General features: G+C 34.4%; 6 protein-coding genes across 6 annotated transcripts; 3 read left to right on the forward strand and 3 right to left on the reverse strand.

Moving 5' to 3' along the window:
• Nucleotides 1-17,751: 17,751 nt before the first annotated feature.
• LOC111881205 (probable galacturonosyltransferase 6) lies at nucleotides 17,752-21,172 on the forward strand. The gene is made up of 9 exons (XM_023877610.2): nucleotides 17,752-18,096; nucleotides 18,196-18,230; nucleotides 18,612-18,653; nucleotides 18,759-18,906; nucleotides 18,995-19,068; nucleotides 19,304-19,521; nucleotides 19,638-20,004; nucleotides 20,084-20,611; nucleotides 20,689-21,172. Exons 1-9 carry the CDS (start codon nucleotides 18,012-18,014, stop codon nucleotides 20,959-20,961), a joined length of 1,770 nt encoding a protein of 589 aa, XP_023733378.1. The 5' UTR covers nucleotides 17,752-18,011; the 3' UTR covers nucleotides 20,962-21,172.
• A 1,074-nt stretch (nucleotides 21,173-22,246) lies between these two features.
• Nucleotides 22,247-23,278, forward strand: LOC111881262 (photosystem II reaction center W protein, chloroplastic). The gene is made up of 2 exons (XM_023877676.2): nucleotides 22,247-22,404; nucleotides 22,840-23,278. The coding sequence occupies exons 1-2, from the start codon at nucleotides 22,338-22,340 to the stop codon at nucleotides 23,160-23,162; spliced, it is 390 nt and encodes a 129-aa protein (XP_023733444.1). The 5' UTR covers nucleotides 22,247-22,337; the 3' UTR covers nucleotides 23,163-23,278.
• Nucleotides 23,279-25,216: 1,938 nt separating this feature from the next.
• On the forward strand, nucleotides 25,217-27,778 carry LOC111881225 (magnesium transporter MRS2-I). Its single transcript, XM_023877642.2, has 11 exons — nucleotides 25,217-25,681; nucleotides 25,760-25,789; nucleotides 26,007-26,160; nucleotides 26,245-26,366; nucleotides 26,447-26,521; nucleotides 26,610-26,834; nucleotides 26,918-26,962; nucleotides 27,052-27,096; nucleotides 27,197-27,226; nucleotides 27,338-27,457; nucleotides 27,555-27,778. Exons 1-11 carry the CDS (start codon nucleotides 25,430-25,432, stop codon nucleotides 27,639-27,641), a joined length of 1,185 nt encoding a protein of 394 aa, XP_023733410.1. The 5' UTR covers nucleotides 25,217-25,429; the 3' UTR covers nucleotides 27,642-27,778.
• Nucleotides 27,779-34,028: 6,250 nt separating this feature from the next.
• LOC122196043 (uncharacterized) lies at nucleotides 34,029-35,579 on the reverse strand. The gene is made up of 4 exons (XM_042898358.1): nucleotides 35,435-35,579; nucleotides 35,077-35,362; nucleotides 34,382-34,917; nucleotides 34,029-34,201 (listed from the first exon to the last, which is right to left on the reverse strand). Exons 1-4 carry the CDS (start codon nucleotides 35,577-35,579, stop codon nucleotides 34,029-34,031), a joined length of 1,140 nt encoding a protein of 379 aa, XP_042754292.1.
• A 4,612-nt stretch (nucleotides 35,580-40,191) lies between these two features.
• LOC111881268 (cold-regulated 413 plasma membrane protein 2-like) lies at nucleotides 40,192-41,220 on the reverse strand. The gene is made up of 4 exons (XM_052767612.1): nucleotides 41,054-41,220; nucleotides 40,830-40,937; nucleotides 40,686-40,741; nucleotides 40,192-40,640 (listed from the first exon to the last, which is right to left on the reverse strand). Exons 1-4 carry the CDS (start codon nucleotides 41,218-41,220, stop codon nucleotides 40,297-40,299), a joined length of 675 nt encoding a protein of 224 aa, XP_052623572.1. The 3' UTR covers nucleotides 40,192-40,296.
• Nucleotides 41,221-41,327: 107 nt separating this feature from the next.
• On the reverse strand, nucleotides 41,328-43,297 carry LOC111881284 (uncharacterized). Its single transcript, XM_023877702.2, has 3 exons — nucleotides 42,226-43,297; nucleotides 41,974-42,035; nucleotides 41,328-41,416 (listed from the first exon to the last, which is right to left on the reverse strand). The coding sequence occupies exons 1-3, from the start codon at nucleotides 43,182-43,184 to the stop codon at nucleotides 41,328-41,330; spliced, it is 1,110 nt and encodes a 369-aa protein (XP_023733470.2). The 5' UTR covers nucleotides 43,185-43,297.
• Nucleotides 43,298-72,089: the final 28,792 nt, after the last annotated feature.

A 72,089-nucleotide genomic window follows, 5' to 3' on the forward strand; every position in this document is an offset into this window, starting at 1 on the left:
ATGTGTAAGATGAAAGTAACTATGCACTCACTTGAGAAGGTGGTGACTCGGTACTCGGACAGCGCTTCGTTTACTTTAAAATAATTTCCTTCGACGAAACCTAATATTATTACCACTAGATTTTAGTCTAATATTTACCGTGACTAATTATTAGTCTTATTATTATTATTATATAAGTGTTTAAACAATATTTTCCAACCACTATGTACAGACAGGGGCCAGACACAAAACACCGGAGGGCAGGACCATTTTGGCATATAGCACTTCTGAAATCCAACAACCCTATGCGGCCCTTTAAACCAGATTCCCCGTACCGCGAGTAGTTAAAAAGATATTATAACGACACTTATATAAGTCATAATAATAGCTCAAATATTTATTATAAATTTATAATAACAATACTAATTTTAAATATAAACTATATTTAAAATAGGGTAAGCATAACTTACTTACAAGGGGATTTTAGCTAGGAGTCGGGCTCTGTAGGGGCAGAACTTCGTCGCTGAATCTTTCTAAGAAAGATTCATGCAGCGCTTCAGCGCTCACCTTACTATACTAAAACTACAGAAAGAGAAGTCGAATCACGAGGGACCGAAATGCTCGGGGGATAAGGAGAGAAAGACTCTTGAATCAAGAGAATGGTGCAAGAAATATGAGAGCCCAAGCCTCTTATTTATAGTAATTGATTTTACAAAAACTACCCCCCATAATTACTTAATGACCTTATAGTTATATAAACAACTAAACACCCATTTATAATACTATTTTAAATAGATTTAAAGATATTTGTACTAAACTAATGTCGAAATAACTCAACATTAGTCTTATAATGACCGCATCGTCGATACATTTCTAATGATATATACATATGTATATATATGTGTATGTATATATGATTTATACTTTATTTTAATACGTAAATATGCTATTATAATTTGTAACTCGTTCATACGAACTCCGTTTTTGACGTTCTTTATATCCATGCGTAGGTGGAGACGCACTCTACAACTTTCGTTTAGACTCCTTCGGCTAATTTTGAATTTATTTTTAAAGTTATATTTTTAACAGGCCGGGACAGGATTGGTCCGTTATAATCTCATAACTTCTTCATCCGATGTCCATTTTCGTCTGTCTTTTTATTGTTACGCTACTAATAATGAGATCTTCAATTCTCGTTTAGGTTGTGTCGGCTAAAAATCGCTCGATCTAATATTTGAATTTCGGACTGTACACTGCTAATCCGAAACTTCGAAAAATCGTAACTTCTTCATACGAAGTCAGATTTGGGCGTTCTTTTTATCGAAGTTCTTAGTTTAACATATTCTACGACTTTCGTTTAGAGCGCTAAATCTAAATCTCGCTCTATCATAAATTTACTATTTACGCTTCCCGGCGCCGTGCCGGTTCCGACGCGAAACTTCGACGGGTCATAACTTCTTCGTTATAACTCGGATTTCGGCGTTCTTTATATGTACGGAAACCCTGTGACATCTTCTAAATAATCTTTTTGTCGAAAAGTCGTTTTCGACCCCTATTGCCTCTAAATTGACTAGCCCGGATCTGCGGGCGTTACAATTATCTCCCCCTTTGGATGATTACGTCCCGGAATCATCAACAAAACAGGGTCATATAATGACTCCATACGTCATCTCTTCATCCTAGGTAATAATTATAACTTCTACATTCCTTCAATTCTATCTCTTAAACTCATTGACTGTAAGAGTACTCGATCGTGCACCTGCTCTCTACCTCAGGTTAGACTCCAAATTATGACCTTCAAGTCACAATCTCGATCCTTGCTGGATACGGACTTGAGATAAGTTCTTTTATTACTACTATAGATCGATGTGTCATATTCTAATGACCTATCATCGTATGTTGCAACACTTAGACTTAGGTCTCTTAGAGTTAAATTCTAAAACAGACTATGCCTTCCTTCATGTTCTAATGTGATATAATCACACTTTAACTTTAGGCATTTCTAGCCACCAACTTCTTTAACAACGAGTGCGATACTTCTATTGATCGCTTTGATTTCAACCGTTTGGTTTAAGTCGGACGCTACATCAAACTTGGTCCTCTGAGCCACACAACATACTCATCGTAGTCGGACTCGATTCGATATGACCACTAGGGTCGGAATATCAACAATCTTCTTAGTCATTACCGAAACGATGGTAACAACACACTTGAATAAAACGAAATCAATTACTAGCTTCTTGGTAACCTTGTGACTTTCCCTAATCCAAGTGTGAGTCCTGTGCTTCCGGTAGTATAGGCCTCTACTACCATTCACACCTACTCATACTCGTCCCAAGTATTGTCTCGCAGTTTCCCAAGTCACCATGCAGCAAATCATACAATCATTCAACACATCAGATAACAAAACAAAGGTTTTATATTAATTCTTGAAACGATTATATAGGTGTTCAAGTTCACCCTAGACTATGCCTCTACTACGCTACATCATACGAAACTATGGCTACTGCATAATCCGATCTTCGGGTAAGAAGTCCTCATTCTTGATTCCTCGCATGGTTCTCTGCTTCGTCGAGGATCATGTGAAATGCCCTTGGCCTTGGTGGCGTTTCTGTTCTTGCTGCTTTATTTTTCCTTGGGCAGTCTCTGGACATGTGCCCCTTGCCTCCACATCCGTATCATACTTTGTCATTATGTGTGCAGTCTTTGGAATAGTGACCCGTCCTCCCACACTTGTAACAAGTCACTTCTTCGTTGCACTTCCCACCATGCTTCTTCTTGCATTTATCACACCATCTTGTTTCACCTCCATCTGCTCCTCCGAGTTTTGAGAATTTTCTTTCCTTGTTCGACCTCGAAGATCCCTCAAACTTTCGCTTCTCTCCTGCCTTATCTTTTTCTAGACCCTTTTCTCTTATCTGGGCCTCTACGTTCTTAGCTGCCCTAATAGCTGCTTTTAAGGTAGTTGCCATTTTGACCATTGGACCAAAGTCAGTGGGCAGTCCGTTAGCAAACCTATCAATCTTGGAGAGTTCAGTAGGCACCAAGTAGGGAAATAGCTTCATCCTCTCGGTAAATGCGGTGGCATACTCATCAACACTCACCTTCCCTTTCTTCAGGTTTTGAAACTCGTTGTTTAAGTCTATCAGATCTACCTCCGAGCAGTACTGCATTTTCAACTGTTCCAAAAACTCTTCCCACGACATCCTTAAGGCTTCTCCTCGTGGCATCGTATCTGCCAATAGCTTCCACCAGCTCAAGACTCCAGTTTTCAGCTGTCTTACTGCAAAGACAGTCTTCTGTTTCTCATTACAGCTGCAGCTCTCAAACACCATCTCCATCTCAGAGATCCAATCCATAATCTCAACCGGCTTTGGGCTTCCTGAGAGGCTTGGTGGTTTCGCACCCAAGAAGTTCTTGTACATCCGCCCATCCTTGTTGTTTCTCCCTTCTGGGCCATCCCTTTGCTCACCTTGAGTCCCAACTTGACTCACTTGGCGGCTGTAGTTCCCTTCCTCAGATTGCTCGGGAATCAGTTCGGGTTGCTCAATGGGCATAGTAGGTTCGTCCCTATTCAACATCCGTCTCATTTCTTCCCTTTGTTCAGCCAACATAGCCCGAATCATGGCTTGAACTCCAGCCATGGTGACTGGCTCAGGCGCAACTTCTTCTACAACAGGTATTTGCTGAACCACTGGGGGTTGGTTCCTGTTCCCATTTGCGTTTACGTTTCCGCTACGGGTCCTTACCATCTCGATCTATACACCAAATAAGGTGAATTTAGACCTTTACTTGACGTTTAAATCATCCTTATCACTCTGAAACATTTACATGCTAGTTCTAATACCGTAGTCGTACGTTTAGGCATATTTGGATGGTGGATAATGTAGGTTATAAGTACCGGGTGTTTGGTTCGCGGTTTTGAAGCCCAAGGGTATAACGGCAAAGTGATACTCTGGTCCTTTTATGAATTTTAGATCTAAGCTCGAGAATTTGTAAGGCAAATGAGAGTTGATAGAATTGTAGAGCTTCTCACCAATTTTCTGTGGATATAAAGAACGTAAAAATCAAACTTAAAACAAAGAATTTATGGCCTCCGAAAGATTGGTGGTTCTAGACCCTAGCCAAGTACGCTGGGAGTACGCTATAAGTACGTCAGGTGTACTGAATCGACATTCGGATCGTGAAGGCTTCAACGTACGCAGGGCGTACGACCAGCAGGGGAATACCCTAAATTTTAGGGTTTGTGCCCTATTTAATCACCTTAAGTCACTCATGGATCTTCTTATGACCATCCTCTACCTCTCTAAACCCTAAGAACGAAACCCTAATTGCCATTTGTGATATTTGAGCTTGGAAGTGAGGTTTGGTGGTGGCTTTGGTGATTTGAAGGAAAAAGAACACTTGGAGGTTTCTTTCGTGTGGATTGAGCTTGTAGATCCAGAATCATCATCATCTTTGCAAGCTATTTTAGGTATAAAGCTCTCAACTTGATGGTTCCTTATGCTAGATCCAATTTAGGGCTTTATTTGTGCATTTTTGGGACCTTTAAGCCATACTTGAGAGTATGGTCAACTCCAAAAGCCACGTATGGTAGATCTTAGCACCTTTGAGGTCCCTTATTCATAAAAATGCAATCTTGTTGGGTTATATTGGACCATGCATGATTTAGGGTTCTTATCATAGGTTTCATTGAGTATTGGGTCCCATTAAGACATCCATAGGAATAAAGCTGCCAACTTTATGTGTTAAGACATCATTTAGGATCAAATCTGAGATTGGACAAAGTGGCTTAATCGATTAAGCACTTAATGGCAAGTTTTGGGCCACTGCGGAGTACGCGGGGCGTACCCAGCTTGTACGCAGCGCGTACTGGCCAAAAGCAGAGTATGCTAGGCGTACCCAACAGCTTTGCCTTTTGTTGACTTTTGCGATTTGGCGCCGACAGTGAGTATAAGAGGGAATAGGACTTCGACGAACAATAGACGATGGAAGAGGGTGTAGACGATGGTTGTTGTAGGCGAGGATGGAAGTGTGGAAGTGGTTGGCGATTGAAAATTTTGTAGAGATAGGCGGAGGCATAAAACGATGTGTATGTGATTAAGTTTTTTCCTAGGGCTTCATAACTGATAAAGAGACCATATATATATATATATATATATATATATATATATATATATATATATATATATATATATATATATATATATATATATATATATAAAGCTTAAAAGTTTGATTTTTTGTTTTTTTATTTGTATCGAATTGTTTCCATAAAAAAAGATATTATAATTAAGGATATTATTTAATGGATATACAAGATTACTATTGTACCCTTATCTTTTAATTAAATTTAAAATTAATTAAATTTGAAATGATTGGTCTATAATCATCCCTACATCCACACAATAATTACTTAGAACACATGAACCTAACTCTCTCTCTCTCTCTCTCTCTCTCTCTATATATATATATATATATATATATATATATATATATATATATATATATATATTATAGAATCATGATCATGTGAGGACTCTTTTTTCGGTGAAAACTCATTATGACACCTTAAAAAATTAAAAAATATATATAAATCATAAAATCGAGCATAATACTATATTGAGAGAAAAAAAAATTGGTATTTTTTTTTGGATCATTAAAATTGAAGCATGGATCATTTTTATGATCCATCATTCACTTTTATGATTCATGATTCAATTTTAATGATCTAAAATTTTGTTTTCCATTTTTTTTCTTCAATATAGTATTATGCTCGATTTTATTATGATTTGTATTTTTTTCAATTTTCTTAAGGTGTCCTCACAAGATCTCACTGAATTCGATTTTATGATTTGTATTTTTTTTTTCAATTTTTTTAAGGTGTCCTCACGAGACCTCACTGAATATATATATATATATATATATATATATATATATATATATATATATATATATATAGAGAGAGAGAGAGAGAGAGAGAGAGAGAGAGAGAGAGAGAGAGAAGAAAAATGATCAATAGAAAATGAATAAACCTAAAAAAACCATAAAAACCTTAAAAATGTATAAAAAAATAGTTTGAGATATCTATTTTTTTTACTTTACAAGGATAACAATCGCTACTTCTTATGTAGAATCGTTGAAAAAAAATGTAACGTCTGGTTCCTGGTACGCATTTATTTATAAATTATTCATTTTGATAGATTTACTCGACGAGTTGGAAGCCCCAAACTCGTCGAGTAGAAATGAGTATTGGACACGAGTTTTAAGCTATCTACTCGATGAGTCGAGAGCCCTCTACTTGGCGAGTAGGTATGCCAAGTGAAACCCTAATTTCGGGGTTTTGCACCCTATTTAAGCATCTTAATCCTCACCTTTTGGCCTCATTTCTAGCCTCCAAGTCCCAAACCCTAATCCATGAAACCCTAGAGAATTATGTGAGTGTGTGAACCATTTTTGAGTGTTCTTGTGTGTTTTGAAGCTTGTGAAAGAAGAAGAAGCTTGAGGACTCCAAGAGAAGATTGTAGATCCATAAACAACATCTCATTCCCTTCACTTTCTGGTAATCACGTCTCTAACTTGATCATTTATTCATTAGATCTACTTATTTTCACTTTTTGAGGGTTTTGGTTCAAGAAGCTTGACCCTTAGGGTTTGGATGTCCGAAGCAAGGATCCTTTCAGATCTAGGATCATTAAGGGTTGTTAAGGCATAAAGGTGCAAGCTGTATGCCATTGAAGCCCTCATGCAATCTCTAAGGTGTTGTTATGGCCTTTTGTGCCCCAAAAGGCCATGCATGGAAGGAAAGTCTGAGGCTTTACGTGTTCTTTTGGTATCTAGGACCTATATCTGGGTTTTCATGCATTGGTTTGGAGTAATAAGGCTGTTGGACAAAGATCTATGTCCCGAGGAACTAGGGTTTTAGCTAAACCAATTAAGATGGGTTATTAACGGGTAAAGTTGGAAACTTTACCCAAAAAGGGGCATTTCCATTGTATAGACGAAGTTTGGACTTTGGATCTGATGGTAGAGGCTTAATCTGTTAAGATGGCCAAATAGATAGAGGAACTCGTCGATTCCATAAGGGAACTCGACAAATTGGGTCGTGTTGTCCTGTTTCAGCTTAAGATAGAACTCGACGAGTCTGTGAAGGGACTCGATGAGTTGATTCCCTAAATCGCGACCATAAGCAGTCCGATAGAACTCGACGATTCAGGGGGTTGACTCGGCGAGTTGGGTCGCAATTTCAGGATTGTTGAGTTAAAGAACTCGGCGAGTTGGTCAACCCATAATGTTGACTTTGACCAGAACGTTGACTTTGAGCAGGGGTAAAATGATCATTTTACCCTTCGAAGAATTACCAATTTTTGACTTAGTGCTTATTGTGATGATGATAGTCGGGGAGTCGATTAGAGCAGCCATCAGAGATTCCTCACACGAGATTTCAGTAGTAAGCTTGAGAGGTGAGTTTTCCTCTAGTAGAAGCAGGTATAAGGTACCAATGCCGACCCGTTTATGTATGTTAGCTTATACCAGACTTGGGTCCGATTTCGGGGCTAGCCCGATGTAGATTATATGTTCCCGGACTTTGTTCTGATGCCGGGGCAAACCTGAGGAATGTTTGTATGCTTTATGTCTTCGTGATTCTTGCATGTGTTTGTTATGTGTTCCGAACTTTGGTCCGATGTCGGGGCAAGCCCGATGAATTTTTATATGTTTATGTTATGCTTGATGATATGTTATATGTATACCATAATTCGGTCCGATGCCGGGAGGGGCCTGATGCCGGGCAGGGCTCGATGTAGTGGGAAAGGCCCAATGTATGCTATTATGTGATTATATGTATGGTATGTGGCAGTTTGGGGAGACTCACTAAGCTTCGTGCTTACAATTTTCAGTTTTGCTTTCAGGTACTTCCGCTAGTAAGGGGAATAGCTCGGGATGACTGTATGGCACACACCACAACTTTTAGCCTGTGAGGATTCACTATGATATTTTGACATATGATTTTGATACATTGATAGATGATATGAGATTTTTGAGATACATGATTTCTAACATTTTTATACTTGTGGCTTTATCACTACGATGTTTGATGAAACATAGTTTTTATTAAATGACTTAAAGCGAAATTTTTGGACCGTATTTTTGGGATGCTACAAAATTATATATATATATAATTTCAACTTTTGTTTTTCAACAAATTTGTTAAAAAATCTATGATTTTTATCTCTATAAAATAAAATAAAAGAGAATAGATGTCTCAAAATATTTTTTTATGTATTTGTATTGATTGTTCGAGGCTTTAAGGTTTCCAAAGGTTTATGTATTTTCTATTGATCATTATATATATATATATATATATATATATATATATATATATATATATATATATATATATATATATATATATATATATATATATATATATATATATATATGGTTTGATGAATATGTGGCTGTTAAGTATGTATAAAATTATCAAAACTACATTACAATAAAACGCTTTTACAAATATAAAAATAAATCTATATCAATGGTGCGTTAAAATAATCACAATCACTTGAACAATTAATGTATACGAATCATACATATAGATATGAAATTGTGCTGGATCACAAACCTTGAAATCCCACTGCCAATCTGCCATTGTTTGTAAATTACAATAAATGAAAAGTAATTAATCTACCCTAATAAATAAGAATGATTTTGTCACATGTCCTATTCTTATTTATTTTGACACTTGTCATTTTCTAGATTTTTTGAATTATTTAATATCCACTTGTTAGAGCCGGCAATTCTTGACACGACACGCGACACGACCCGCGACACGACACGAAATAAACGGGTTTGGGTTGAGTTTTTCAACACGCCAACCCGCCAACCCGCAAACCTACCAACACGTTTATTAAACGGGTCATATATGGGTTTCTCAAAAAATAAATGGGTTGACCCGCCAACCCGTTTATATTTTTGATTAAAAAAATATATTTTTTATTTTTAAATGTATTTATATTTTGACTTGTGGTCCTAACTTATAAGGTCGTAAGTAAGTTTGTAACCAATTGATTTTCCTCATTTTTTTCCTAAATCAAATGACGTATCAGCGTATGGTTGTATGAGCGATTGAGGCATTGAACATGTTTCTATGAATGTTTTTAATTTTCATTTGGATGTTTAAGACTTTAAGACTTAAGTAGTTAAGTGTCTAAAATTTAGATATGTTTGTATCAACCATCAAGAATTTATTCATGTTTACTTGTTAATTTTATTTATGGAATCTGACCCACGAACCCAAATCTAACCCACAAACCCGCCAACTTGTGAACCCGTATAAATAAATGGGTTCGTGGGTCATATATGGGTTTATGTTCCAAACCCGCCAACCCGTGACACGCCAACCCGTGACCTGTATATTTAAATGGGTCGTGTTTGGGTTGGCATATTTTGACCCGCCAACCCGCCAACCCGTGACACGCCAACCCGAACACGACACGATTGCCAGACCTACCACTTGTCATTTTTATAGAATTTTTCATTTTTAGTCAACTTCCACCTATTAAATACCATCTCATATTAATTAATTTTATTAATATATTAATTAATGTACATACTAATTTTCTATTTGTGAATTTCTCTTTCTATTAATATATTAATTAATGTATAATTATATTAATGTAGATAATACCTTCTATTTGTGAATTCATATTAATTAATTTTATTAGTATAAATTAATTAAGATTAAATTACATAAAGGGTCCTTGTGGTTATCAAAACTTGCATGAATGGTATTTTTTTTGCTCACACATTTTACTTTTGGACCTTTTAATAAACCCGTGTAATACACGGGTCACACACCTAGTTCATATGAATACAATATGATTACAAATAAAACAATTAAATATAAAAAGTAATTAATGTTTCACGATTCCCTCAACAGATATAAATTGAAGGTTTCCGACTCCTTGAGTTTTAATTCCCAAGAGAAAATGAAGATATCTGCGGACATGAAAAATCATATAACCTAAAACCTAACGTTAAAGATATGTAATTTGTGTAATTTTATCTTAATCCCTCAACATATATAAATTGAAGGTTTCCGACTCCTTGAGTTTTAATTCCCAAGAGAAAATGAAGATATCTGCGGACATGAAAAATCATATAACCTAAAACCTAATGTTAAAGATATGTAATTTGTGTAATTTTATCTTAAAACTATGTCGTTTTGAATGGTTCTATATGCAAAGTTATATTCATGAGAGCCACATATTCACTTTTGCCATATATATATATATATATATATATATATATATATATATATATATATATATATATATATATATATAGGGTGAGGTTCAATAGAGAACAATAATTAACCAAGGAACCAATCTTCTTTTTTCAACTTTTAGAACTTATTTTTTATCAAAAAAAAAAAAAACTAAAAATACTGAAATTCATAACTTTTTATCCTTTTTCCAATGATATAAAATTCGAATTTTTTTTACGTCAAATTCACAATGTGAATCTTCGAAAATTCACAACATAAATCCGGATTCATACGGTGAATCCGAAAAATATTTTTCACATTCACAATGTTAATATATATGAATTTAGATATTTTTAGATTTTTTTTTTCCGATAAAGAATAAGCTCTAGAAATTGAAAAAAATATTTGGTTCCTTGAAGAACCTATAATTATGGTTCTTTATTAAACTTTTCCATATATATATATATATATATATATATATATATATATATATATATATATATATATATATATATATATATATATATATATATATATATATATATATATATATATATATTACAATCATCACAACCAATAATCTTTTATAGCTTATCCTCCTTAATAAATCAAAGTTTTTTTTTGCCACATGTCCTCTTCTCCTTCATATGGACACATGACATTTTTTAAAATTTTTGAATTTTCTATTTTCCACTTGTCATTTTATTGTATTTTTTATTTTATTAAATTAAAATCCCACATTTAATATGTAAGGTAGTATATATATGTAAGGTATTTATTAGAAATGATTTATATATGTAATGTATTTAATGTATTAAAGCCTTATTAATTTTAATAGTTAAATTTTCTTTTTCATTTTTCTTATAAATTCAAACTTCTCAAATTGTTAAAATTTCATATTTTTTTTGGGAGAAGTTCATATATGCCCTTCTTAAACATCAAAATATCATATTTATCCAACTTAATTTCTAAATATCATATTTACCCTTCATAAAATTTCTAAATATCATATTTACCATTTATAAAATTTCAAAATATTATATATGTTCTTTTTAAACATCATAATATCATATATGCCCTTCTTAAATATCAAAATATCGTATATACATTTTTTAAACATCAAAATATCAATGGTAATATCTAAAATATCCTTCATCTACAACATAATAATAAAAAAAAAAAAAACTAAACAATCAAAATATACATTTCATAGAGAGGGTTGAAGATGAATATTTTTGTTTGTCAAGAGGACGACATTCCAACAATTTAGAAGTTCACATTCCATTATCATAAAACTAAGGATAATATCGTTAAATTTTTTAATTATTATAGTAATTTTAAGTTATAAAAAATGATTATAAAATATTAAAAACATTATAAAAAATGATTTGGGCAAATATGATATTTTGAAGGTTTATGAAGGTTAAATATGATATTAAGAAATTAAGCTGGACAAATATGATATTTTGAGGTTTAAGAGGGGCATATATGAAATTCTCCCTTTTTTTTTTTTAAATAAACTCATGTAATACATGGGTCTCACACCTAGTTGATATGAAAATGAGTTTATCAAATTGAATTCACGAAGAAAATTTATCAACCCATTTTTTTATTGTTATCCACATAACTTTTATCCACATCAAGAAATATGTGAACACCCATTTTAATTTTTACTTTAATGCTTCGGGTGAGCTTTGACACTGATTTGAAATATTGCTTAGGATTTGAAACTTATTCACAACATTTGGTTGTATGTAAATAACTGTTACTTATTAAATAATAATAGAACATTATAATAGTAATGAAAAAACAATCATAAAAAACATTACTATGATTGTTAATTCAAGTTAGTTTTTCAAATCGGGATAAAAGTAATATTTCAGACAAAGTTTATATTATTAGGTAAGGTTGTTACTTTACGTACAGGTTGCCATGAGGCCTATCGAAGATTCTAATAAGTAATAACATGAATACGAAAAAAAAATCATAACATTCAAATACAAAATCTTATAGAGTTCTTATAAGCATTTTGTAATCGATCATCGCATTCCGGACAACAAATATAGTATTATCTTCTTAAAATCTTAGTAAATTTCACATGAAATCTAACCCGATATATTGAATATATGCTTATATTAGACACGATTTTCAAAGATAGAGTCCAAATGTTTTCAAAAATTTTAAGAATGACGTTCCTATAAGAGGTATGTCCCATATATATATACAGGGAAAACAATACAAATAAGTTTTGACCTGTTTTATTCCAGAAACCCCCCGTGTATTACAAATGCCATAAATATTGTCATTTTTGTTAATTACCTCCTTTGTAATTATGTCCTTTTTTCTAATTACAATGACCAATTAATAATGGTTGATGCTATACATTTGTCTAGTTGCAATGGTGTGTTATTTGTATTTTGGTTTTTGTAAATCTTCAATGAAAGAATAAGAAAGAATAGCTTGAATCTTTCACTGATTGAAAAAACTATAAACATTACATCATATATACTTCATATAGAAGTTAACCGTGTGCAAACTTCTAAAACAGAATAGTAACAAACTCTATGATTAATTACTAAAATATTCTCATGCTAAATTATAAGATTGCCCTTAACTCATGTACCATGGATCGTTTCCAAGCTATAAAGCCAACACCATTGAAGGGAGTGGATACGAGAACAAAACTTGGACTATCAGAAGATCCAAGATAAAATGGATTTGAAACAAAAATGTTTATAGGATCGATTGAATGAGGATCCGGTGTAGACATGATTGAATCAAGAACTGTTGAGAAGAAATTTTACAGAAGAAAACAGATCAATCTGATACCACATAAATCTTTAATGAAAGAATAAGAAACAATAACTTGAATCTTTCAATGATTGAAAAAACTATGAACATTACATCATAGAAGTTTACTTTGTGCAAACTTCTAAAACAGAATAGTAACAAACTCTATGATTAATTATTAAAAAATCCTCATGCTAAAATACAAGATTGCCCTTGACTCATGTAAGTTGAGATTAAAAAAAATTAGAGATCTTGAGATTGAACCTCAACCACGTATTTCTTACTTGCCGCTCTAACACTCAAGCGTACCGGCAGCAGCGGACTATGCCTAATCATAAATGATTATATGTCAGAGAGGTATAATCATATATGATTATACATGTTTATACATATATGTTTAATCATAAATGATTATACATATATGTCTGTTCACAGACTGAGTAATCAAATATGATTACGACAGTTGGTGACAGAAAAGGTAGTGGTGACAAAGATAGCGGTGGTATAAGTAACGGAGGTGACAATGGTTGAGTCGGATGGTGTCAGAGGTGGTGGTAGGGGTGGTGGCGGTGGCGGTTATGGTGGTGGGGATGGTGGCGGAGGATAAAGGAATGGGCGACGCTGTGTAATCATTTATGATTATTCCAGACCTGCCGCGTCGGTACGCGGGAAGATTATTGCGGCAGATGTGAAATACGTGGCTGAGGTTGAATCTCAAGATCTCTATTTTATTTTTAATCTCAACGGAACCTACCTCTCTCTCTCTCTCCCTCTCTCTCTCTCTCTCTCTCTATATATATATATATATATATATATATATATATATATATATATATATATTTCTGTTCGTATACATTTTTAACAACTTAAACCGAGTTACATAATTTTTGTCGAAATATTTTGTTGATTCACGACATTATTTTTATATGGTTCCCTAAGACCAATATTATTTTTGTGTGTCTTTTAATCTAGTCCACGAATATTTTGTGAAGTTATGAAAATCATAAAAACTCAACCACTTGGGTTGTGGTGACTTGGTAAGGCATGTGGAAGATATGGTGAATAACCTATTGACCCATGTTCAAATCTTGGCACTACTCAGCCCTTGTGGCCATGGAGGTTCGCCTGCAGTGACTCCAGGGCATGAGGCAAAGTCTCATGTTTGCAGCGGGAGATTAGTCGGTGCGCGTAAGCTGGCCCGGAAACCCTCGTTAGGGAAGTTCCCTTTCCAAAAAAAAAAAAATCATAAAAACCCATTAAAAACAAACTGTGTGCTATATTCAGTGATAGACTCGTTTTAAAGTCCGTGTAATAAAATATGTTTCGTAACTATATTAAATCTTAACTTTGGATTTAATATTAAAAGAATTGTAAAATAAATAATCAAAATTGTACGGTAAGCATGATTATAGTATTTTTCAATGATGACGGGGCACGAAATAAACGTGCATCAGCCCCAATATAGGATGCCATTTTGTTCTCCTTTTTTTTTCAACGGGCCTTTGGATCATAGGACCATATTACCATTTAACGGACCCCACCCATCAACCATTGGACACTTCTTTTGAAATGTTAAAATAAGTGTGTATTTCACGAGTCCAGTAATAACTTAAAACAAACACGAGTCCATTTCGATATATATATATATATATATATATATATATATATATATATATATATATATATATATATATAGAGGTTCAGGTTCATTTGAGACCATTTTAATTTTGTGAGACCGTGAGACCAAATCTAAAAATAATTTTAAAATCCAAAATAAATGGAAAAATCCAAAAATTCTTTTTTTAAATGTTATTTTCGGAACTTGAATTAACTAAAAAATATATAAAAAATATATAAAAAAAATAAAAAAAAATAAAAAAAAAATCCGTTTTTTTTTGAAAAATACGTGAAATATTCTAAATAGAATATTTCACTGACATATTCTAAAAAATAATTTTAAAATGCAAAATAAATGGAAAAATCTAAAAATTCTTTTTTTAAATATTATTTTCGGAACTTGAATTAACTAAAAAAAATAAAAAAAATTAAAAAAATAAAAAAAAAATTCTATTTTTTTTGAAAAATACGTGAAATATTCTAAATAGAATATTACACTGTACATATTCTAAAAATAATTTTAAAATGCAAAATAAATGGAAAAATCAAAAAATTCTTTTTTTAAATATTATTTTCGGAACATGAATTAACTAAAAAAAAATAAAAAATAAATAAAAAAAATAAACAAATGCGTCTCACGGTCTCACAAAATATAAGTGGTCTCAAATGAACCTAACCCTATATATATATATATATATATATATATATATATATATATATATATATATATATATATATATATATATATAGGCTTAGGGAATATATGACTGTTATGTACCTACTATTAGGTATAAAACCATTAAAATCTACATAGTTTTAACAAAATGCAATCAAATCTCTTTACTAGCTTTATTCTATTATCTATTAGACAAGATGATAGGCTTTGTACATATTTTTATGGAGTTTTAAATATTAAATTTTGCACCACAAGCTATGTATAAAAATACATTATAAACTGCCTGTAAATCTTCATATTTAATATAGAAAACTATAGTGAAAGATTGAAATTGTTCATTAAAAACCCAATAAACTTCTTCCCATACCACATCAAAAAGAACTATGCAAGTATATATATGGTAGGTGTCAAAGAAAGTTATGAAGCCTACTAGATGTCTAATATAAACAACACATTCGTAATACGTAAATGTTGGGGATAAATTATGAAATAAGAATTAATATGAGCTCAAAAGCAATAGGAAGAAGCTAACAATTAAAAAAATTGTGTTTTTAATCAAAATGAAGTCAATTTTGATGGTTCTATACCTAATATATATATACCCCTTTAGTACACATATCTAAGACGTAAGTGTTTATGAAAAACAGTAAAATCCCCCCTCCTCTCTGTTAAGCTCTACAAGTTTACTTTAAATTTGGAATGGTAAATAATTAAATATCAACTCAAAATTTTTGTAACACCTTTTGTTTGCTTGATTTTAATAGCTTATTTCATTTTTTATTATTTTGACACCGTAAATAAACATGTGACACGTATGACTCTCTATTAATTCAATTATTCTCTATTCTAATAAAAGAATAGTTTTATTCTCCTTTTGACATGTGTCATCCTATTAGGCCTACTAATTAATGCATATTTTATTTTTCTTTTGCCATGTGTCACCTTATTATGTCTCCTAATTAATGTATACACTTGTCAACTCCATTTCAAATTTCAAATTTTAAAATTTCCACTTTAATTACATTAAATTAATAATATTATAATAAAAATTAAAATAAAAATAATACAAATGATATAATTTCACATATTTATTTAAATCAATTATTAAATTTATATAATTAAAAAAAACTCTAAATTAATAATTTATTTAAAATAATTAATTAAGAATTTTGAGTTTTTACTATAAAAAATTAATTAATTTTGTAACTGTGGTTCTCATGGGTTATAAATTAGTTATTAGTATATGAATATTGCTTATTATTTACGCATTTACTAACCTATAAACGTTATAAATAACTTTATAAATATTGTTTATCTTTCAAAATATTATCTATTACGATAAAATGTGACTTTAAGATGTCACAAAATCAGAATTTAAAATATTACAACTATTAAAAAAACATAACTATATTCATTAGTGCAAACCAGTTTTAGCTATAATAACAAACAAAGGATTCTATGCATCGACAAAATAGGATATCCTAAACCGTTTGCAGTCCTTTGTAACAAACTAACATGTTATGGTCAATAATCTCATGTTAATTGTGGTTTCGTCTGTTTCTGTTTATAAAATAAACGGAATAAATTTCTTGAACAATTACAATAAAATAAAATAAAATATAAATTCCATACAAAATCCAAATTAAACAAATTAAAATTAAATACAAATCCAAAGCAAAGAAGGACCGACTTAAATATATTTATCATCAACTAGGTGTGAGACCCGTGTATTACGGGTTGATTTAAAAAATGATTAAACATTAAAGTGTAAAAAGAAAATATTTTTTAATATACAACATTACAACTTTAAAATAAGAAAGAAAAAAACGTATTTATTGTAATTTAATATCATATATATAATATTTAATAATTACATATATAAATGTATGACTTTAAATTTATAAATTGAAACAAATCAAAAATTGACAAGTGGATAATATTTATTTCAAAATTATCACAAAATGACAAATATCAAAACTCATGAGAGATTAACATGTGACAATTTTTTTTTCCATTTATTAGAGTAGATACCAATATTATTTGTATACATAGAATTCAAATGAAAATCAACGTAAATAATACTTGTGTTTCATTGATAGCATCCCATGTAATTATCCCATCGTTTTGTTAATCTTGGATTTTTTTTAAGTACATAATTGACATGATTATTAAAAAACGTACACACGCACACATGTATAAATCAAATATGTGTTTATGTACTTTTCTATACATATGTATTAATGCAAACTAATAAATAGTAAATACTTTTTTTTTCTTCTGAAAATTTCATTTAGGTAATATATAATTTATCGTAAAATAATTACAGATTTTAATCGTTAAAGTTACTGTTTAAAAATACTAACCAATTTTTTTATTTCAGTCGATCATTTTTTTATTTTATATTTTGTATTTTTAATTTATACCACGAACATGGCGTTCACACCTCCTTCTCCTTCTTCCCCGCGTCCCCTTTGTTTCTCTCTCTAAATCTCTTCTCTCTCCTATTTCCCCTCAAATCAGCAAAGCATCACACGCTGTTTTACTGACAGCAACGACCAATAAGGTAAAAACCATTCTCAAAAACCCTAGTCACCACTACCACCACCATCAAATCTCGATCTTCAAAAAATTTCAATCTGCACTCCAAATGATCAAATTTATTGGTGTTATTTTTCACGTTTGATGAAGCAGTTTCGCCGGCGTACGAGGATATGCATCCTCTCTTTGCTATTCCTCTCTGTCTTTGCCCCGATCCTTTTGCTCTACGGTACGTTCTTGTTTATTTTTGTTGTTTTGATTTATGTCTGATTGATTATCATTAGAAGTGCAGTTTGTTTGATGCATCTGTTGTGTCTTTTTGATGCAGAATCAAAGGGATTTATTGAAGACTTATCAAGTTTTGTATGATCTTATTGCCTTTTTCATGTTGCGAGGGTTTAAATTATTATTATTATCAATTATAGAAAACTTGAACCTGTTTTTAACATCTGATGCTATTCAGTTCCATGACAAGTTTCCATCAAAGTGAAATTCGAAACGATAAAGTTGTAGAATAGTTAAATCATAGCGAATTTTGGCGAAAAAAGGGGAATAAGGAAGTCGGAATTGCCGCATTCTATTTGATTTTGTTATTTGTTTTGCAACAAAGAATAAAAACAATTAAATCACAGTTGTTCTTCAAAATGCTTTTCGTTGATTACAGTATGTTATATGTTTCTCCCTTATTTTTTACGTAGATTCATAAATTGATGCTTGAGTCTTTTGTCTATTTTTTTTTTCCAGAAAGGCAGGAGGGATTTGCCGAAGCTGAATCTAGTAAAGCAGGTATATTGAAATGCTAGATTCTGTCTTTGATTCCGGATTTCATGGAATAGAGAAATATATAATGTTTATTGCTAATGGTTGTGAATGATCTATGATGTGCATTAGGAGGAAGATGAAGGGTTTAGGGAACCCATCTTAAATGTGTACAAAGATGTAAATGTTGATCCACTTGTTAGTTTCGGATCCCAAGATGTGGATAACAAGTCCGATGAACCCATAATCGGCAAAAACACTGATTTCATAGAACAAAATGGTTGGTCTTCTGAGTTTCCTCTTAGTATCTATATTGATTACTTATTTTGTTGTTGACAACTAATCATTTCTGTTGAATCAAATTTCAGAAGGAGATTCTGATGTGAAAGGAAACAATGGACAGAGCCAAGAAGAGAAAATGTTGTTATCTCCAGGGAGAAAGGTTTGATCTATGCTTCAATATAAATTGAAAGAGGAAATAATGGACATTGTAAATATGCCTCTAATACACACTTTTAATGCCATGTAGAACTATATATTTTTTTGCATATGAATAAACTCTTAAGTCGTGGTTTCTATAGTGTTTTGATAGCATGACATAACTTGAAAAGTTTTAGAACAGCTTTGCAATTTATGATCATTTATTCTTTTCATTTGTTTTGTTGATGATGTGGCAGGGAGAGATTGGTCGTGCAACACTTGAACATGATCAAGGAAGAAGGGCAATGGATAAGAAAATCAAAGAGATGAAAGATCAACTTATAAGGGCTAAAGCTTACTTAACTTTTGCAATACCTGCTAACAATGCTCACTTAATAAAGGAATTAAGGTTACGAATTAAAGAATTAGAACGTGCCATGGGAGATGTGACCAAGGACTCAGATCTATCTAAGAGGTAACTTGTCAATTTCATTGTGATATATTATATATATATATATATATCATGAGATTAGGTAAGAGAGGGGTAGATTTGTCTTTTTTTTTTGAATCGGAGACCATTGATTTGTTCAGGGCTGTTCAGAGAATGAGGGCCATGGAGGTTTCGTTGCAGAAAGCTGGGCGAATTTATCCTGATTGCTGTGGCATGGTGAAGAAGCTTCGTGCTATGACTAACAATGCTGAAGAAATGGTTAGAGTACAGAAGGAGCAAGAAACGTTTCTTATTCAGTTGGCTGGAAGAACTACACCAAAGGGGCTTCATTGTCTTTCCATGAGGCTTACAGCTGAATATTTTGCTTTAAAACCTGAAGAAAGGGAGCTTCCTAGCAACCCAGATGTACTTGTACGCAATTCAACAGATCTTTATCACTTTGCTGTGTTCTCTGATAATGTTCTGGCTTCTGCAGTGGTGGTGGCATCCACCATTTCCACCGCAAAGGTAAGCTGCTCAACTGCTTTATTCCATTACCAATTATTCATTCAATCCAACCAGACAGTTGTTGTATGATCAATTGCAGGAGCCAGGGAAAATTGTGTTTCATGTGGTGACAGATTCTCTCAACTTTGCAGCATTTTCCATGTGGTTCTTGTTTTTACATCCTCCCGGAAAAGCTACAGTCCAGATCCACAACATGGACAATTTTGATTGGTTATCAACTAAATACAACCCACCAAACACCCAGGGCCATGAGTCCCAGGACCCAAGATACACTTGTGCTCTGAATCACCTCAGATTCTATCTACCACACATCTTCCCTACACTCGATAAAATCCTCCTCCTTGACCATGATGTGGTTGTACAAAAGGATTTGACCTCGCTCTGGCGGGTCAACATGATGGGCAAAGTCAACGGGGCAGTCAACACCTGTCAGGGACATGATCCTGCATTTCGCCGAATGGACTTGTTAATCAATTTCTCTGATCCCATTGTTGCAACTGCTTTTACAAACCAACCATGCACATGGGGATTTGGTGTCAATTTGTTTGATATGCGAGAGTGGAGAAAAAGGAATCTCACCACACTTTATAACAAATACCTGCAACTGGTATGCATGTAATATATTTTTTATTTAAAATAATAGTAAATCATATAAATAAATGCTCATATCGTATTTGGTTTCAGGGGAAAAAGAGGCCGATATGGAAAGCGGGCAGCTTGCCATTAGGTTGGCTGACATTTTACAATCAGACAATGGATTTGGAGCGAAAATGGCATGTTCATGGATTAGGGTATCATTCTGGAATCAAGCAGGAAGATATAGAGAAGGCAGCAATTATACACTATGATGGGGTCATGAAACCATGGCTAGATATTGGCATTGAAAAATATAAAACCTATTGGAGGAATCATGTCAAATACGATCATCCATATCTGCAGCAGTGCAACATAGCATAGCATAGCTTCATATATTTCTCACCAAAACCCAAAATTCTTATTAAACACAATTTTCCTCTTTTTCATTCTTACACACTAACATCCGTCAATCCATAGTTTTTTATTTTTTCCCGACACAATGGATCTTCTTTGTGTATATTACTACTCTACTCATTTTAGATACAACTTTCAATTGAATGATGCTACGACAGGTGTACCTTACCTTACCTTACCTTACAAATGTCCACTGCACTCCTTGTAGTTTGTATATTAGATGCATGCTTATTTACGTACAAGTTGTTATGTGGTTTGTTATTTAAATCGGATCTTAAGGTATATAGATTCATCCTACTTTTACCTACTAAACTAGACATCTACAATGTATTCTTATGTATGTGTCTGGATGTGTGATGCAATACTGATTATTATCACTTAAAATAACATCATCGGGCTTGCAGTATTTTGCAAAAAAATGATATTTTTATTTCTTAGGTGCATAATTTTCAAAATTGGAAAACCAGGTAATATTTTTTTTGTTAAAAAGATGATAAATGTGATTTTTTTTTGTTAATTATTATGATTTTGAGCAATTATGGTTAAATCCTAAATATAAATATTTTTTTTGGGTTATTGGTTATAAAAATTCAATATCAAACTTGCAAGCAAGAAAATCGAAAATAAAGGCTTGTCATTCTATCATTCTATCCTGAAAAGCTATATCTGGCTACAAAAAAAATTTCAATATAATGTCTTACACTTTTAATAGATAACATGACATCTGTTTTGTTTCCTTACGCGACCTTCGAAAGATGATAAAATCCCACATGAAGAAATATCTGATTCATTGAATAAGATACAAGTATTATAATGTTTGGTCAAAATATAGGAAAAAAACAATTGAATTATTGTCACTTTATTATTTAATTATTGAATAATTGTTTAAATCAATTTAGCCACCACAGTAAAACATATAATGGTTTAACCAATGAAAACAATAAGTAGAAGATAATAAAAAAGGGATTCTATTCCAACAATATCAACTATTGTATTTCTTCCTTAAAATCGAGGGTTCAAGTTTGGTTATGGACATAGATGAATTTGAAGGTTAGTTTAGATTTGTCGTTCAAAAAAAAAAAAACTAAATCAATAAAGTGATAAATATTAAAAATGCATTTTTTTACTTAGATATTGTCTTTTAAACTTTAGATATTTGTTTGATTTGAATGATTGATCCGAGTTGGTAGTGCATGAGTGGTGGATAAAAGAAGATGTGGTGCAATCCAAGTTGCGGTGTTGCATTGGACAAACTTCAATTTAATAAACCAATAAAATAAAATAAAAATCATATTACACTATACAACAGATTCTTAATCACCAAACAAATCAGAAGAGAGAAAATGGCATCCATCTCCGCTTCCACTCTCACACTTCTTCCTAAGAAACGTTCCACTCTTCATGTTCATGGTATATATGCTTTCCCCTGTTTTCACACTCTCTCTCTCTCTCTCTCTCTCTCTCTCTCTCTCTCTCTCTCTCCCCATATATTTTAATATTTTAGTCAAACAAATGGTGAAGGTGGGTTTTGCCGTCAAACTTTTGACATAACTGTATATTAGTTTTACTTGTTAATGTGGGTATTTCCGTCTAACTTTTGACATAGTTACATATTATTCTCTTTAAATTTCACGAAACCTTATATTTCAATGTATCTAAACATTGAACTAGATAAGTAACTCTTAAAATTATGTAACATAAAATTTCACAATTCACATGCATTCTAAGAATTTCTGAACGAATTATACATTAAACTCATAAAACTAATGAGTTTTGTAGCACTAGCTCGCCTTTACATAGAACATAGTCATGACGTACTTTTGTTATGGGTTGGTTAATCTTCAGGGTTACAAACAACAGCAACATGCCAAATGGGAAAAGTGAGATGTTCAACTGAAAAAGTTATGAAAAGGGAGAGCATGCCACGATTAGTGACTACAGGTGTGTCATCATTGGTTGCTACAACAGTGGCTGCAACAATGTCGAGTCCGATAGCTGTGGCTCTAGTGGATGAGAGAATGAGCACGGAAGGGACTGGGCTGCCCTTTGGTCTAAGCAACAACCTTCTTGGTTGGATATTGTTCGGTGTGTTTGGATTGATATGGACTCTTTACTTTGTCTATACAGGAAGCCTTGACGAGGATGAGGACTCCGGTTTATCACTTTAGCCTGTATTATTTTGTAGGCAAATTAAATAAGTTTATATATATGTAACACTTCTTGAATAAAAAAGCACAATTATATCAATTTATATAATAAAATACTCCGTAAAACTTATATTCTATCCTCTAGAACATGTTTAAACAAATTATTTGTGCCAAAACTTAATGATCAAACTTTACATATGAACATCTCAAACAGTACTACGAGTATATTTTTAGGGTTTAGTGTCTTTGGACCCTGTTCCACCCAAGATCCTAGTAAACATCACAAAAAAAATTATGTTTTTTACTATATTTTTAGGGTTTAGTGTTGCAAAAAAAGGATGAATATGTGATCTTGTAACAATGTTGTGATATGTTTTTATTTTATTATTATAATTTATTTTCTTCTTCTTTCCGTTACAACTTTGAATACCATAACCTAATAGGCTAGCACAAGTCTATATAGACAATAAAGAAAACAGGTCGTTCAAAAATTAAAGAAAGAGCTAACACAAATAATTTTAATACAAACCAAAATATGTAAAACGTAGATATTTTTAAAAATTTAAAAGTTAATATTTTAATACATTTTGTACAATTATTAATGTATTTTTCATTGAATCATTTCTATTTTAGCTAAAGTTTGTGATTTTTATCCATTCACTTGGTAAAAATAAAATGGAATATATTTATTTTATAAAGAAAACGAAATTATCTACCTCCATACATAATTATTATTGTGTTTGAACTTTGAACAAATACATTTATTTTCCTATTATTTTATAGTAATTTAAAAAGAATTTACAAGGTACTGATGACTCCAAGGAATTTTGGGACCATTCGACATTCGTACCGCCTTTGTACGAAGATATTTCTGAACGTTTTTACCCGCCGGTTGTTCTTTTAATTTCATCTTACACTCTTGACTATCATAAAATATTCGAAATTAGGCACCGTAGTTATACAAATTGAAATTTCACCCTCATGTTCTAATAGTATGACATCCTTTGCAAAGATAGTCTACTTTGGATAATAGTTTCTTTTAGCTTTGGGTATGAGATTATTATTTAAAACATTTTGAGTTCTCTAGTTTAGGGAAACAATTACTTTTTATATTGTTAAATGATCAATATTATGAAAAAAACATAATATATATGGCTTTAAGTTATTGTTGTTTGATTATATTTTAGTTATAAAGAATTAAAAACAATGTTTTAAAAACCGGTTTTTTAGTTGAACCGGTATGGTGATCGGTTCCCGGTTCAACCGATTTCTATAATTTTCATGTCGTTTCCTATTTTTATACACATACATACATATTTGATGTTTACAAAATCAAACATTAAAAATACACATAAAAATAAGTTGTAGATGAATCCAAATATATTAAAATAACACATAACCATAAGTTTTAGTGTTTTACATCAATCCATATATGTCTAAAAGAAAATAAAATATAATACCATAATGAAATATAGTTTTAAATGAATACAACCACATCAAAAAACTTTATAACATTTACCATATGTTTTTATTTAGAGAAAACTAAATAGATATGAAAAAATAATCACCAAAGTTTATTATGTAAATTGTTCTTTTTCATGTCTTTTTATTCGGTTTAACTGGTTCAACCGGTTTATTTTGACCGGTTCAACCGGTTTTTTTAAAAACCGGCCGGTTCAATTCGGTTCAGAAATTAATGTAAAATCGGTGATAGCAGAACCGCTTTCTCCCCTGATTCCCGGTCCAACCGGTTCAACCGGCCGATTTAAACCGGTTTTTAAAACATTGATTAAAAGTCAAACAAATCTAAGTAATAATGATTAAGCATTATGATTTCTTTATTATGTTTTATCATACAAAATAAATCCCAATGTTAAGATTGAGCTTTGTCATTGCATCAAATTTCAAACTCTAGAATAGAACATCGTAATTGTTTAATCGACATAAACTGAAGGACTGAGACAGAAAATATATGTGGGCAGAAAGTGTAAATGTTTGAATTGCATTTCCCCCCTCCATATTTGTTGTATCGCCATTGTAATCATCAAAAAAACATCACACATTCCAGCCATTTTACCGGCCATTCCCCCACTCACCAGACAAAGTACTGCAATTACCATCTCTATCAATGGTATTGGTAGCCACAAATTCCCCTGATCAAAACCCCACTTTCACCCCTCGAATCCATCATTATTATTTCCTCTACGCTTTCATCCATAACTATAGCTACAGTACTGCTTGTTATCTCGAAGAGCTTAGTGATTTGATTTGGGGTTTTCAGTTAAAGGATGGACGGAGAAGGGGTTATTGTGCCGTTGGATTCTTTCTCTCAACCAGCTTCTTTGATTAAGAAAACTGCTGTTTCTCGGAGCTGGGTTTCGGTTGATACTAGCGGACAGAGCACAGTTTTGGATTTGGATAAATATGGTATCATGAAAAGAGTCTCGATTCACGCTAGAGATCTGAGGATTCTTGATCCGCTGTTATCGTATCCTTCTGCGATTTTTGGCAGAGAAAAAGCAATTGTTCTTAATTTGGAGGTTCATATCTGTAAGCTAATTCATTATTTTCCTTGTTTAGTTTGGTTGTTTAATCTGTTTCCAATTTTGTGTTTGCAGCATATCAAGGCCATCATTACAACCGAAGAGGTACGTCTGTTTCTCATGTTGTGTTGTGTATGTAACTTTTATTGAAAAACAAACACTCTGGATGTACTTTGTGTGTCTTTCAGAGAAGCGTTTTTACCGATTACGACTTGAGTGTTTGGTATAAATTGATTCCCGATTTTTTTACATCCAATCGTTTCTCTTTGTGAACCATCGAGGAGGGATTGTTTATGATGATATGATGTTGATTGGTACTTAGGTATTGCTACGTGATCCGCTTGATGATAATGTCATCCCCATTGTTGAAGAGCTTCAAAGAAGGTTGCCTCCGCCTAATCTAAATTTTATGGGCCAAGGTGATGATGAAGAGGGAACTGGTGTTCAATCCGAGGCTCAAACCAGTGAATCTAATGGTATATATAATCGATAACATGCACACTAAGTATCCTATTGATGTTCTAGTTAAAGGTTATGACTTATGATGTAAATACACTTAGAATTCCCATTTGAATTCCGAGCTCTTGAAGTGGCACTAGAAGGTATTTGTAGTTTTCTTGATGCACGCACGAGAGAACTGGAAACCGCTGCCTACCCTGCTTTGGATGAACTGACCTCCATGGTGGGTTGTTTTGAAACCGAATTATTGGGATTATAATCAGTTTTCTTCCGATCTAATTGTTTGAGATCTAATTGTTGCAGATAAGCAGTCGTAACCTGGATAGGGTGCGTAAGCTCAAGAGCGCAATGACAAGATTAACCAATCGGGTTCAAAAAGTATGCATTTGTTTTTTTACAGATTCTCACATTTGGGGACAAATTATCAAGGGTATTGGTTGTGTCATGTGATTTTGGATGTTTTTAGGTAAGAGATGAACTCGAACAGCTATTGGATGACGATGATGACATGGCAGACCTGTACTTGTCGAGAAAATTATCTTTTGCTTCTTCCGCAAGTAGTGATGTTGGCGACTTTACCTGGTCACCTGCGTCTCCTACCATAGAGTCAAAGATATCCAGGGCAAGCCGGGCAACACCATTTTCTACCCATGGAGAAAACGATGTTGAAGAACTTGAAATGTTGCTAGAGGTTCATTTCATTACAAAACCTATAATTTTTAATTGGCTTCATGAAAACTGGTTTCTTGTATTGATTTTGTTTTACATTCGTAGGCTTATTTCATGCAAATTGAAGCAACATCAAATAAACTGACCACAGTAAGTGCCAAATCAATCGACTTCTTTGAAAAATAGTAATTAATTTTCTATAACAAAAATTGATTTTTTGTTTTTTGGTGTGTTTGCAGCTGCGCGAGTACATCGATGATACAGAGGATTACATTAATATTCAGGTAGCCGAATATGAACAATTCTAAGTTGAAAATTACTGGTATGTATGCCCCTCACAACCCTAATAATTTAATGATATTTTTTATTTTATTTTGCATACAGTTGGATAATCATAGAAATCAGCTGATTCAGGTAAACATCATTCTTGTGTCGCATTTGTTTTTTTTTTTTTTTTTTTTTTTTTTTTTTTTTTTTTGTTTAGATGTTTTATGAATTTATTTTTGTTGATAATTATTGATATAGTTGGAACTCTTCCTACTATCTGGGACAGTCTCATTGTCTGTTTACTCACTGGTAGCTGCTATATTTGGTATGAACATTCCATACCCATGGAATAAAAACCATGGGTATGCATTCAAATGGGTATGTATGTAACCTCTACTTGTACCATCTGCTTATATACCTATACCTTGCGCATAAATATTTGTACCATGTTTGGTTTGGTGATTGTTTCTTGCAGGTGGTGATGTTTGCTGGAGTAATAAGTGGATCAATTTTCATGTCAATATTGACTTATTCAAGACACAAAGGTCTCGTAGGACTTTGACAAGGGTTTCATCCAAGTGCATTATGCCCTTGTACCATGTAGTGATGGGTTGTACCTTGATGATATGAGAAACTCTTTTGTGCTTGTATGGGTTGTACCTTGCTAGAATAAGAAGTGACGTACCCATTCATTTTCCATCTTCATGTTTCACAGTTTCAAAACTCCTTTTATCAAGTCATATGAGGGGTGGGTTAAGTTTATTTTTGGTAGGTTTGCTAAAATTTTAAAGTTGGAAATAAACTTTCAAAGAACCAAAAATAATGCATAAAATAACAATGATTGATGAATATTGTTGATTTCACGAGATTTACCGAATAAACAAAAATAAAATAAAACCTAAACTTTGAAAACAGAACGGAACCAACGAGTAATTGTGGACTAACCAATATAATCGAATACATTGCTCCTAAATTCCTAATATATAAACAAAACATAGTGTATATATAACCCAACAAGGCAACAGCCAACAAGGAACAAAATAGGATTTACATAAATAACGATAATAACGTCCAATAAAATAAGAGCAATAACAATAGTCAATACACGAGCATATGTCGTCATGGTTCCACTACCAGGTAATGGAATGTGGCAAAAACTCAAAATCACATGAAAAGCTACACACGATGGAAAAATAAAGTCGGATCAATAGAAACATAATTTAAGTCGGTCCAAAGGTATTTTAAGCCCAATACAAAACCAAAAACAAAGATATAGCTTACATGGATTTTATATATTTGGGACAAATATAAGAAAAATACAACCTCTTATTGAAACAAATCACTCCAAAAAAAATAATTGAATACTCTAGAAGTATCTTATGGAAAAGGTGAGGAAACTAGCAAAAGAGAATAACCATCAAAGGGTTTTTTCATCAACAAAACTGGAAAATCGACTCACATAAAGAATCCTTTCTAATACCTTTAGAACCAAACATATTACTATTACAGGATCTCTAAATGACCCATATAAGAGTCAAGATAACTGCTTCAAAATCCAATCCTTTGGAGTCGAAGTATGCACCGAGTCTATCCAAAGAAAGATATCATCAACTTCAACAAAAATATGAAATATATAAATAACACCATCTTTAGACTACCGACCATAAAGCCACCGCAATATCACATCTAAGGAAGGCATGACGAGCAAATTCGGTATCGGTCTTACAAACCATGCATAAGACCGACCGACCGACTGAAGATCCACTCCTCTGCTCACCAAGTTTGTGCAATTGGGTAGTCAATCCAAACGAATTCTCCAAATGACTACAGCGTATTTGAGCCAACTTATTTTCCTCTCTTAAGCATTCTCTTCTAAACTTTTTGCTCAAATATTTTATAACATTTTATTAACGGACATCAACATTTTGAATATAGACAAAACAAACTGACAACGTAATGGTTAGAATTCAGGTGATTACCTTTCTCTCCCTTAAAATGAGTTTTCTTTGTAAATGGGTCCCTACGTACCTTGGGCGTACGTAGGTGTACGCTTAGCGTACCGGGGGAAAGCTGATCGTGGGCATGCACCATGTATGCGGGGCGTACCTGGCTCGAGTCTAAAACCTTAATTTTAGGACAAGGCCCCTATTTAAACGTTCTTAAGCCATTTGGACCTTACCCTAACCAGCCTCCATTACTTTCAAACGTCCCTAAAACCCTAATCCTTTGTGAGCAACTCTTGAGCTTGAAAGTGCTTCAAATACCTCATTTTTGGTGTGTTGGCAAAGAAAAGGAAGTGGAAACAAGCTTTGAATGCGGGGAAAGCTTTTGGATATTGCATTTGGAGAAGCTTGGGAAGCTTGTGGAGGTAAAAAGCTTTCACATTGCTTATCCTTTTTGCTTGTTGAGTTAGGGTTTCTAGAAGTCCACTTTTGAGTCCATAAATCCTCTCTTGGGAGTTTGGGAAATTCCAGAGGTTATGGGAGGTTAGATTTGAGGTTCTTTGGCTTGATTATAGCATAAAAATGTAAACTTGATGACTTCTATGGCTCCATGCATGAGTTAAGACCCTTGGAAAGGTCTTAATGTGATAGAATGGGTTGTTGGGAGCATTTATGGCATGCAAAGGCATAAAGTTGCCAACTTTATGCCTTAGGACCCTTAAAACGTCTAAGATCTAAAATTTGAGCGAAAAGTCTGCATGCACTAAGAACTTACTGGAGTTGGTTGCAAGTAAGTGTGTACGCTGGGCGTACTATGTTGTACGCTGCGCGTACAACCCTTAAACCCAGTACGCTAAGCGTACTGAAGAGGTACGCTGGATGTACACTCTCAGAGAGCTTTAGGCCTCTGGCGAACTTCGAACCTTTGGGCCCTAATTGTTTTGGGCCTGGACTTGCTGGTGTTATGGGCCTAAATTTATCATTTGGGCCAATGTTGGTATGATTAGGCCTATTGGGACTTGTGGCTCAATATAGAATTGGACTTTGATGATAGGCCCATTAGTGAAGGAAAGACTTTTGGGCCATCATAAAGGGACTTGGACTTAGGATTCTGGGCTCTTTGACTAGGTTGAGTTATAATCCTAATTAAGGTTATTTGTATACTTGTTCAGTGTGAGATTTTGGATTGGTAGTCGAGCAGCTATTGTTTTCAGCAGACGGAGGTGAGTCTTCTCACTATACCAATGGGTCGAAGGCACCAACGTCGGCCCATTACTTGATATGAGATTTCAATAGTCGAATATGCAATGGTTTTGTTATTTGGTATGTATTGACTTATGTGAAGACCATGGGGGGGGGGGGGGAGCCCATGACACTTGGTAAGACCATGGAGGGAGCCCATGGCCCTTGGATGTAAGACCATCGGGGTACCCGTGGCATTCTAGATGAAGACCATGAAGGGAGTCCATGGCAAATCTATGTATATATGTGTATGACATTATGTGGTTATATGTTTTGTGTATTTTGGGAAACTCACTAAGCGTGTGCTTACAGTTTTGTTAGGTGTTTCAGGTACTTCTGGTTCTAAGGGCAAGGGTCCGGCTTGATGGCGCAGCATGCACTCTCCAATATTTCCGCACTTATTGTTTTGGATACTCTTATCTTTTGGAGAATGAGTTTATGTAATGGAATTTTGGAAAAACAAATATTTTTGAAATTTCTAATTATTAAATGAAAATTTTTATCTGAATTTTTGGGTTGTTACAGACAAAAAATGTATTATATATCAATTAGTCGCGAATACTAAAATCCAATTATTATTAATTAATTTTTTAAGTTTCATCCAGAGATCAGCTTCATTATGAATTTTATTATAAAGAGGGTAGAGGAATACTATCTCATTGTCAAAGGAATTATAAAATACGAGACATAAATTAAAGGAAAGCTAGAAGTTGCATATTCTTAGCAATAGCTACCTGAAATTACTCATGTCGTTAAAAGGTTTTTATGCGCTATAATGGTTGTAAGCTACAACATAGAAGCCTATCATTTAATGCAAATATCGTTTGTTCCAACAACAATGGAAGAACCGAAAAATACAAAATGAATACTCGGAAAACAAGAAGCTACTCAACAACACACACATACACACAAACATAGAGAACAAAATTGTTAGGGTTTTAAGCACTTCAAAAAATTATAGACGGATTCACATAGGTTAATAATGCAAAGCGAAAACTAAGACAAGATTAATTTGCATGGTTCACATGATCAGTATGACCGGCTACATCCACGGAGGGAGGGAGAGAGAGAAAGAGATTTACTTTATGTAGAATTGTTTTTTGATACTACATTAGGTTTCACAAATTCAAGAATAAAAATACTAGTTGTTTGACCTATATCGACCGATAAAGCCAAGCCCATAAGCTCTGATAAAATTAACCAACAACGAAAATTAAATGCGAAACTGATATAAGAACTAGTGGCTTTATGGTTAAGGGTAAATCCATCTCCACAACTTAACAAGAAGATCGATCTATGAAGTGTGAACAAATAGGACCTAGAAGGTACTATTTATAGTGGACCGGTGCTTCAGTTCGAATTCAAAAAATAAAACTAGAAATTATCCAAATTCAAATTTAAACCAGGAGTTAATCCCAATCAAAACAAGAAGGTTATCAAAATTCAAACTAGGAGTTAATCCAGTCTTTGGAAACTTCATGGAGGTTATCCACAAAGTCAAACCATCAAGTTGATTCAAACCTGATCCGACCGGAAACCAGTCAACAGTTAAAGCTCCTGAGTGACATGAGAAATGCACCTAACTCGCGAACCCTCGTGACGTTAACCCGTTCGATTTTGGTGCACATGTTGTCAACCCGTTCGATCTTGGGATTATGGATCATGCACCATAGGACTTCTAATTCCTTCTTGTTTGCTTTGTTAATCTCTTCTTGAGGGAACAAGAGAGAAGAGACGATCCGGTGGGTGACCTTAAGGACACCATGCATGATACTAGAAGCCTTTGTCGTGCCTGATTGAAACTCGCCTTAACAAGAGATGCATGTCTAAAATCTTTCGCAACTTTGCTCAAATATGACATTTTTTTCTACCATTTGCCGTATACACATCCCTTATTGCTTTTGGAGCACCAATAATATCACAAAGGATGTCAGCATGAATCCAGTGTGATTGGTTGAGTAGACAAAAGGTGATGATGTGTGTTTGGTAATCAAAGGTGATGGAGGACAAGAGTTCCAACATGGGCGTTTGGTAGCTTACCGCGTGGAGATTCAAGAGACCTTCCCAACCTATGTTCTTCAAGAGTTTGTGGACTCCCGTGTAAATGTGAAGGTCCTTAAGGGCTTGGATATCCACAAATTTTTGGGCCCCTTACACCCTTCGAATAAGGCTTGAGTACAAATTTCTTGTGGATTAGTCTAAAAAACAAGGCCAAATTCATAGGGGTTTTCAATAGGACCTTGGTCTTGTTCATCATGAGTCTCTTGACCACCCATATTTGAGGTCCCAATTCTAGCCCTTTTTCCATGGGAAACCATTGTCCAATGAATTCAACAAAGTTTTCACACAATGTAGGACAATTTTGAACTCTCGAGTATGCTAAAAAACTAGCAATACCACCAAAAATCACCCCCAAAAAAACATGGTTCTAAATATATGCACAAAGAAAAGAGTTTGGAATAATTATACCAAATTATGTTTGTGAATGGTGTTAGGGTGATGTCCAATACTTCCAAAAGCTTTCCCCAAGCTTATCCTACAAGAGATTACAAAGAATAGCTCGAAATTTGGAGACTCAAAAGTTCTAGGGTTAGCTCGATCAGAACCCCCAAAATCGGCCATTAGAGGGTGAAATTGAGATGTAAGACAAAGAAGATGAAGAAAAAAGAATAATTTCATACCTTGGAGCTTGATTTTTGGAGAAAATTTGAGGAAGATGAAATGTTTTTGAGGTGTTTTCGAAGGGGGCAGTAAGGAGAGAAGAGGAATCGCATGTTTTATGAAAAGAATGAGCCAAAAAAATCAAATTTTATGCCTAAAAACGTCCAACTCTGTTTTTAAGTTTACACGGACCGTGTAAACAAAAGGGTGAAATTTCCATGGTCGTGTAAATGTTGCGTCTGAATTGTGCTAGTGTAAACATTTACACTGGCCGTGTAAACTATAGGCATAAGTTTACACAGCCGTGTAAATCTCTAAGAAGGCCAAAAAATTTGATTTTTCATTTTTTCAAATTGCAACCCGCTAATCCGCTACTGCCTGGAAAATGATTTTTTAACCTCTTTTAACATGAAAAACACCTTGAAAACTTTAAAACGAAGAAAATATGATGAGAAAATGAGAAATAAAGGAAATGACAAAAATACCCTTGGGTTGCCTCCCGGTTAGCCGCCCGTTTTTTCATGTCGTTGGCTCGACTTGGCCCCGGAACATGCTTCATTCTAAGTATGTGGGCCTTTCCAACACATCAACCTTCTCTCCACCTCCTTCAATGGAACCTTCAACCTTCCTTTGGCTTTCTTTTTGCGTACAAACCAAGAGGGACTTAAACCCTTAATGTCAGAGATTGTGCACTCGGTCCTTTTTTGGTAATTATTTAACAGAGTTATCAACTCCTTCGCTTCCTTCTTGGATAATTTATTTGAGTTGATGACCGGTTGGGTGCTCTCCTTCTTGACATATATATTCTTTAAAGGGTCCGGTGGAATTTTTGATCCCGAATCTTGTGCTTGTTCCACCGGTGGAAGGGGTTTGACTTTGGTTGTAGATGGCATGGACTTCATTTCATCAATCCTCATATGCTTATTGTCATCAATAAACTCCAAAAACTCCAAAAGCTCGTCATTTATGCCAAACTCCATTGCAAGTTCTTTGGCTTTGTTCCTGTCTAGTTTTTGTGACAAAACGAACTCTAGAAATTCATTGTTAGACAAGTTAAAACCCTTTCTAGTTGAGGGTTGTATCAAATTCACAAGATTGACATATTAAACATCGGAAGGAACCTTTTTTGCTTCATAGACATTGAAGTTGATAACTTCACCATCAAATTCCATAATTAAAGATCCGTTGTAGACATCAATTTTTGTTTTAGAAGTTTTAAGAAAAGATCTACCCAAAAGTATGGAACTTGAACTTGGAGATTCATCATATCCCATATCTAGAACATAAAAATCAACCGGGAAAAACAAATTCATCGACTTGCACCAACACGTCCTCTAGTATACATTTTGGGTATACTATTGATCAGTCGACAAGTTGGATGATCACACTGGTTTGCTTAATGTTCCTACACCAATTGATTTAAAAATAGAATATGGTAGAACATTTATGGATGCACCTAGATCGAGCATGTCTCGAGGTACATCAAGATTCCCCAATTTGCAAGGCACGGTAAAGACACCGGGATCCTTGCACTTCAGGGGCATCCTCTTTTGCAAAACCGTGGATACATTCTCTCCAACTGTTACGATTTGGTTTCCTTTTGATTTCTTATTAGATACAAAAAGATCCTTAAGGAACCTTGCATATCTAGGTACATGCTTGATGGCCTCGAGGAGCGGGATGTTAATGTGAACTTTCTGGAACATTTGCATAATATCACTCTCCTCCCTTTCTTTCTTCGTGCTCTTTAATCTTTCGGGAAATGGAGTAGGTGTGGCTTTAGATTCAGTCACGAAGGACTTCTTTTGGATTGTTTTATCCTCCTTCTTCTCTTCTTTGGTTTCCTCTTCGATCGCTATTTCTTCTTCCTGTTGATCAACCGACACTTTTGGATCATTGTAGCTCTTTCCGCCTCTCAATGTAATGGCACACACGTTGTGCCTTGGGTTCGTTTCAGTTTGGGCGGGTAACTTTCCTTGAGATTCTAGTTTTCTTGCGGAAGTTGCAAGCTATGAAACTTGTTGCTCTAAGTTCTTTATGCTTGCTTTTGTTTCTTGTTGGAAAGCTTGTGTACTAGTTGTCAAACTCTTCACTATGTCCTCTAAGGACATACTTGATGAACCCGCTTGTTGAGGAGGGTGTTATGGTTGCCTTGGCTGAAAGTTCTGTGGTGGAAAAGGTGGTCTTTGTTGGTATTGATGTGGTTGATTTGGTTGATAGCTTCCCTGGTGATTTCCTCCCCAACCTTGATTGTTGTTCCATGTTTGGTCACCTCGTGGCTGATCGTATCCTCTTTGATTTGATCCGGAATGGCCTCCCGTGGCTTTTTCTTCTTCATAATCTTCTTCTTGAAGTTGTGGGCACATATCAGTTGGGTGTCCCACTTGAGTGAAAATACCACAAGGGCGGGGTGTGGGTTGCACACCTTTATCTGTAGCTAGCATCATTACCACTTTTGTAAGCTCGGACAATTGAGCTTCAATTTGTGGAGTTTATACTTCCTTTATACCTCGAGGTGCATCTGTGTACCATTCTTCATCATGGCTTGAATGCTTAGAATCTTCAACCATGTTCTTGATTAGATTGTGGATTTCGGTTGGAGTCTTGTCGGGTAAAGATCTGCCACTGGAGGCATTAAGAAGCCTTTTCTCCATTGGAGTCATGCCTTCAATGAATTATTGGAGAAGCTGATACTCGGTAATTCCATGTTTAGGACAACGGGCACAAATTTTCTTGAATCTTTCTCAATATGTATGGAAAGCTTCTCTCTTATGCTGTTTGATTCCAATTATTTCCCTCCGTAAGGCTGAAGCTTTCATCTCTGGGAAGTATTTATCCAAAAATAGGCGTGCAAGATCTACCCAAATAGTAACCGTCCCTGGTAGGAGGTCATAGAGCCAGTCTTTTACTGTACCTTGCACCGCGAAGGGGAATTCCCTAAGCTTGATTTGATCCTCCGTGACATTGTGTGGCTTCATGCCCACACACACAACATGAAATTATGTCAGAAACTTGTGGGGATCTTCTGTTGGATTAGTGTCTAAGTCCATAACTATTTTGGTATGTACTTGACCCGATTATGAGCATGGTCCTTTTAGGTTGCCTTCACCATAGCAATATGTAGGATGAATTAAGGAGAGAAAGGTTTAAATATGATTTATTAATATATTATGAGAATAATATATTAAAGGTGAAATCATATTGTTTAATTAATATTAGTCAAGAATTAATTGATAATTAATTTTGTAGCTAAAATAGATTAATTAAATATAGGGGACTAGACTGCAATTATTGGATAATTGAGTTATTGGGCTAAGGAATGCTAAAGGAACAAGTGGTGAACGAAATTATGATGGTAGCCCATCATATTTTCGTCCATGGCCTCATCCAGAAGGTTCCATGGGCTGCTTAGAGTTTAAGTTGTTCATTAGGGTTTTGAATGAAACCCTAACAGCCCACACAAGTATATAAAGGACCCCTTAGGCCCCAAAAACGTGTGTAACTGAATCCTTAGGGTTTCTAGACAGTTTTGGGTGCCTCCTCTCTTCTCCTTCTTCGTCTAGTTGCTTAGTGGTGTTTGTGACTCCATTAGAGGTGCAACACTTGAGGCACTAAACTTTCTAAAGCCAATCAAAGTAAGGAATTGATTGTTATTGTAATATAACAATCAAAGTTAATTACTAAACCCTTATTTCAGTTCTTATTTGATAGATTTAGGGTTTATAGCTTTGGATATTCAATTGCATGTTCATTAGACAAACTAGATCCAAAAGCTATTAGGGTTTGCATGTACACCATAGGATTGATGTTTTGCTTAAAACCCATCATCTTCATTCTCCAAGCCTCTAAAGGTAGGGAGTAGGTGCATGAGTCCGAATTTAAGTTCAAGATTTGTGGTTGTCGGATATGTGATACAAAGAGGTTGTTGTGTAACTTCTTGTCTCGACCGTTGACGAAGAGTTTGCTCGGGTGGTGGATTTGGAGGTGGATTACGTCCATGATTGTCTCCCATGGTATGAGAAGTGGTTGAAGTTTCTGTAGGTGTAGTATTTGGAATGTTATAAGTAGGTAAAGATGGTGGAGTGGTATTTTTGGGTGAGGATGGTTGTGGTGATAGTGAGAGGCTTTTTGTTTCGGATGTTGATACACTTGAGAGGGGTATGTCCTCCTAAATGTTGATGACAGGAGGGTTAAATGATGAAGAAGTCCCGGAGCCCGGTTGCTTCTTACGAAGCTTGACTTGCTTCCTTAACTTCTTTGCAGTTTTTTCTATCTCCAAATCAATTGGCGGTGGTGTACATGTACGGAAAGATCTAGGCATAAACAATTAGTAACACCGTGTCCCCAGCAACGACGCCAATTTGTTAGCCGTGTCAAACCCAACAAATAAAGGGGTACAAATGACTCCAAAAACACTGCTACTTTGCACTGAAAATGTAATACAATGTAAGCAGGGTCGATCCACAGAGACACGGAACAAATGTTTATACCTTTTTGCGTAAGGTACAAATGTGGTCACAAAAGTGTGTGTGTGTGGGGGGGGGGGTATATGCACCGATTTAAGCAAATAACTAAAGTAGTAAGTAAACGATTGATTAATTAAAATAAATTCAAGATTTGTAAGTACTCCAACTCCATGCAAGACAAATTAGCAATGTGAATCCAATGATGAAATGATATTTTTTCAATTCTATCTAAGTTGGTACTTGGAAATGCTAACAGGCTCTAGCACCTCCCATTCATTACACTGATTAACCAAAATAAGCTCTTTGATTAATCATAACCTTACCAATCTAATCTAAACAAGCTGTTAGAATTAGGTTGAAAGATTGCATTAAACTTTATGTGAATGTTCCCAACAACATTCAATACTCCTCATAAGCTCAGGAGTGTAAGAATGTGAGAATTTGATTTACACTAGAATCTCTACAAATAGTTCGATTTAGTGCTTTTTACTTGTTCCATTTTACAAAACAATAACGGATTATGCATAATAGATAACTTGAATGATTCAACCCTAACTCAATTGGCCAAAAAGAACTAGAATTTAAGTCAAACTTTCAATTAAAACAAAATCAAATTCCCTCAATAGCATTTAAAAAAACATCAAGTCACATGCTTGAAGTCACATGCTTGAAGTCACATGAATAGTCAATACATGAAGTTGGAGTGTCTAGGGTTCTAGCCACACATGACTAGAACAAAACACAAATCTAGAAATTAAAATTAAAGTCTTACAAATTGAAATCCAAATGAAACTCAAGTGTTTCCAAGTGTTAATTGTCCTCCAAATCCTCCAGAAAATCGCCTTCAGAACTCCTAAAATCGACTTAACTTCTAATGAAACCGATTACACCTTTTTAGAAAGAAAAAAACTACTTTAAACCTGTGACTACGTTTACACGGCCCGTGTAAATTAACACTACCATTTACACGGTCCGTGTAAATAAAAAAGTACAATGCGCAATTTAGTCAGGCCTTCAAAGTACAATGCTCAGAGATCTACGTTTACACAACCCGTGTAAACACAAGGCTTCCATTTACACGGCCGTGTAAATCTCTGAAAAGCCAAAATCTTCATTTCTTTGATATATTTCTCATCGGTGCTCTGCAAGTCCCGAAACTTCATCTGCATCCCTTATTCATCTCCTCAAGTAAGACCCTACCTCCAAAAGTCCCTGAAATATCACAAAAATGTGTGAATGAAATTGCTTCATGAAAAATCCCGAAAAACATGCAAAATGAATGAGTTAAAACCTATATACAACGCACTTTTATGAAATAAAACTACAAAATGGATGCATAAAATGTACCCAACAATCATGTTCACATTTAGTACAATTTATAATCCATATTACATTTTAGTCATTCCAAATTGATACAACTTATTTACTTCCATTTTCCATAATATATCATAAATTGTAACTAAAATACAACCCCCTTAATGTTTAAGTACATGCCATCAACCTTAACGCATCACACATGTATATCAAAATACTTGTATCAAATTAATTAATTAGTCATCAACTTATCAATTCATGTCACTACCTATATATATATATATATATATATATATATATATATATATATATATATATATATATATATATATATATATAGACTTAGGCTATTCTATTCAAACTAATTATTGTGTTATTATATGCATAAATATGAACCAATCAATTTTACTTATTTTAAGAAAGTGATTAATATATATTATTGAATTAAATATAATTGAAAAATATCATCTTAATTAATTAGAAGGGTAATTTAGTCAAATAATATAGATTTAATAAAGAAAAATTGCATTTTTTAAGGGATCATAGATTCTATTAATTTTAAAAATCCGATTTTAAGAATTATAATTCTTTTAATTCGAACACTCTGACAGAATATGTTTATGAGTATATTCAATAATAAAAATATTCTTGAACCATAAATAATAAAAATATTTTTGAACCTATTTCTTGATCATGAATTTAAAAACTTCTTGTAGAATAACAAATTCTTGAACAATCAACTGAAGAATAAAAACAAAAAATACATTATTTCTTAGAGAATACGGGTAACAATTGTTAAGAATTACATTTATTATTAAAGAATAAAACTTAAAAAACTTTCAAAATGGGAAAGAAAACATCAAAATCTAACAACGACTAAACATTATAAAAGAATAATGTTGCTTAGAATCACTTTCACTTTTATGGTCTGTTCTTAATGCATCAACTTTTGTGATTCCAACAGAATTGGAATTCGTAATTCAATTCCAACAGAATTGGAATTCGTAATTCAATTCCAACATAATTAGAATTCGTGATTCCATTCCAATAAAATTGGAATCTCACCAATATCATCCATTGAATCAATAAGAGAAGCAGGAACTGAATCTTTTGTTGCTGTTCTTTGGGAATCATTGAAATAAGCAGGAACTGTTACAACAACTTTTGTGACCTTATCATTCATAAATTTTGAAGCATCGTCCACAAGCTTTCTCAATACCTGATAATATAGAAGCAACAAGAAAAGCCAAATTAGGGCAAACACATCTTACTGTTACAAATTAAGAGGCAGAGGGAGCACTGGTTACCTGTGCTGAAATTTCTTCTGCAACAAACTGTTTTCCAATAGCAGGACAATCAAGCTTAACGTTTCTGTTCTCATCACGCACCACCGTATACGAAATCTGCTTAGACTCCTCGTCCACCTTCGACATCTTCCTCCCGATAAATCTCTTCACTGAGAAGAAGGTGTTTTAGCGAATTCGAATCAAAGAAAAAAAAAGACTCACATCACATAAATACAAACGAACCTTCAATGCACACATCAATCGAAGGATTCATGTTATTGAATACACAAAAAGCACAAAACATCTCAGAATATTAACCTGATTGTAGCCCAGACAGGGAAGACGAACAAGAGAACGATACCGATGGGGTTGGAAATGCCATTGCTCTTGTTGAAAGTGTTCTTGAATCCTCCAGAAGCTCTGATGTGTTCTTGAAGCAAATAGCATCCGATAACCAAGCAAACAATCACTCTGATCCACCCTACTCTGACATAGCCGGCGACGAAGTTTGGAGCTACCACAACCAAAAGGAGCAAAGATCCCGACAACTCTAGATATTCTGTATTTTTCAGAACAATCGTAATGAGATTTGATTTCAAATTAACGAAATTCATTTCAATCAATTTCAATTGAAAACCTAAATTAATTAGGGATTGTATTATGGTTTAGGTAACTAGACCTGGGTAATGTTCACGGAAGAAGAGACGCAATACGACTCCGACTAATGTGATCCATTTCCCGATGTCTCCGCTGAAAAAAAAAACGAAATAGTTTCTGATTAAAACACGAAGAAGGATGAATCGAGAGACAAATTTCGATTATTGGATCAATACTTTACTGCAAAATTCCGAAGAGCCACTCAGGAAGAGTCAAGAAGATGTAGAGAACCAAAAGTGAAGTAAGGATCTTCGTCCTCCAGTTTGTTTGATCGAGTATCAGCAAATAACTGTAACACAACACATCAAGCAAAATTTGTCAATTTAGATCCATTTAAAATCAAATAATTAAACACGATGAACTGAAGAAGACGATTTGATCATTTGAAGCTAGAGTTGTACTTACATGCCGGCGAAGCAAGCGATCCATTGGAGGCAGGTAGTGATGAAACCACCACTGACTCCGAGCTTGATGACATGATCAGCCAATTTCCTCGTAGCTTCTCCGATATCTTTCAAATCGGAGTTGATTAACTTGGATGTTGCTTCTGATAGAGTTGGATCGGTCGACATCTTTAACTAATTCTTAGCTGCCTTCATCGTGATCTCTAGGATTAACTTGGGTGCGTCGTCCTCTGCCCCTCGGCGTTGGTAACGATGACAAGCTTCACTTCGTTGCTTCAGTCTAGTCGACCCCGGAGACGCTTCCTTAGCCTGAATCGATCGACATCCATTGGACCTTGCAGCCGCTTCGTGCTTTCCTTCTCACCTTCATCGATGAATTTGGGGGAAGTTGTTTATAAAAGGGGATAAATTAGGTTAAAATCAACTAGCATAATTATAGGAAAGTATTTAGGAAACTTGTTTATAAAATTACCTAATTACCCTTATTTATTTATTTAATTATTTATTTATATTTTAATTTTTGATTGACTCATATTTATACATACAATAACACAATAAATATTTTAAACAATTGAACCTCTCTCTCTCTCTCTCTCTCTCTCTCTCTCTCTCTCTCTATATATATATATATATATATATATATATATATATATATATATATATATATATATATATATATATATATATATATATATATATATATATATATATATATATATATATATAGGAACACCCATTTTCGAGGATGCTGCATTATAATCAAATGGCGAACTTGATTAACTGATATGGAAATGAACTATTGATGATAAAAAAGTCCCTCGTTGGACTTCATAGTTCATATATATACTCGGTATGTTTCGAAAATATTTTCCTTGAAATAAAAGTTAACTACAAACATGCTATTAATTAGTATTTTCTTACAAGTTTTGACACACTTACTAAACCAAACCAAAGATCCTGAAAGCAAATAGTAACAATAATCGCTAAAAAAAAAAAAAAAAAAAAAAAAAAAAAAAAAAAAAACTAAAGATCCTGAAATCAAATAAATGAACTAAAAAAGCTCTTGTTCAACTCGACTACTATCCAATAAATAAAGATAATGAATTTAATGTGACTAACAATTTATTAATGCAGATGCCTTTGTTTAGCTTAATGATCAGTGAATCGATCTACCATCGCAGCTGGTTGGGATGAGCTTCAAAGAACCTCGGTTGAATCCACACCGCTCTACGCACACGCTTTTTCGAAGGAGAATCATCTACAACTTCGTTTAGATACACATGTCGATGACAATCCTCAGCTGATTCGTATGATAATCCACAAACAGCAACATATTCATCGTCTTCAAGATTAAATCGGTCTCTGGTATCCTCAATCCTGTTACGAAAGACATGCTTCTTATAACAATAAGGCATACTTTCCATATCCTTGTTCACTTCAGCACCTTTCACGATGGTGTAGGGTTTCCATTTTTTATCTTTCACTGAAAATGATAACATAGTTTTCCCATCATCCATGTAGTAAAAATTTCGACTCTTCTCATCGAATGTTGCTGCACTAATGGAAGAGCTGAAATTATTACGGGTCGGTATCATGTGTGGAGTCCACGCAGTTTGGCCTTTGGAAATCACGTTTACTTCAACAGACGCTTCATCGATACCGTTGATAACGGAGACGATGCAGTGATCAGAGGTAGGTACGTCGGAAAACGCCGCGACATGGCCGTCGATTTGCTTGTGTGGGAAATCGGGAAGAACGATTTTCGCAAGTGAAAAGGGGCAAAAGAAGAAAATCGATTCGTCTTTATATAGTAGCAGCCATCCGTGATATGATGCAAGACAGACTGCGCCTTTGAGATCTGGAATGTTCCGATTGTAGGTTTTTGATTCTTCGTCGTTGTAGATGAGACATTCTGAACTGTCGGTTTTGTGGAACAGTAACCATGGAGATCGAAGAGATTCGATTGCAGCTGACGCAGTGGATGAAGCAGATCGGAAATCATTACAGGTTCCACGGAAACCTAAAAGCTCAATCATCGGTAATCTATCGGCTATGGAGGATAGAATCTCCGGGGGAAGATTGGAAAATGATCTCTTTTCAGCCGGAACTTCCTTCTTCGTTCCGGTATCCATTCCTTGCGTTTTCTACGTAACAAATTAATTACTATTAATTATTTAATTTCACAATTTGTTCCCATTATTAATTAATATTTTAAGAAAAATATACCAAATAACATTCCTATTCATATTCCTTAACAAACAAAAAACATTAAGATCCGGTCTCCAAACTTTACTTCATGATAGCACACAGTATTTACATATGAATATTTAACAAAATTCATGTTTAAAGTACAATTAATATATACAATATAGAAATCAGTAACTGTTAATTATGGTTTAATTTGCTTTGCATTACGAGTTCATAAAAAATCTTGTAATCTCGTTAAACTAGATTTTTATGTAACAATGATTCATAATCTATGCATGTAATTAGATTGTAAGTTATGTCATCATAAAAAAAATCCTGTTATAGAATTTTTAACGTTTCTACACTTTAATTTCTCCATGAATATGGATATAAATAAACAGATTGACGAGAAATAGTTTATCACTGACTAGGGTTCATCAACGTCTTCATACACTAAACATTTCTGTATTCAAACTTTACCGCACTAATCTAATCGTATTTAGACGTTCCGTGTTAATTATACATACATACATTCACATATACACACACAAATGAAGATGAAGATGAAGAGAAGATGAGTATGTTACCTTATGGTGAATTTGGTTGTAGAAAACTGCGTGAGATGAAATCGTTAAGGCGAGGAAACTGGGAACAAGTATATATAGCGCGAGAGATTGCGGGTGAGGTTTGTTACTTCCCCTTTCAAAACTCCAATACAATCCAATTTCTTTTATTGATCTCCTATTTATAATTTATAGTTACTTTTGAAATTTTAATTTTTAGGAGTAAATTACATGAATGGTCTGTTTTTTTTTACTATCACCTATATATTCATCAAAATTGGCTTTTTTTTCAGTTTAACTATTTATAAGAAATAATATTTTACTATGACTTCAATTGTTGAAATTGGCTGTTTTTTTTACTATCACCTATATATTTATCAAAATTGGCTGTTTTTTTTTTCAGTTTAACTATTTATAAGAAATAATATTTTACTATGACTTCAATTGTTGAAATTGTATTAATCTACTAATCACATTTTTTGACGTGCAGATTTTAATTGTTGAAGAAATTAACAGATAAGATTATTAAAAAAAATATTTTTGGAGATATGATAGGTGGTATATGTTATAAAGTAGAGAAAGTCTTTAAAATTAGTTTAGATATATGTAACTTGTGATAATCTGTTTTGTTATGGTTCGTGGACTGGTTAGTTTTCCTATAAATGATCGGGTAACCAAAAGCATAAACCCTTTCGGTATGTATGACTTTAAATCACAATAAATAGATAATCGCTTTTAAACCTTACACCAAGGTACCTTTTTAGAATTATATATTCTCTTCTTCTCTATATCTACCCTAATAAATAAGAATGATTTTACCACATGTCTTTCTCTCATTCAATTTGCTACATGTCATTTTGTCATAATTTAGAGATATATTTATTTTCCACTTGTCATTTCTTTCATTTTCCATTTCTAATATGTTATTAATTAGTTTCCATAAATTAAACCTACTATAATGATATTAATTTCAAATTTTAAATTTTAAATTTTAAATTTCAATTTCAATTTCAAATAAATTTATAGTTTAAACCTTTGTGTTTAACATTTTGTTATAATTAACCTGTTTAGTATACGGGTCTGATAACTAAACAATAATTTTAATTTATTTATTTTTTGCATGTTTTTTTCTCATAATTTTTATTTATTTTAAATTTCAAATTTAAATAAACTTCTCATTTAATCGTTTCTATTTAATATTTTGTTTTAATCAACCCGTATAATATACGGGTTTCACAACTAGTTTAATAATATAGAAGAGTATCTCTTTTGCCATGTGTCACCATATTAGACATTTTAATTAATGTGTTGCCACTTGTCAATCTATTAGTTTTCCATTTTATATTTATTAGACCTCCTCATTAATGTGATTCTATTTTAAATTTTAAATTTTAAATTATTGTTTTCATTAATTCACAAATAAAAATATCTAATATATATTAAAAATTAATTTAATATATTTATTTGAATCAATAACTATAATTTCACGTAACTAATAAAAAAGATCTCTTAAATTAATAATCTATTTAAAATAACTTATTAATAACTTAGAGTTTTTACTATAAAAGTTTGATTAATTTTATAACCGTAGTTCCCACGGATTATAAACTAGTTTTAGTAATAATAGTACCAAACTCAACGATGAAGTGCAAGCGGTTAATATTAGTTGCCAAATAATTGGTTACAAGCCAAAGAGCATTTCGTCTAATGGTATGGATTGACTTTTTCATTTGACATGTCATTGTCAAGTCTTGTTTGAGACTTATATGGTGATAATTCGAAGTATATTAGTTTACCATTCAAACAAATAAAAAATAAATAAATGGTTACAAAAGATGACGACTCTTTTTGTAACTACTAAACTTGTGTTTGAAGGGATTTGTCATTTGATCTTAGTAGAAAATATTCACAAAAAGAAATTGGTGAGTGTTGAAGTTCTTTTTTTAATGTGTAGAGGGCACAGATAAAAATCTAAAAGGAGATGGGTAATGGTAAATGCGACTCGGCTCTTTTTGTAACTGCTAAACTTGTGTTCGAAGGGATTTGCCATTTGATCTTAGTAGAAAATATTCACAAAAAGAAGTTGGTGAGTGTTTAAGTTCTTTGTTTAATGTATAGAGGGCACGGATAAAAATCTAAAAAGAGATGAGTAATGGTAAAGAATGATCGAATTCAATAAAGATGAGTAAGTAAAAGAACATGAATGCATTACATGTTCGAATCACCAACAAAAGGGCATTTCGAAAGTCGTGCCCATTTGTTGCATAGAGTTTCTAAATAAATCATTGATTATGCATGTTGGTTCCTATTCGTGTGCAAAAGCATGATACAAAATCTCAGGCAAGATAATGACAAAGTATGACTAGCATATGATAAGAGTCTCGATATTATAGGGGTTGAGATGTTGTCCTTAAAACATCTTTAGGTACAATCTACATATCGAAGAATATCAAATATATTCCAGCTCTAAAGAGAATATTAATATTATTGGGAAAGTTAGATGATGAAGGATATCATGTTGTACTAGATGCAAGACCGACTCAATACGTGGGTGACTTAGGCTTAGGCCTCGGGAATCAAGTTTTTAGGGGCATCAAAATAGTCCAACTATGTCTATAGTGTGTGTGTGTGTGTGTGTGTGTGTGTGTGTATATATATATATATATATATATATATATCAGTGTTGTAAATATCGGCCTAGGCGGCGCCTAGGCGCTAGGCGGTCTGCAACTGATTACGATTAGGGGTGCTAGGTGGAAATTGGTCAGTATCGGTCAAACTCGGGCTAGGCGGTCCTCGGCGGTCCTTGGCGGGAAGATTTTAAAAAATTCAAATTTTCAAATTTTCAAATATTATACCAAAATTTTCAAAACTTCAAAATTTTAAATTTTTAAATAATCAAAATTTCAAATATTATACCAAATATTTCAAAAATTCAAAATTCAAAAATTTTAAATTTTCAAATACTATATTTTCTTAGGATATATTAAGTTTTAAAATAGTTTTATTAGTAATTTATGGTCCCCGATTAATCCCTGCCAAACCGATTAATCGCTTGACCCCAGTCGACCGCCGAGCGATTTTTACAACCTTGATATATATATATATATATATATATATATATATATATATATATATATATATATATATATATATATATATAAACTAATATTATAAAAGTCCTAAATTTTTATTGTATTGTTTGAAAAAACCTTAATATTTTTTTTATTATTGTTATGTCCCTCGGAATAAAGTTCAGGGTTAACTTAAGCTTAGGCCCTGGGAATCAAGTTTTTAGCCATAACTTTCTCGTAAAATTATCACTTTAGCTCACTTAACGAGTTTCATGGTTAACTTTATTAATTTTTTCGCAAAATCAGTCCTAAAAAGTTTAAATTTGGTCCCTTGGGTTTGTAAAAAATTACACCACGTGGTTTTTTAACTTTATTTTTCGTTTTTTTGTATATTTTGTTTATTTTCATTTCTTTTAAATATATATACATTTTTTTCTTTTTCTATATATACTTTATTTATTTTTATTTTTTAACTTTATTTTTCAACAATTTTGATTTTTTTTAACCTTTTTACCTTTTGTTTTATATATTTTAGTTCTTAACTTTTTTACCTATTTTAGTTATTTATGATTTTTCTAATGTTTTTATTTATTTTTATTCAAATAAACGAACTTGAATTCAATATAAATTACTATAAAAAGTTTTTTTTATAGAGACCGACTATTATTATTATTATTATTATTTTCTGTTAATTTATTATCAAATTAAAAAATATTATCTTAAATTGTGACTATTGATATCACATATAGAAATATGATTTAATTTGCAAATTATATCACACATTGAAACACTAATTCTCAAAAAACAAGCTAATTTTTTTTCATTTTTTCGTAATGTAAATATGATAGCACTAAAGAACAAAAAAAAAGTTGGACCGAAATTACAAATATAAACCTAACTATTTTATTTACTTGAATAAAAATAAAAAATTACAAAACCTATAAATTGTAAAACTTATAATATATTCTAATATATTAATACATTTTATATTTTTTTTAAATGTCAATTAAAAGCTAAAAATACACAAAAAAAAAAAAAAAAAACATATAATTGAAAAAAATAAGAAAAAATAAAATAAATAAAAAGACGAAAAAATTAAAATATAATACGAAAAGAAACATGAAAAAAAAAACTAAAAAATACTAATATACTCTATATATACACTAAAAAACTAGAAAACAAAAGGTAAAAAGGTAAAAAAAAAAAAAAAAAAAATCAAATTGTTGAAAAATAAAGTTAAAAAATGAAAATAAATAAAGTATATATAAAAAATGAAAATAAAAATGTATATATGTTTATATAAAAAACGAAAACAAATAAAGTATAAAAAACAAAAAATAAAGTTAAAAAACCATGTGGTGTAATTTTTTGCAAATCGCAGAGACATAATTTGAACTTTTTAGGACTGATTTTGCAAAAAAAAGTTAACACAGTTAACCATGAATCTCGTTAAGTGGGCTAGAATGATAATTCTATGAGAAAGTTGTAGCCATAGCAATAATAAAAAAATTATTTAGGCTTTTTTCCAATTACGCTTTAAAATTTTAATGCTTTTATAATACTAGTCGTATATAGTAACAAACAAAAAAAACTTAGTCCGTATCTTTCCATTTGTTTATGGACATGAGAAAGAATGTTGGGGAAAGACAGGCACCAAACAATCATCGATTATCAAATGCACATAGAGAAACCAAACGTTTGATGACTCCCAGAGACCTGTTGGCGTTGATCTCGGTGGGAGAAATCAATGCCTACATAGAATACGTCTTTGATAAATAAAAAATAGTGTTGTATAAATCCTGACTATGTTCCGATTAATCTCCGATTAGTCCCTAGGCGTTACCCGACCGACTTGAAGACATCTAGCGATTAATCATGCCTACACAATGAGCGAACCAGTAAAAACGATAAAATGTTAACACTTTGAAGACGTTATATCTTAATAGAAACTATTGAATGAATGATTATTAATTTTTTTAATCATATTAACATGTTTTGTTATGATATTAGTGGTATTTACGAACTTTGTTATAATATTGTTTGTATTTAATGTAACATTCAAATTCTTGGAAGTATTATAATTTATTATATTTTTGAATTTTAGGCAGTGCCATGTCGTGGTGAAGGAATCCTGCGAAGTGGAAATGGTCATTGTATCGTGGGTTTTAAATGGCCGTCACGACATGGCAGCTTATGGCCACGGCATGGCAGCTGTTTTGTAACACTCTAAATTTTCAAAACAAAATTTTTATTTTTAAAAGTTCACACAAAACATACTTGAACAATTCCCATGTCAAATTGTATTTTTCTCAAACACAAAACATTATAAATTGTTTTTCAAATATCCCAGAATCCACATAAGTTACCTTGCCCACCCGGGAAATCACCCTGAAATGACCAATGAATCGAGGGCCCAGCTTGCCTCGCTTCACCCCTTTCCATGGGGATGCCTTAAGGAGAACAAAGTCACCAACCTGGAACTCTAGCTCGGAACACCTTCGATCTGCGTAACTCTTTTGACGACTCTGGACCGTCGACAACCTCTATCTAACCTGTTGGATTTGCTATGTCGTCTTGAGTACTATATCGGTGCTCACCATCACTCTCTATCCGACCTCCCCCCAACAGATAGGAGTTCGACCAAGGGTATATAGGTATCCTAACTCCCACCAAAGTCCATAACAGAAGCGCATAACATATCTTCAAGCGTCTGAATCGTTTGCTCACTATGGTCGGCTGTCTGTGGGTGATATGCGGTGCTAAAATATAGTCGGGTACCCAACTCCTCATGAAATTTTTTCCAGAACCTGGAAGTAAAACGCACATCACGGTCAAACACCATCGAAATCGGCACTCCGTGCCAAGCCACCACCTCTCGAACGTAGACCTTAGCCAGCTTCTCTGCTGAAGAGTTCTCACTTATAGCCAAGAAGTGAGCACTCTTTTTCAATCGGTCCACAATCAACCAGATCGAATCGGTCCACCTCCCCCCAACAGATAGGATCTCGACATCTCCTCCCATATAAAAGCTCAAAGGGAGGCATTCCAACACTAAAGTGATGGTTGTTGTTGTATGAAAACTCAACCAAGGGTATATAGGTATCCCAACTCCCACCAAAGTCCATAACACAAGCGCGTAACATATCTTCAAGCGTCTGAATCATTCGCTCACTCTGGTCGTCCGTCTGTGGGTGATATGCGGTGCTAAAATATAGTCGGATACCCAACTCCTCATGAAATTTCTTCCAGAGCCTGGAAGTAAAATGCACATAACGGTCAAACACCATCGAAGTCGGCACTCCGTGCCGAGCCACCACCTCTCGAACGTTGACCTCAGCCAGCTTCTTTGCTGAAGAGTTCTCACTTATAGCCAAGAAGTGAGCACTCTTTTTCAATCGGTCTACAATCACCCAGATCGTATCCACACATCTCGCAGTCCTCGGCAATTGGTTAATAAAATCCATGGAGATCTATTCCCACTTTCATATAGGAGCCTCCAGAGGCTGCAACTTACCATGAGGGTGTTGGTGCTCTGCCTTGACCTTGAGGCAAGTCAAACACCTCTCAACTATCCATGCCATATCTCTCTTTATACAGGGCCACCAATAGTCTATTTTCAAATCAAAGTACATCTTCTTGGCCCCAAGGTGAATGGAAAACCTCGACTTATGGACCTCCTCCATCAAAGTCTGTTGAGCTCCACCCGTATATGGCACCCATATCCACCCATGGTAGGTCAAAAGCCCCCGACCGTCCGTTTCAAACTAAAAAATCTACCCGATCACCCATTCTCTCTTGCGGTTCTCTTGTCTCATGGCCACTGCTTGTGCCTCTCGGATGACATCTAGGACTGGAGTCCTCACCTTCATCCTCATACACTCGTCTCGAATCGGAGCACTCGCTAATCTACGACTCAGGTCATCAGAAAAATTCAAAAAAAAAATCAGAAAAATTAAAAATCCAAAAACAGTGTTATTTCTGTTTTATTTCTTGATAAAAAAAAAATCAAAAAATCCAAAAATATTTGTGTTTTTGTTTTCTGAAAAAAAATCCAAAAATATTTTGTGCTAATTTTTCTTTTAGTTTTGTTTTGTCTTGAAAAATGAATTCAGATGTAGATGAGATTCATGGAGACTGTATCGAGATTTTCTGAGCCAAGGCTTCATACGTGAGCATCGAAGAATTCTCATTCAAAGGAGCAACAATGGAGATTATTCTTCCAACATTCAATCCTTCAACCCCAGAAGCAAGGTCAAGTTGTACTTGAAGATTATGTGACAGGTTGCGTTGAATCCTCCTCAATCAATTTGCTGCTATCTATGAACCTGCTGAAGTGATCCAGAAGATTGTTTCTCTCTATTGTTCTCTATGAAGATTCTCAAGCTGAAAGTGAAATCTTTCAAGAATCTCTACAAGAAGCCTGCTCACCCAATGTGCGTTCAATGTCAAATTCTGCAGAAAATCCCAACTGCTCATGATGAAGTCATTTATTGAAGATTCATATGTTCATCTTGAAGTTGTGAAGAAATTGAAGATTAATGTTGAAGCCAAGCTCCCAATGAAGATTAACAAGAAAAGACAACTACTTTTTGAAGGGAGCTTGTTTGGTCAATTAGAAAAGAAAGCTATAAACCAAGGGGGAGATTGTTGGGTCAAAAATATGGTTTATACTTTACTTTTCTTGGAAAATGTATTTTTATGTGTAGGACCGTAAACAGCTCAGTGTTTACGGTTATAAATGTGTTTACGGTTGTGTTTACGGCTGTGAACAGGTTTACAGCCGTAAACCTGTTCACAACCCATGTCTCATATATATAGGGTGAGGAGTGCATATGAGTGTACGAAAAAGGAGCTTAAGTGTGTGTATTATAAGGTGTTCTATAGAGAGAAAGTTAGAGAGAAGAGAGGAGCTTTAATGTGTGTTAGTGTGTGTGAATCTTGTATCTGGATCTTCATTCTAATCAAATCATACAAGATTCATCATCTTCTTCTTCTCCTTCTATTCTATTTGATCTGACATCATCCAATTGATTGAGATTCCGCACCATCAATTGGATCTGATTGATACACAAGCATATTTTGGGACTTACAACCACATTAGCCTTGCCAGGATGATACAAAATCTAACAGTTGTAATCCTTTACCACATCCAACCACCTCCTCTGACACATATTCAGATTGGGTTGAACCATAAGGTACCTCAGGCTCTTATGGTCCATGTATATGGTATATCGGACACCATAGAGGTAATAACGCCAAATCTTGAGGGCGAACACCACCGCCCCCAACTCCAAATCGTGGGTGGGTTATCTCATCTCGTGAAGCTTCGGTTGCCTTGACGCATATGCTATCACGTGCCCTCCCTGCTTCAACACAACACCCAATACTAATATGAATGCATCACGGTAGACTACAAAGTCCTCTACTCCTCCGGGAGAGCTAACACTAGAGCCTCGCACAAGTTCTGACAAAGAGTCTCGAATGATGCCTGCTGCTTAAGCCCCCAAGTAAAAACTACATTCTTTCGGATTAACTTGGTGATAGGTACAACAATCTTGGAGAAATATCTGATAAATCCCCAGTAGTAACCTGCCAGGCCAAGAAAACTTCTGATCTCGGCACCTCCCACTGCATAACTGCCTCAATCTTGGTCGGGTCAACTAAAATCCCATTTTGGTTATCAAGGTGTCCTAAGAACTGAACCTATCATAACCAGAAATCACACTTGGAGAATTTGGCATAAAGCCTCTCCATCCTCAACACTCCCAGAATCTCCCGAAGATGCTCCTTATGTTGTTCCAGGACTTCGAGTATACCTGAATATCGTCGACGAAAACGATCACCGACTGGTCTAACATGGGCCTACACACCCGGTTCATGAGGTCCATGAATGATGTCAGTGTGTTGGTGACCCCGAAATGCATCACCACGAACTCATAATGCCCATAACGATTTCGAAAGGCCGTCTTCTGAATATCCTCCTCGCGGACCCTCATCTGATAATATCCAGATCTCAAATCAATCTTAGAAAACCAAGACGGTCCCTTTAACTGATCAAATAAGTCGTCAATCCTTGGCAATGGATAGCGGTTCTTAACCGTCAATTTGTTTAACTCCCGGTAAGCGATACACATACGGTGTGAACCATCCTTCTTCTTGACAAAAAGGATCGACGCTCCCCACGGCGAACTACTCGGCCGAATAAAACCCTTCTCCAATAGCTCCTGAAGGTGCGAGGATAACTCTTGCATCTTTGGCGGCGCAAGATGATACGGTGCCTTTGCTATGGGTGCCGCCCTTGAAACCAAATCGATCCGGAACTCCACCTGCCTCTCAGGAGGCACACCCGACAAATCATCGGGCAAACATCCGGGAAATCACATACTACTGGAACGTCGGAAACATAAGTCAAACTCTCATTGGCAATTTGAGTGTCCACTACATAAGCTAAGAAGCCCATACATCCATGCTGCAGACTCTGTCTCACCCTGGCGAAGGAGCAGAAAGTTGATCCCGATCTGCTTCCCTCGCCATAAACAGTAAGTACTCCCCCACTATGGTCTTGAATCTTTTGTATTAATGTCTAAGTCCATAACTATAATTGGTAAGACTTGACCCGACTCGGCATGGTCCATTTGGGTTGCATGGCATCATGCATTTGGATAGACTAAAATGAGAGAAATAACACTTAAGGTTTATTAATATATTATAAGTTCTAATATATTAATAAGATTATTTAATTATTATTGATCAAGAATTAATCTAGAATTAATTAAGTGATCAAAAAAAGACTAATTAAATATATGGGTTGATTGTGTAAATCATCCATACTTGTGTAGTGGGCTAAGACTCCATGGATTATCAAGTTTGGCTAAAACCCATAGGATGCTCCATGGATGCTCCATGGTGTATTTGAACCCATGGATCCAAGGAAGTGGAAAGCCATGACAATTAGGGTTTACCCTAATTGTGACACTATATAAAGATCGTATTCTTGGGAAAAATTGGCCACTATGTGTGTGTATGAAAGGGCTAGCCGATTTTCATGAAGTATGTATATTCTCTCAAGTCTTTCCAAGTGCATATGATGTTGTGTGAACCATTTGAGGAGTCACACTTGGGGCACTAGGCACTCAAGCTTCATGAAGACATTCTACATCAAAGAGGTATGTAATTCTAACTTGATATATTCATATGAATCAATGTTATTATGCTAGTTAGGATGAATACCTTGGAAAGTTCATATTTGCATGTATAATAGAGAACACATAGATCCAAGGTATTTAGGGTTGCATGTACACTTAGGAGTGTTAGAATGCTCAAAACCCAACAGTGGTATCAGAGACTAGGCTTGTTTCCTTGTTATACTTGCTTAAACTGCTTAAAAATCGAATTTTGGTGCTGTCTGCACAGCAGAGCCGAGTCCACTGATGGACTCGCCGAGTCCAAGGCAAAAAGCATCCAACTCGTCGAGTTTGTTCATGCAGTCGACGAGTTGGACTACCAGACAACATATATTCGACTCTTTTGGCTGGAATTGGACTAGGAACATTACCCTAAGCTGTTTTTGGACTTATAAACTTATTTTTGATGTGGTAATGTTCATACTAATCCAATTTCAAAGATAATTTTAATATATTCATGTTTTGTATTAGTTTAAGAGTTATGCTAATAACATGAAAAAGTTTGATGTGAATTATCTTTGTTCATATGAGTTGCTTAGATTAATAGAAAAGGTTGATTGATTATGTGTCTTTGATCCATTTTAATCTAAGAATTGATTCTAAAATGTGTTTGTGTAACTTGTCCTCACGTTACATGAAAATTCACATTAAAGTTTCTTAAAACTCATAAAAGTTGGCAATGGTTACAAAAATGAAGAGTCTTGTCCTCGTTAAATGGTTTTATGACTCCATAACTTGTCCTCAAGTTATGGAGGTTCAAGAGTCACTTTATTAAATCATTAAAATGTGTAACCTTAATTAGCTCCATAAGTTACAAAGAAGAAGAGTTACATTCTTTAATAGTTTAAAGTCTTCCATAACTTGTCCTCAAGTTATGGAACTTGAAGAGTTTTTAATTAAAACTACTTTAAACACATAACTTATGGAATTAATTAGTTTTGAATATTTTCAAAACTTTCCCTCAAGTTTTGAAATTTGAAAAGTTTTCTCTTATGAATACTTTAATTCCAAGTTAAGCCCTTAGAATTTTAAAAAGTTAAAATCCAACCCTTATACTTTATAATATTATAAGTTAATAATATATATGTATAAGAGCAAGTCAATCTTACCATTAGTAGGCCTCATTCACGAAGCCGGTCTATAAGGGGGGTATAAGGTTGTTGCCTATAAAATGACAGCTTAATGGGTGTCTACTCTCACCCACCGCTTCCTTGACTGGTGGAGGGTCGTTAGCCGAACAGGTAGGACAAGGACTATAATTCTCCCTTCATTAAAAGTATTAATGATAAATACTAAGTAACTAAACTCTTATAAATTCCCAATCTTAGTTACTTAGGAAAATGTGAACTTGGTACTAACCCATGAAATTACACTTTTCACTTTGCTTAAGTCGTTAGTGGAGCGTGTGTGGTTAACCGGCACACTAATTTGGATTTAACAAGGTAGGCAAAGGGTAACTTAATGTTTATCATAGTATCGGTGGAGCGCGTGTGGTTAACGAGCACATCGATTGAGGGGAAAACATTAAGGGTGCCAAGTTTATTTGCATGGTTATTCACACCTTGTTTTGTGATCCTCGGCATCCCAGTTACAAAACCTGAAGGGCACACTCGAGATTGAAACATGTCATTGAAAAGTTCAATGAATCTCAAAAGAATCTAGGAGTTTCAAAACCAATTAAAACCTAATAATACATTTCATTTATCTTGATGGAAATTGGTGAATCGTCATTCACCTACCTTTAAATATTTTATAGCTTGGATTATGGCATCCCTCTTCCAAGTTATAAAAGTATTGTGTTGGGTCCTAGCCTTAATATTTCATATTGGGTGTTATATTAGGGACTTTAAATCAACTATCTTGAATATCTCCCAAAAGATGTATGGTTTAGACATTTATGATCTTCCCAAATCTCTTGAAACAAGCTTTCCTAAATGAAGATGATGTCCCATGGAAATCATACTTCCTCCACCTCCTCCAATTATTCTCCCTAACCCACAAGTTCAAGGTCACTCAAGCCCTATTAGCAAGGCAAGGTCTAGGTGTGATCACATCTTGGAGATGAAGTCACATATTGACAAGCCGGAAGAGTTGGGTGTCAAAGTCTTGAGAAATTTGGTGGCTCAATTACTTTCTAAGTCACATAGTGAGTTCCTTTGGGACTCCTATGAAACAAACTATGACAAGACCCTTAATGATCTTATCTATTTGCTAAGATCAACTTCCTAAAACTTTATGGACATTGACGATGATGACACTGGAAATCCATAAAAAGCATTCTCTTCCCAATGGATAGGAATCGGCCATAGTCAACTCGGTTGACCAAATGGTAAAGAGAAAAAGCTAAGTTTGTGATAGTCCCATGTACCATTACCAAAGCGTCCATATGTTAAATTGCCAAAGGAAGGGGCATTGATTGCGAAGCTGCCAAATTTACCTAAGGATGTTAAAGTCAATAAGTTTCACTCTACTTCAGATAAAGTCCATTGTCTAACTCTGTTAAGCTCCTATTTGGAGATTCTATTACATAATGTGACTGGGTTACATGGTGATGTTATAAGAATCAAAGAAAATAGAGAAAGCTTAAAGGAAGTATATGCTGCTTCTGATCGCGAAGATGGATTTCGATCGCATCAGGATTTTGAAGTTGTTACTTAGGAGTTATGACACATTGCTTAGGAATAGATAACAACAAGGTTTTCATATGGATTGTAAGGATAAGTTTTTCCGCAAAGTTTTAAAATAAAAGGAAATTTTTTATTTTATTTATTTTAAGTATCCTTACAATGACATCTGTGAAAAATTGTTGTTTGTATGATTCCATTGCTAGTAATATAGGGAAATGGTTTTGATTCTTTCAGTTGTGGTAATGTCTAAATTTACCAATTAAGGAAAGTTTCTCATTACCCAAGTTTCAGTTGGACCGAAACTTGGAATCATGCAAGTTGTATAGTATGATGAATGAGAACTTTCAAGCATTGGAAAAATTAAGACTAATTACTTGTTCACATGGATATGTGAGTCAAGTAAAGGACTAAGGGATCTAGTACACATTCTTTTGCACTGGTTAAGTCCACCACAAAAGATCGATAAGACTGTTCGTCATAATTTACTATAGCTCAGTAAATATGGTTATACTTACAAGCTTAAGTGTAATTCTGAGACATTGGAAAAGGTTCCAATGTATGGCAGAGCGAATAAGAAGAATCAAATTATGGCAGAAAGATAAAAGTTTCTCAAATCTAAAAAGATGGGAGAGTACTTTATGATATACGATCATCTTAATGATTAAGAGACCTTATCACAATTCATCCTCTAAGTGCATTCTGATAGTTAAGGAGAGGAGTTATGAATTGTTGCAGTGGTTACATCAAGAAGATGATTCATACTTCGTTCCAAAAACAATTCTTAGAGTTATACTCTAAGATTGTAACTTGAGTGGCATGTCTTAAATAAGGTTTAAAACACTTGTCAAATGTAAGAGTAAAAGTTTTCTACTATTGTACATTTGAAATTGGTAAGTTGTGATGTTTTGGATAAAACAAAGACCAACTAAGGCCAATTGTGTGAAGTGTTTGTCTTGATTAGAATCCACAATATCTCTTGAATATATGACAAGAAAGTCTTATATGTCAAGAGAACAGTGGGAGTCTTAAAAGTCTTGAAAGTCTAAAGAACTAATCAAGGATAAAACCTATTGTTTCTTACTAGCTTGAGGTTTATAACCTATCGTGTTGACATATTTTGTGCCCATTCCAGTTAAAGTTGGCTTTGCATATGAGTTCTTAGAGTTCTCAATTGGTTGCATAACAACTTGGAAGCAATGACAGACCCTTGAGCTGCCAGGTGGCAAGAATTTAAGATTGCACAAGTTCAGTCCATATGAATTTGGAATTATCACTAATCTTGTCTTGTGAGTATGGTTTTGACAAAAATTCACATGGAAAGGAACACATATACCATAAAATCTTAGGGTCATAAGGTTTCTCTCCAATTCATGAAAATGATGGTGAGGAAACACTTCCACCATGTAGATTTGAAGCAGATGGCAAAAGTCTAAACAATCGAGACTATGATTACAACATCCCTTTTCATAGTTCTTAAAATTGTTTAGACACACCTGGGATATTGATAAAGTTTTATCAAAGCAATCCAGTATCAGAAATCTGAACTTTGGTAAGAAAGTCAATTAAGTATTGTTTTTTCTAGAAGTTCAACTGATTTCTGAGTACATGTCAAAGCTAGTGGGTGCATAAGTGTTATGCTAATAATCATCATGTTAGTGGGAGCATGATAATTATGATAAAGGTTGCAAGTTAGCAATGTTAATTATAGAAAACAAAAGGTTTCAATTGGGAAAAAGTTGGTTTGCTGTAATTAAGGGAGAGGAAATTATACTTCATCTCAAATCTAAAAGCTTAGATTGAGGTTTTAATCGTATTTAGTCAAGGATGTATATATGAATTTCATGTTGGAATGGCTCAACATAAGGAAATTCTATATATGGGTCTAATATTTGCGTTCTAAAATTCGATTATGATTACGGCATCCCTTTTCATAATCTGAAATTATGAGAACTTGGCAAATAGAAATATTGTAGCAAAAGGACTGGTCTAGTATCATGTCTTTATGTGAGACATCATGAATCGTGTCCCATATGCTTCAGATATAGGATCGATTGCATGTGCTATAATATTCATCATTTCTAAATTTTCCAAATGCCTGGGGCATTAAGAAGGTAAAAGGTCTAGAATTGGATATGGCTAAAAGGATTAAGCAATTGTTGAGGACAATCTAAGGTTTACCAAAGATTGGTTGCTCAGGGATAGTTGGAAGTATAGTGTTAATTGTTGGAAGGACCATATTGACATATTCTGGAAAAAGGCAACTCTTGTTCAGAAGTGATAGTCAAAAGGGGAATATGGAAATGATCCCATAGGTGGAAGTTGTTCAATAAATATGTGTAAGATTAGGAAACTTAATGCAAGAACGATGTTTCCAAGGAGTTGATCTCCTTTGGAATGCTCTGTAATGTTTGTTGTCAAGTCTTTGTGACTTTGTGCATAATCATTACAAGAGGATCAATTCATCTAAGTTTAGAATCTAACAGATTTCAGTAAATGGCATGAATTTGGAATTCTTGCATTTGCAGTAAGGAATTGGGAGTGTGAAATGAGAATCATTGGAATTATGTTCAATTGATCTCTTTCACAAAGTAAAGATCATAGACAAACTTAGTTTTCATACTTGGTGTATGGCATGACTAGTGTTTAAAAAAACATAGTGTACATGCTTGGAGCATGGGACCACTATGGTTTTTTAATTCAAGTATAAAGTTGATAGCTAAAACAGTATGCAATGGATAATGTGTAATCATACTGTGATAAATAAAAGGTGTTTTATTTATACTCATAAGCTCTGAGACTAGGTCGTTCTTCTTGAATGATTAAGTTATTCAAACCATCCACAGTCGATAATACGTTGGAAGTAGGTATTAAGGCAAGATTGTCATGAATTGGGTTTGTAGATGTCCAAGGTATGGGACATAGCCAATAGGTGCTACAACATTCATGAGTGCTCATAAGTTCTGAGTATTGGATTCAACCCACGCTCATTTGAATCACTTCATGGATTTTATCACGAGTGATCATGAGACGATAATATCTTATATTCTTCAAACCTAGAGATATGAGTTGTTACTATGAGTTGGTTATACATTGATTGCACGAAAACGCATTGGTAACTCGATGTTATAAAACGTGCCTTTGTGTATGATTCAACAAGTAGTAGAACAAGCCATATGAGTCGAAGTTTATCCATTCCTTTTACCTTCAGGATAAAAGTGATATCTGTGGGCCCCTCGATGATTTGGTGATCACAAATGTAAGTGCTCGGCCGGGCCTGGAGTGATTTGATTTGTTCAATTAGTCAGTCGTCATAAATCGGAAACCGGGAAACAACAAATGGACAGAGAGAATGATTATAATCCATGTCTCAATCCATATGATATCTAGAATGAAGGAATATATGATCCCTTATCTAATGGACAAGTCATTAACAAAGGTAAGAAATCATCGGCAAGGTCAGAGTTCGACGGAAGCTTTTGAGAGCTACGATTGGCAGTCGGTTCTTGAAGTCATACTTGCAATAATAGTTTTAGACTTATCCAAGTGGGAGAATATTGGAATAATGTCTAAGTCCATAACTATAATTGGTAAGGCTGGACCCGACCCGGCATGGTCCATTTGGGTTGCATGGCATCATGCATTTGGATAGACTAAAATGAGAGAAATAACACTTAAGGTTTATTAATATATTATAAGCTCTAATATATTAATAAGATTATTTAATTAGTATTGATCAAGAATTAATCTACAATTAATTAAGTGGTCAAAAGAAGACTAATTAAATATATGGGTTGATTATGTAAATCGTCCATACTTGTATAGTGGGCTAAGACTCCATGGATTATCAAGTTGGGCTAAAACCCATAGATGCTCCATGGATGCTCCATGGTGTATTTGAACCTATGGATCCAAGGAAATGGAAAGCCATGAGAATTAGGGTTTACCCTAATTGTGACACTATATAAAGATCATATTCTTGGGAAAAAATGGCCACTATGTGTGTGTGAAAGGGCTAGCCGATTTTCATGAAGTGTGTATATTATCTCAAGTCTTTCCAAGTGCATATGATGTTGTGTGAACCATTTGAGGTATCACACTTGGGGCACTAGGCACTCAAGCTTCATGAAGACATTCTACATCAAAGAGGTATGTAATTCTAACTTGATATATTCATATGAAGCAATGTTATTATGCTAGTTAGGATGAATACCTTGGAAAGTTCATATTTTCATGTATAATAGAACACAGATCCAAGGTATTTAGGGTTACATGTACACTTAGGAGTGTTAGAATGCTCAAAACCCAACAGAATCGTCACCATCTGACGCTTGTAATCAATCACAGCCCCAAATCGGCTCAACCAATCCATGCCCACTATGATACAGACATCTACCATCGTAATCGGCGCCAAATCTATCAGAAACTCAACACCGAAAATCTCCAAAACATAATCTTAAAATACATCAGTAGAAAAAACCGCATGCTCGTCGGCTATAGAAACCCTCAATGGTCGACGCAAAGCCTCGCGTTTAACACCATGCGACGACTAAAGGATAGAGACACGAAGGATCCAATCGCCAAATAGCACCAAATCAGGCACATAATTCACAAGAAAAGTACCTATATTAAACATAATATAAGCACAAACACGTTATAATAACAACATGCATAATGAGATACGTACCGGCAACAACGTCAGGTGTTGTGCGAACCTCCTCCGGAATCAACTGGAAAGCTCTCCCACGAGCTCTCGGAGCCTCGACCTTCCCGATCCGACCATCAGTGACACGCAAGGTAGTAGGAGCAGGTGCCTGGGCTGAACCCTATGTAAGCTGTGAACACTCAGCCTTCCGGTGGCCAGTCTGGTTGCAATGGAAGCAAACCGAAAATCCCTTGGGGCAATCCTTCGCCATGTGCCCCTCCTTTCCGCACTTGAAACAAATCCCCGATCAGAAAGATCCCTCGTGACTCTTACCGTACTTGCCACAAGTGCGGCCTTTCTGGCCTCCTGCTTTGGTATCAGCGGGCTTAGCCCTCTTGGTCTCCGGCTGCGATTGCACTGGTCTCCTATCTCTCCCCTGAGACTCTCCCTCCTACCTCTTCTAAGTCTCCAGCTCGATTTCCCTCCTCCTTGAATTGGTATGTAGCTCAGCCAATGTCCAATATGATGAGTTTACCACAAACTCCTGAATATCCCTCCTCAAAATGCTCAAGTTTCGGCTCACACGTGCCTGGTCAATGGACACGTGCCCAGGGAAAAATAACGCCCTCTCATGAAATATCCTTATGATCTCTGTCACTGTCTCTGTCTTCTATATGAGAGATAGAAACTCCTAGTCCAATCGTTCCCTCTCCACCTGGGGAACGAACTTATCTTGGAATAGTTCGGTAAATCTCTCCCAAGTCACTGCATCATGGTCTACAAGAGAATAGTCAGTAGTCATCTTGGACTGAGGGGACGATGAGGGAGACTGACCATAAGCCATAAGGTTCTTTAAATAGTGTGCAAACCCTAAAAATTAGGGTTTCATGTTCTGATTCCCACTCGTCGAGTTAGGGTCCTCCAACTCGTCGAGTAGGCTTTGTAAATCACGCGGCCTCCTTGATCTCTACACGACGAGTTGGGGCCTCCCAACTCGTCGAGTAGGTCCTATAATATGCATAAACCCGTAAAATTTCATACCTGGGAATCGGGGCGTTACATGTTTAATGAGAAACCCTAATTTTTGGGGTTTGCATCGTATTTAAGGGAATGTGAGGGCTAGGGATGCTCACCCTTAGCCTCCATCACACTCTCTCAGCCTCCAACCAAACCCTAACCTCCATATTTTCTCTATAAGCCTTTTGTGTGGATTTTTAGGGATTTAAGAAGAAGGATGCGACTTCTGGGCCTGGATTCAGCAAGCAACTCTTCTCACCATCTTCTTGTTCGTCTTATGGACTCTTGTAAGTTCCCAAGTTCCAAGCTTTTTCGTTTAAAGTGATTAGATTTAGGTTTCTATGCCTTAATCTTCGTGTCCTTGGCTATTGGGTGGTGAGATCTCATAAAGTTTGCAACTTTATGAATCTTCAGGTCATTTTGGACCTTAGATGCTTTGGATCTGGAATAGCATTTAGTTTTAGCGTCAAGCATGGAAAATTTGGCCAAAAAACTCTCAATTTGACCTAATAGAGTCCAAGACATGCATTGTACATGCATGTTTAGAAAGTAAGGATTTTTATGTTGTATTTTGATGCTTGAAACGTTCTGGAAAATGGGGATCTAGTTTTCTTCAAGTGAAAGTGCTTAATGGGATAATCCAAGCTTTGTTTTTCCCTTTTGGGTTTAGAAATGTTATCAGAGCTAGGGAACGGGTCGATGTGTTTGACATGGATGTCGAACCTTACAATAGGGGGTAAAGGTGGGTTGCACCTAATCCCACATCGGCTTGGAAGGAGAATGAAGCATTTTCCTTAAAAAGGATGTTGATGTCTTCCTCGTATGAGTCCAACCATTATGGGATTGAATCTTTTAGCCTAAGATTGTTTAAACTGTGGGGTATGTGATTGTATTCATGCGATAGTCATCTGGAACCAATGGAGTCGTGTGACAAGCGTGGTATGGATGAGTCGTGTGGGGTCAGCCGACCAGTAACGTTATTGGATGAGGTAGCAGTAGCTTCCCTGGTTGAGCACAGTTTATACCGGGTAGGCAAGAGGAAGGATTAGCCACTCTCAAGAGAGCGAGGGCGGGGCGAAGATGCGCACGAGATGCTGGGAGTCTGAGATCGAGGATTTTAGGGGAGGATTTGTCAGATCTTATTGCATTTTAGTGTCAGTTGACTCCAACGCACGAATGTTGCTTGCTTTGTGCTTTGTGGAACTCATGAATGATGTGAGTTAGACATTAAGTTAATATGTCAAGTCACATGTGAAAAAGGTTGGATAATCTCACAGTAACAGATTTGACCCTGTTTCGCAGCTCGTGTCTGAGTCCAACCGTTGTAGGGATGAGTTTGTTACTCGAAGGATTATCTGAGCTTTGTCGTATTTGATTGTATTCATGAAATGTCTATTTGATATCATGAGGATATCTTCAGCAGTTGATGGCACAGGGGGTGTAGGTGAGTCCTAGGATAGCCTAGGGAGTATTTAGTGCGGTTTTCTCGCCAAGGAGCAAGTTTCAGAAGTATTTTGTGACTAGGACTTAGAGGACCTAAGATAATTCTTGAGGAAAGTATGGATAGGTGTGGAAGGTAGTATTGGGCACGTACTACTGAAATCATAGGATCCATACTCGAATCAAGGAAGATCTTGGGGATTCTAAGGGCTGGTTAGGGAAGGTAGCATGGTTGAATACCATGGTTTCTAGTGGTGTTTCTATTCATGTCGATCTTTTGGTTGTGGCCACTTTGACATGAGGGTGGTCCTGGTATTTGGTGTAAGCCCAGTGGTCTTGTCGATTTTGGTTGTTGGTGCAGACCTGGTGAATTTTGGTTTGAGGCTTCAGGGGGTTTGCTCGAGGTCGGGAATGCGAGTCGCAAGACTCAAGAAGGGAGTGATGATTGTGATCGGCTGAGTTTTGCAGTTGGAAGTAGAATGACTTATTGATGGATTGTAATATCGTATATTTGGCAAGGGTTGTGACCTTTCCGTTTTCCTAATTCGAAGGAGTGGGCAGGCTGGTGACCTCTCAAGTTAGGTGGGAATCTCAGCTTAAGGACCGTTGGTCATGTTGTGGCTGGCGACATCATGTCAGCGTGGGTGCGCGCAGGTGAATTAATGTGGCATGAGTATCTTGTGATGCAAGCAAGGGCCCATATTCTAGGCATTCAGGAAGGTCATGCGCTGGATTATCGATGGGATTGCAAGCAGGGAAGGTATGTTGGGACCGTGGATTGATAGTTGCCTATGCTTATTAAGTGGTGATAAGTAGGATTTTAGACGTCTTCAGCTAAAATTCAGGTTACTCTTGGGATTCGATTGATCTGTATCAAAAGGATCATTCTGTTGGATTAGATGTCTAAGCCCATAACTATAATTGGTATGTACTTGACCCGAGAGTAGCATGGTCCATTTCGGGTTGCCTTCATCAAAGCAATTTGACAGGATGGATATTTGAGAAAGAGTTTATTTGTGATTTATTATAAGAATAATATATTAACTGAGAAATCATATTATTTAATTAGTATTGGTCAAGAGTTAATTTGGAATTAATTTAGTGATCAAAAGAGACTAATTAAATTTGCAGGGACTGATTAGGTAAATCGGTGATATTTATAGTTTGGGTCAATGATCCATATTGATTAGGATTGGACTAAATCTTTGTAAGAGTCCATGAAGAGTTAGTCCAAAAGGCTAATGAGTTATTGGATTAAAAGCCCAAGTGAGTTAGGGTTTACAATTTGAATCCCTAGGAATTCCAAACTATAAATTGAATCCCTAAGCTTGCAAAATCGGCCACTAGTACTCCAAGGTGCAAACCTTAACCGTTTTTGGTGCTCCTAGTCGCTCTCTCATTATCCTCCAATTGCTCTTGGTGTGTGTGACTTGTTTGACACATCACACTTGAGGTGCTAAGCTCTTGAAAGGCCAAATTCTACAAGCTACAACAAAGAGGTAATCATCAAACTAGTTTTTATGATTCATGTATCAAATTTTGTATGCTAGTTAGGCTTCATGCTTTGAAAAATAATATTACATGTATAACTAGAGAAAACTTAGATCCAAAGCAGTATGGTTGTATGTGCACCATATGTATGTTAGAGTACATAAAACCCAACAGTGGAATCAGATACATGAGTGTTTTCTGTTATATTGATACATTGTCTGATTGTTCAAAGCAAAAGAAAATCGTTTTTAGGAATCTGACAGATGACCACGATGTGGTAGACCATCTGTGTGCAGATTTTTAAGTTTTTGCCCATTTTTGGATTAGGATCATTACCACAGACTGTTTTGGACTGTTAAAATTCGTTTTTCTTATAAGGTAATGATTATCTTCATCCAATTAAAAGATAAATTTTCAAATTATAAAATAATTACTAGATTATATGATAAACTAATTATTTGTATTATTTGATTTATCTTACTACATGAATTGTAATTAGGTCAAATTGGTAAAAGCTAATATGATTATTTTATTGGTTAAAATTTGATCGAATCGTTTTGAGAGGTTACAAAACTTGCCATCAAGTTTTGGAACTCAAAAGTGTTTTTAAGGAGTTACAAAACTTGTCATCAAGTTTGGAATCCAAAAGTTTTTCAAGAGTTACAAAACTTGCCCTCAAATTTTGGAACTTAAAAAGTCTCTTTTATGAAACATTAACTCTAGTAATTTAAAGGTTTCAAAAGGTGCAACTCTTGGGTTCATAACTTAAAAAATTAATTAAATAGTTTTAATTTTGAATTTTGTATTTAGAGCCTTGATGTTTCCTTTGAATAGTTCAAATTACACTCTTATGGACTTTATTAAATTGATTAAATGTTTAATTAAAAGAGAAAGTTAATAAATCCATAATCATATGGTTTAAAGTTAATTAAATTAAAAGTTTAATTTATTAATAGATTAAACCACCTAGTATTTTAATAGTGTAAAATACACCCTTATACTATATATAAAATTAAAAGTCTAATATATTATATATGTTAGTTAAAAGTCAGTCTTACAGTTAGTAGGTCTGATTCACGAAGTTGATCTATAAGGGGTGTTTAAGGAAGCAGCCTATAAAATGACCGCCATTAGGTATCCACTCTTACCCACCGCACACTTGACCAGTGGAGGGTCGTTAGCCGAACGGGTTTGATAGGACACTTAAATCCTCATTAAAAGTATAATGAAATACAAAGTAACTAAACACTTTATAAATTCTCAATCTTAGTTACTTTAAGAAAAATGTGAATTTGATGCTAACCCATGAAATTGCACATTGCACCATATTGGTCAATTAGTGGAGTGCGTGTGGTTAACCGACACACTAATGTGGACTATTGAATGATGGAAATTGGTTTCTTTTAAATTGTCAATGATCAATGGAGCGTGTGTGGTTAACCGGCACATTGATTAGGTGATTAATGACATTGAGAGTACCAAGCTAATTTGCATGGTTATTCACATCTTGTTTGTGATCCTCGGTATCCCAGTCACAAACTTGAAGGGCATAATCAAGATTAAACATACCATTGAAAAGTTCAATGAATCTCAAAAGATCTAGGAGTTTCATTTAAAACTTAATTCGTTTAAAATTTTCGTTTTCGTGGTGGAATTGGTAAATTCTCATTTACCTACTAACAAATAGTTTGCAATTGGATTACGCCATCCCTCTTCCGAATTGTAAATTATTGTGTTGGGTCATAGTCTTAATATTTCATTTGGGTGTTATATTAAGGACGTAAATCAACTTAACTTGAATTTCTCCCTTGTAGATGTCTAATATTGACAACTATGGTCATCCCGAATCTTTTGGAAAAAGCTTTCCTCATGAAGATGATATTCCACATGGCGATTAAGGTGATAGATCAATCTGTTTGTATTGCATTGATGGAACTGGAAATGATACTTCACCTCATCCACCTCCTCCAATTATTCTTCCTGATCCATATGTTCGTCGACTTGAAAAGATCAAGGTCACTCAAGCCCTATTGGCCAATAAACACGGAGATGGAAAGTTTGTATGTGCTCACGTCTTGGAGATGAAGTTACATATCGATAGACTGGGAATGTTGGGTGTCGCTTTCCCGAGGAAGTTGGCTGTTGACTTTGTTCTTCAGTCACTTCCCGAGTCGTATGGTAAGTTCATTAAAGACTGCTATATGACAGATCACAACGTGACCCTTATTGATCTTACTTATTTGCTTATTGTTGTTGAATCAGCAATGATTTGGTGCACTGGTAAAGCAAACTTGATTGGAAGATCTACTTCCCAAACTTCCATGGACATTGACAATGTCGACATTAGAAGTCCAAAAAAGCTTTCTCTTCCCAATGGAAAGGTATTGGTCAAGGTCAAACCGTTTGACCAAATGGTAAAGAGAAAGGCTAAGTCTGTGATTGTCCCGTGTACCATTCCGAAATAGTCTATTTGTTTCTATTGCCAAGAGAAGGGGCATTGGATGCAAAGTTGCTGTATCTACCTGAAAGACCATAAGGATGGTAAAGTCAAAATGTATGACTCTTCTTCAGGTAAGTCCACTATCTAACTCTATTAAGTTCCTATTTGAAGATTCTTAATACATGATGTGATGAGATCACATTTTGATGTTTTGTAGGATCGAAGAAGAGAAAGGAAGCATAAATAAATAGCAGGTTGAGTCTGATCGCGAAGAGATGGATTTCGATCGCATGATTCGATGATCAGAGTTTTGAGCTACTACTTAGGAGTTATGATAGATTGCTTAAGAATATTTAGAAACATAGTTTTCGTATGTACTTTCATTGTAAGGACAAGATTTTCCGTAATTTTATAAATAAAGAAAATTTTGATTTTATCTTATTTTATATTTCCTTGTAATGGCATTTGTGAGGATTAATGTTTTTATGTTTCTATTTTTAGCAATATGGATTTGATTCTTTCGTTTGTGGTAGTGTCTAAATTTACCAAATAAGGAAAGATTTTTATCACCAAGTTTCAATTGGACAAAAACTTGGAATCAATCAACTTGTATTTTATGATGAATGAGAACCTTCATCTTTGGTAAATTAAGACTAATTCCTTGTTCATATATAAATGTGATTCAAGTGAAGGACTAGGGGATCTAGTACAAGTTGTTGTGCACTGGTCAGGTCCACCACAAAGAACAATAAGACTACTCGTCATGATTTACTAAAATTTAGTAAATATGGTTATGCTTACAAGTTTAAGTGTAATTCTGAAACATTGAAAAAGTTTTAAGGTATAGCAGAACGAATAAGAAGAATCAAATTAGGTAGAAAGATAAAGGTTTTTCCAATATGAAAGGAAAGGAGAGTACCTTAGTATCGTGTTTTATGATCATCTTAGTGATTATGGAACCATATCACAATTGATCCTCTAAGGACACTTTGGTGCATTTGTGTGACCAAGAAGAGGAATCGTGAATTGTTGAAATGGTTAAATCAAAAAGATAAAATACTTCGTTCCAAAATAAAGTCTTAAAGTCATACTCCAAAGATTGTACATTAAGTGACATATCTTAAGTAGGTTTATAACACATTTGAAATTAGTAGTTGAGATATTTTGGCTAAAACAAAGAACAACTAAGACCAATTAAATGAAGTGTTTTTCTTCATAAGAGTCCGCACTAACTCTTGAATATTTGTTTTTCAAGGAATGTATCTTGACAAGAGAATCTTATATGTTAAGAGGTCAATGGGAGTCTTAAAGATCTTGAAAAGTTTCAAGAGCTAATCAAAAGTAAACCTATTGTTAATCGTTAGCACACGACTTGAGGTTCGTAACCTATCGTGTTGACATATTCCTGTTTTTGTGCCATTCCAGTTAAAATTGACTATGCATGTGAGTTCTATGAGTTCTCAATTGTTTTCATAAGGTAAAGCACCTTGTTCATTGAAAGTTCATTGATCAGTAAGGGTGATCTCTCAACAACTTGGAAGACATGATAGGCCCTTGTGCTGCCAAGTGGAAAGAAATTAAGATTGAGTAAGTTCAGTCCATATGAGTTTGATTTTGTCATAGTCCTTGTCTTTTGATAATGGTTGGAAATGACATTTTCATATGGATAGGAACACATACACCATTAAAATCTAATTGACATAAGGTTTCTCTCCAATCCATGAAAATGATTGTAAGCAAACGCTTTCACTAAGTAGATTTTGAGGGGATAGCAGTTGTATTAATTGTGTTCTCGAATTCAATTATGATTACGACATCCCTATTCACAGATCAAATTGTGAGAAATGGAAAATAGTTTGAACATTCAGGACTTATTGTTATAAGTTCTAAAATAGTTTAAACGCACATATGAGCTTTCTAATAAAAGGTGTATGAGCTTAGATAAAGGCTTATCAAAGCATTTCGTATCATGAATCTGAACTGTGGTATGAAAGTCAATAAGTATTGATTTCTAAAAGTCCAGCTGATTTCTGGATACATGTTAAAGCTAGTGGGGGCATAAATGTTATGCTAGTAACAAAATAATTGTTATGCTAGTGGGAGCATAATTATTATGGTAAATGTTGCGAGTTAGCAATACTATTTATAGGAAAAAAGTTCTAATTTGCAAAGTTGTAAAAGGTTGAAAGTTGTTTCGCTATAGTAAGGGAGATGATACTTACACTTTACTTAGAATCTAAAAGTTTAGATTGAAGTATTAATCAAACTTAGTCATGGATATATATGAATACCATGTTGAAATATTTCTACATTAGAAATTCTATATATGGAAATATTATAACAAAAGACTCGTCAAGTATCATGTCTTTATGTAAGACATTATGAATCGTGTCCCATATGCTTCGGATATAGGATCAATTGCATATGCTATAAAGCTATTAAACAACTTTCAAGGACGATCTAAGGTTCGCTAAAGATCGGTTGCGTAAGGACAGTTGGAAGTATAGTAATGGATGGACCATATTGACATTATTATGAATAGACAAAACTCTATTAATAATGCATTGTCATATGGAAAATATGGAAATGTTTTCATAATGGGAGTTGGATATTAAAAATCTATGTGTAGGTTAGAAACCTTTATGCAAGAAGGATGTTCAAAGGAATGTACTTTGAATTTGAGACTTTGCTTCCTTTAAATTGTTTGTTATCAATCTCCAGTGTAAAGTTTTGTAATATCGTTGGCAAAGTCTCTTTGAATTTGGTACCTCGACATTACAAAATATACATTGCATGATAGTTTAGAATCTAACACATTCTTATAGTGGCAAGAATTAGGTATTCTTACACTAAGTAATAAGGATTTGGAATTGTGAAATGAGCATCATTGAAATGTTTTCAATTGATCTATTTCACAAGGTAAATACCATATATAAATCTAGTGTGCATGCTTGGAGCATGGTATAACTATTGTTTTAATTCAAGTATTAAGTTGATTAATCGAAACATTATACAATGAATAATGTGTAATCAATATGGTGATTAAATAAAAGGTGTTTTATTTATATTTAGAAGTTTTGAGACCATATTGAATTCGATTATTCTTGTGTTCACTTTGCATGTTTTGACTTCCCGAATAGTAAGATTATTCAAACATCCACAGTCGATCATACTTTGGAAGTATGTAATGAGGTAAGGTTGTCATGAATCCGACTGTAGATTGTCTAAGGTGTATAGACATAGCACAAGTCTGCTACAGTGTTCAAGAGTACTCCTGTAATAAGATTTGAGTATTGGAATAAACCCACTCTCACATGAATCGCTTCATGGATTTTATCACGAGTGATTGTGAGACGATAATATCTTATATTCTTGAAACGGAGACATATAGTTTTAGTTTACAAGTCGGTTGCACATTGATGATATGAAAACACACCAGTAACTTGGTGTTATAAAACATATTGTTGTGTGTGATTTGATGAGTAAATAGAGCAAGCATATGAGTCGAAGTTGATGGGTTTTATGTACTCTAACATTCCTATGGTGCACACACAACCCTAATGCTTTGGATCTAAGTTTTCTCTAATTATACATGCAACATTGTTTTCCAAAGCATGATGCCTAAACTAGCATGAAAGGTAACATTTAAATCATAAAGAACAATTAGAAGATTACCTCGTGTAGTAGCTTGCTTGTCTTTGACCTTTAGGAGCCTAGCACATCAAGTGTGATGCCTCAAATGTCTTATAACAAACCAAGAACAAGACAATGGATTTATGAGAGAGAGGTTTGGGAGATCAAAATCGGCTAGCTACAACTCTAGTGTGCATGAGGGGTCGGTTTTAGGGTGTTAGGCACTTCTTTTATAGATTAGGATTACAACCATGAAAACCCTAATGACTCTTCATATTTCTTAGTCTTTTGGGCTAAACCTTCTTGGACTTTCACATAGGTTTAGTCCAACTTTAATCAACATGAGTCCTGAGCCCAACTAGAAGTATTACTGATTTACCTAATCGGTCCCTGTAACTTTAATCAGTTTCTTTTGATCACTAAATTAATATCAAATTAATTCTTAATGAATACTAGTTAAATAATGTGATTTCTCAATTAATATATTATACTTATAATATATTAATAAATCACACTAACCTCTTCTTCAAATATCCATCCTATCAAATTGTTTCAGAGTGTTACAACCCAAATGGATCATGATATTATCGGGCCAAGTACATACCAATTATAGTTATGGGCTTAGACACCTAATCCAACAGAAGCTTATTTGTTCCTTTTACCCTAAGAGGGATAAAAGTGATATATGTGGTCCCCTCGATGATTTAGTGATGACACCCTAAGCGCTTGGCTAAACATG

This window comes from Lactuca sativa, chromosome 9 (assembly GCF_002870075.4).
Source record: "Lactuca sativa cultivar Salinas chromosome 9, Lsat_Salinas_v11, whole genome shotgun sequence".
Classification (NCBI taxonomy): domain Eukaryota; kingdom Viridiplantae; phylum Streptophyta; class Magnoliopsida; order Asterales; family Asteraceae; genus Lactuca; species Lactuca sativa.

Bases quoted from the DNA above. Each gene is read 5' to 3' on its own strand.
- LOC111881205 (XM_023877610.2), top strand. From the start codon at position 18,012: ATGAAGCAGTTTCGCCGGCGTACGAGGATATGCATCCTCTCTTTGCTA. The intron at 18,907-18,994 runs GTTGGTCTTCTG...ATCAAATTTCAG, and splicing joins TGATTTCATAGAACAAAATG to AAGGAGATTCTGATGTGAAA. The intron at 19,522-19,637 runs GTAACTTGTCAA...TGATTTGTTCAG, and splicing joins GACTCAGATCTATCTAAGAG to GGCTGTTCAGAGAATGAGGG.
- LOC111881262 (XM_023877676.2), top strand. From the start codon at position 22,338: ATGGCATCCATCTCCGCTTCCACTCTCACACTTCTTCCTAAGAAACGT. The intron at 22,405-22,839 runs GTATATATGCTT...GTTAATCTTCAG, and splicing joins TTCCACTCTTCATGTTCATG to GGTTACAAACAACAGCAACA.
- LOC111881225 (XM_023877642.2), top strand. From the start codon at position 25,430: ATGGACGGAGAAGGGGTTATTGTGCCGTTGGATTCTTTCTCTCAACCA. The intron at 26,835-26,917 runs GTTCATTTCATT...TTACATTCGTAG, and splicing joins AACTTGAAATGTTGCTAGAG to GCTTATTTCATGCAAATTGA. The intron at 27,227-27,337 runs GTAAACATCATT...TTATTGATATAG, and splicing joins ATAGAAATCAGCTGATTCAG to TTGGAACTCTTCCTACTATC.
- LOC122196043 (XM_042898358.1), bottom strand. From the start codon at position 35,579: ATGGAGAAAAGGCTTCTTAATGCCTCCAGTGGCAGATCTTTACCCGAC. The intron at 35,363-35,434 runs GTATAAAGGAAG...TAATGATGCTAG, and splicing joins GTACACAGATGCACCTCGAG to CTACAGATAAAGGTGTGCAA. The intron at 34,202-34,381 runs GTGCATCCATAA...TTTATGTTCTAG, and splicing joins TCGAGACATGCTCGATCTAG to ATATGGGATATGATGAATCT.
- LOC111881268 (XM_052767612.1), bottom strand. From the start codon at position 41,220: ATGTCGACCGATCCAACTCTATCAGAAGCAACATCCAAGTTAATCAAC. The intron at 40,742-40,829 runs GTAAAGTATTGA...TTTTTTTTTCAG, and splicing joins TGGCTCTTCGGAATTTTGCA to CGGAGACATCGGGAAATGGA. The intron at 40,641-40,685 runs GTGAACATTACC...TAATACAATCCC, and splicing joins CGTATTGCGTCTCTTCTTCC to TAATTAATTTAGGTTTTCAA.
- LOC111881284 (XM_023877702.2), bottom strand. From the start codon at position 43,184: ATGGATACCGGAACGAAGAAGGAAGTTCCGGCTGAAAAGAGATCATTT. The intron at 42,036-42,225 runs GTAGATCGATTC...TTTTTTTTTTAG, and splicing joins CATCCCAACCAGCTGCGATG to CGATTATTGTTACTATTTGC. The intron at 41,417-41,973 runs GTAAGAAAATAC...TCATCGATGAAG, and splicing joins TAGTAAGTGTGTCAAAACTT to GTGAGAAGGAAAGCACGAAG.